At 39.4% G+C, this 71714-nt stretch overlaps 4 protein-coding genes and 1 long non-coding RNA gene across 9 annotated transcripts in view; 2 read left to right on the plus strand and 3 right to left on the minus strand.

The window, feature by feature from the left end:
* Nucleotides 1–4395: 4395 nt before the first annotated feature.
* Clec12b (C-type lectin domain family 12 member B) lies at nucleotides 4396–14549 on the minus strand. Its single transcript, XM_052172710.1, has 6 exons — nucleotides 14459–14549; nucleotides 11094–11192; nucleotides 9272–9487; nucleotides 8673–8827; nucleotides 8284–8399; nucleotides 4396–5068 (listed from the first exon to the last, which is right to left on the minus strand). The coding sequence occupies exons 1-6, from the start codon at nucleotides 14547–14549 to the stop codon at nucleotides 4918–4920; spliced, it is 828 nt and encodes a 275-aa protein (XP_052028670.1). The 3' UTR covers nucleotides 4396–4917.
* Nucleotides 14550–23582: 9033 nt separating this feature from the next.
* On the minus strand, nucleotides 23583–31790 carry LOC127679288 (uncharacterized). The gene is made up of 2 exons (XR_007976728.1): nucleotides 31656–31790; nucleotides 23583–23808 (listed from the first exon to the last, which is right to left on the minus strand). It is a non-coding gene; the product is annotated as an uncharacterized LOC127679288 (long non-coding RNA).
* Clec1b (C-type lectin domain family 1 member B) lies at nucleotides 26980–36539 on the plus strand. 2 transcript variants are annotated; one of them, XM_052175004.1, is made up of 6 exons: nucleotides 26984–27231; nucleotides 30028–30123; nucleotides 31459–31584; nucleotides 31728–31879; nucleotides 33492–33598; nucleotides 34720–36539. In XM_052175004.1, the coding sequence occupies exons 1-6, from the start codon at nucleotides 27168–27170 to the stop codon at nucleotides 34862–34864; spliced, it is 690 nt and encodes a 229-aa protein (XP_052030964.1). In that variant the 5' UTR covers nucleotides 26984–27167; the 3' UTR covers nucleotides 34865–36539. The 2 variants fall into 2 exon arrangements, with proteins under 2 accessions (XP_052030966.1, XP_052030964.1); XM_052175006.1 differs by lacking the exon at nucleotides 30028–30123 and having other exon boundaries at nucleotides 26980–27231.
* Nucleotides 36540–38842: 2303 nt separating this feature from the next.
* Nucleotides 38843–55005, plus strand: Clec9a (C-type lectin domain containing 9A). Of its 3 annotated transcripts, none has more exons than XM_052175002.1 (6): nucleotides 38843–39066; nucleotides 40286–40366; nucleotides 45210–45356; nucleotides 49474–49634; nucleotides 51213–51334; nucleotides 54669–55005. In XM_052175002.1, exons 1-6 carry the CDS (start codon nucleotides 38976–38978, stop codon nucleotides 54718–54720), a joined length of 654 nt encoding a protein of 217 aa, XP_052030962.1. In that variant the 5' UTR covers nucleotides 38843–38975; the 3' UTR covers nucleotides 54721–55005. The 3 variants fall into 3 exon arrangements, with proteins under 3 accessions (XP_052030962.1, XP_052030961.1, XP_052030963.1); XM_052175001.1 differs by having other exon boundaries at nucleotides 38844–39066; nucleotides 52559–55005; XM_052175003.1 differs by having other exon boundaries at nucleotides 38969–39066; nucleotides 49478–49634; nucleotides 52559–55005.
* Nucleotides 54202–71714, minus strand: part of Clec1a (C-type lectin domain family 1 member A) — a 26641-nt gene continuing 9128 nt past the window's right edge. The window contains exons 3-7 of one of the 2 annotated variants that reach the window (XM_052174999.1): nucleotides 66618–66716; nucleotides 65236–65412; nucleotides 62499–62650; nucleotides 60291–60409; nucleotides 54202–59413 (exon numbers count right to left, since the gene is read on the minus strand). In XM_052174999.1, coding sequence (XP_052030959.1) covers nucleotides 59263–59413; nucleotides 60291–60409; nucleotides 62499–62650; nucleotides 65236–65412; nucleotides 66618–66716 — 698 coding nt within the window. In that variant the 3' untranslated portion in view covers nucleotides 54202–59262. The remainder of the gene's footprint in view (nucleotides 59414–60290; nucleotides 60410–62498; nucleotides 62651–65235; nucleotides 65413–66617; nucleotides 66717–71714) is intronic. The other variant, XM_052175000.1, reaches the window with a different exon arrangement.

The raw sequence follows: 71714 nt of genomic DNA on the forward strand, positions 1-71714 counted from the left end.
CTGTGTCTGACTTTTTTCTTGTGTGATATTATGATATATCCTAGTAAAACCTGTTGTTTGTTTGTTTGTTTGTTTTGAGACAGGATTTTGCCATATAATCCAGGTGGGGCTCACCCTTGTGTGTTCCCCACAGGCTTGAATTCATGGTCCTCTTGTGTTTTTTTGAAGCCTAAAATAAAGCTTTTTCTAAAGACAAGTTTTCATCAAATAGTTACAGCAAAGTCATGCCTAAGAACGGGAGACAAAGACAGGATGCAGAGGCACAGAAGTGATTTTCTGAACTCTCTCTCCCTCCCTCCCTCCCTCCCTCCCTCCCTCCCTCCCTCCCTCCCTCCCTCCTTCTCTCTCTCTCTCTTCTCTCTCTCGCTCTCTCTCTCTCTCTCTCTCTCTCTGTCTCCCCACCCACTGTTTTTAGAAACAAATAAGCAGACAGAAGTATTACATAAAACCTAAGAGGTAGAGGATTCCCACAGGAGTTTACTCATGGGGTAATGCTCTCAGAAACACAGTTGCTTTTTTAATTGGAAGTAATGGCCTTTTTATCAGTTCCTCCCCGGGTTGTTTTTGCTTTTGCAGAGTTTTCAGTTCCAGCTGATAAAGAAGGAGAAACATGAACAGGCATGGATGCTATCTTTGTCCACTTTATTTCTGGGCAACACCTCGCAGGGTGCTCAGGAAATATAAAAATAATCTGCATACAGCTGCCCCCCGATCTAGGAATTCCCTGAGCTGACCTCCACCTGCTGCTGACCCCTTAGCCCTGCTCCCTCATCCTGCATGCCTGGTGCTTGGGTGTGTGAAAAATGTCTTTGCCCACAGTCTGATGATTTTCCTAGAACAAACAGGAGATAGAGAAGTAAAGATTTGCCCCAATTTATTTCCTATTTTTATACTAAAGACACCATGACCTTTTGGTTTGTTTCCCTTATAGATTACAAAACCCCAAACAGGAATTTGAAAGTAGGAGCTGAAGCAGAGCCTGGAGAGTGATGCTTACTTGATTTTATCCCTGGGCTTGCTTAGCTTATTTTTAATACAACCCAGGACCATCTTCCCAGGAGTGGCACCTCCCCGCCCCCCACGCCCCACTGTGAGATAGGCCCTCCAGATCAACATTACACAAGAAAATTCCTCACAGTCTTTCCTATACTGACCTATCTATTTTTATTGGATATTTTATTTATTTACATTTCAAATGTTATCCCCTTTCCCAGTCTCCCCTCCCAACCTCCCTATCCCCTTCCCATCCCCCCCTTCTATGAGGGTGCTCCACCACCCCACCCACCAACTCCCACCTCACCACCCTGGCATTCCCCTACACTGGGGCACTGAGCCTTCAGAGGACCAAGGGCATCTTCTGCTACTGATGCCAAATAAGACCATCCTCTGCTACATATGTGGCAGACCAATCTTATGAAGGCATTTTCTCAGCTAAAGTTTTTTTCCCAGATGACCCAGGCTACCCAGGCTTGTGCCACGGTGACAAAAATCCAAACCAAGCCTGACCAAACCAAACCTAACCAAACAAAACCAGTACAACGTTGAGCATCTCCACGTAAGAAGAGCATCAGTGGTGAGACCCACTCAGAGCACTCTGTGGGTCCAGTCGGGGCGCATAGTAGAAGGACCCGGGGATCTGTCCTTCAAGGACACACAGGGAATGGTGCTAGAAGTATCAGCTCCTTCGAATATATCTCATTTGTTTCTCTCTCACACACACACAATCAGTCTTTGTGAGTTCATATGAGCATTGTTCGGCTGATTTAGAGGGCCTTGTTCTGGAGTCCTTCACCCTATCTGGCTCCCACACTCCTTCTGCCTCCTCTTGCACAGGGTTCCCTGAATAAGAAGTATTTTTTGCTACTACTGTAGAGAAAACCATCTACTCTGACACTGGCACCAGTATTTTTGTCTGTGCTGGGGTCACGATGAGATTCTTCTTCCCCATCAACTTAGGCAGTTGAACATTCATGACATTCCTTGGGGAAGTTTGTGAGGTGTAGCATTGCTGGAGAAAGTATGAAGGTGGGGGATGGGATCTGCAAGCACAGAGCCTCTCACTGCACGTCCATTTCTACCCTGTGGTACTGTCAGTTAAAGATATGATCTCTCAGCTTTTTGCTCTGGCATTATGCCTTCTGTTGCTGCCACATCTGCCCCTATCACTGTGGAGCACCAATCCCAAACAGACCTTTTCTTCTACAAGTTGCCTTGATCATGGAGTTTTAATCCTAACAACAGTAAAGTAACTTACACTACCTGCCTGCTCAGGAAATTTGTGCTGAGGTCATTTATTCAGGCTGAGAGCTAGTAAAACACAACAGAGCTTATCAAATTTAAAATTTCCAGTCCTGTCTTTCCAAGATCCTGTAGATCTGAGATATGGTCTCCAAAGATCTATCACTCATTCACCTACTTATCATACATCTGTCTTTCTATCATCTGTCAGGGACAGAGAAAAGAAAAATTCCTGGGAGTGATTCCCACCTCAGAAGCCAGCTATCAGAATGCAACAAGGGCTAACTGTGTGCTGCGATACACCAAAGGCAGTGGGTCTCCAGGATGCATCTGGATGTCCCCATTGCTGCAGAGGCTACTGAGGACAGTGTGGTGATGGCAAGATTCATGGAGGATGGGACAGATGGTCTGACCTTACCGAAATCCAGAGCCTCTGGGAAACTAAACAAAGTTTCTTTTCAAACAAGTGAAAAAGTCAGAGTGACCATGAGCTAGGCAGGAGAAGATACAAGATGCCAGGCAAAAAAACGATAAGTTCTTTATGGGAGCAAAATAACCAGCAAAGAAGATTAGCTTCTACAAAGCAGAGTCTTTGGTTAGAGATAGAGGGAACTCAGGAGCGATCAGCTTTCCCAAGGGAAAAAAGAGAAACCCAAAGCTGTTGGGAGTCAAGGACAGACTTTTGACGTTTAATGAGCAATTCCACTCTGTGAGAGACAGCAGCACAGACCTACAGATGAGAAATGGAGGAGTAAATCTGCAGTTTAGATCCATGAATGTTTCACTTGTGATTGATCCCTGTGTGAAGACTGGTAGATGCTGTGCACTAACACTGTGTTGAAAGTAAAGACGTGTATTTTAAAATGAGTACGCAACATTCAGTTTGTAAGTCTTATTAAATATTAACTCTGAACCTTACTCCCTACTTCTAGAATTTCCTGATATATATATACATATACATATATATATCCCTGTATATAATATATTATTATGCAATTATATATTATGTATAATATATAAAATACTTTTAAATTAAAATATATTATATATGCACATATAATATATACATATATTATATAATACATAGTAATACATACAATACACATATATTAATATAACATAATATAATCAATTCTAATAAATAATATGTATGAGTATATATTATACTATTGCAAAATGGATATATTATAATGAGGTCACAATTTTAACATTTTAAAGATAATAAAATATTGGGTAGTATTGTGAAGTTGTTTCAAAGAAATGTTACAGTGTTCAGAATGCAGTCCATTTTCCAGTGAAGTTTGGGCCACTGTTCAAAATTGGTTCCACAAGTTAATTTAACATCCTTTTTAGATGATAACTGTACAATTAGTTTATAATTAATTAATGAAAAAAATAAAATTCATTTCATTCATGAAATCAGTATTTTGTCTCTGAAAGACTTCTGAAGCCTAGATTTACAGTACTTAGCTCCTACAGGGATCTGTTTCAGGAAACAGACTGTTTCAGGAAAGTTTAAAAAAATTGATCTGATAACATGTCTTCAACTAATATTTCAGTATTTCTCAGAAGAAAATAAAATACACAGTGATAGAGAGCCGTCTCAGCAGTTCTGAGCACTTGCTGAGCAAACATTTGAATGGCAGTTCAGACCTCAGCTCTGCTCTAAAAGCCAGGTGTGGCCAGGCACCTGCCTGTAAGTCCACACCCAGTGAGCAGAAACAGGAAGATGACTGGCGATTGCTGGTTTCTGGCCTAACTAAAGAAAAAACGTCACAGGATCCTCTTTCAGGGAGAGAACCTGCATTAAAGAAATATGGTGAGGAGTATTGGAGGAGGGTACCCAATGCTTCTCTCTGGCCTCTATGTGTATGCACAGGTACAGGTATACACACAAGTGCACACACACACACACACACACACACACACACACACACATAAATACATGATGTTCATATGTATATGCAAAATAAAATTATATAACATTAATAGTAATAGAATAAAAATCTTTATTATTCTGATAAGGCCCAGATTGCCAAATCAATAACCTGGGTATTATTAGTTTAAATAAATGATAAAAAATGAAGATACAGTGTTCATTCTATTTTATGTAGGCTATAAGTTATAAGAATTTATAGTACATAGTTTCATTGGTAGATAGAGCAAAGTTACTTTATACATGGAGGCTGATACTTAGAGATTTAGACAGATGATCTGTAAAATACTAAAATATTTCCAATTCAGCAATACAGCACTGTTGTCCCAGGTCCTTTACCTTGGGCTCCCTCAGACCTGTGTGTGACTGAGCAGCTGTTATAACAGGGGTCTCCTGGAACTTGCTCCCAAACTGTGGCCTGTGTTGGTGTGTTGGTTAGTATTTAAATATCACCCAGTCTCTATGTAAACATATAAGAATAAAGCAAGAAACAATGTTTATTGACAGAGAGGCTGAGAAGACAGGCACTTTCCTGGGTACTTGACATCATTTTAAGAGCTAAGTAATCAGTACACCAGGTCAGAGGGAACCAGCTGTGAAGAGGGGAATGTTCAAAAAGCAGGTTTGTCTGTGGGATAGTTTAAGTACACACTTAATTTTTAGTTGACTCAAATATTGTAGCATCCTCTCTTGCATGGGTTTGCACTAGGCCTTTACTTCTGGATAAATTTAGAAGAGTCAGATTAATCCAAATCTTCAATCTTCACCAGGGAGGCCGTCTTCTCACAAATCCAAGATATTTCAGCACTACAGCGAGAAATGTAAATATTCCCTCTTTCAAAATAAGCACACTCTCTGGATCCATTGAATCTGGCAAGCTCCTTATCGCTAAACCTGAAAAGTAACGGATTTAAAATTAATTGAAACTATTGTATATGAAATTTAATTAGAATGTAGTGTTCTCAGCCACCTTTAAAGGGAAAAGATCCAGCTATTATGCAGCCTCGACGAAGCATCAGGATCTGCAATGCCAGCACATTTGTGTTCTTTGTTTCAGGTTACTGATCCCGGGTAAAACATTCCCTTCAGAAGAATATATTTATCTCTGCATGACATGTTAGAACAATAGTGGCAGGAAGGTTCGGGGAGTAGCCAACCACTGTTTGATTGGATTTAAGGCTGACTCCATGAGAGGGAACCTAACCCTGACACCGCTCACATCTGTTGTTGGCCTGTTTGCTTTCTAAAGAAGGGAAGGGAATCAGATGGGTTGGGGGATCAGGTAGGAGATGAGTGAGGGGAAGCCATGATAAGAATATACTACATAAAATCCAATTAAATAAAAAGAAGAATATTTAAATTATGGCTCTGGAATTGTTATCCCCAGCAGTAATATGGAATTCCACTAATGGAATTTACCCAGTGCAGATTACATTAGATTTTATAGATTATTTTTATATTTCACATTTTAATAAGGAATCTAGGAAAATAAAATCAAGCCATATAAAAAGTTGTGGCATTTTACTATGTAAAAATGTAATTATGTGTGCTTTCATATATACTTGAGAAAACAAGATAAGAGTTGAGAGAGGAAATAAATGATTTATTGATGTGATCAGGTAGTTGCGAAACTGTGTCCTGTTTTTAGCTCAACTTTAATGATAATTCTTCTTAAATGATGTCCTTGAAAATCACACACGCTCAGTTTCAATCTTTGATACGAGTACTGTTTTTTTTTTTCAAATGGTTCCTTTATTCATCAGAGATAAATGTATTAAACATCACCATTTGAAAATATCTTGGAAATAGAGACCTTACTCGGGACCCGAGGAAGTGGCCGCATAGGCCTGAAGCAGTCTACTAAGCTGAGTGTAGAGAACTGGGTTATCTGACAGCTGCGTGATGACCTAGGGTCATTGTCCGTGGGCGCGGCATCGCAGCTATGGGCCATTTTCTCCACGTGTTCACTGGAGCCAGTAGATGAGTCAAGAACGACCAGTATTCATTCAGGAGAGGAGAATTGTATATTCTAACCCAAGAACTGTGCTGCATTTACATGGTGCTGTGGTCCCACCCCTGGGATGTCTGTCTAATGGCTCCTGTCTCCTCAGGTTAACTGTGAGCACTACCCAGCCAGTTATTCTGCTTTTTAAAAGAACAACTCTCCCTTATGTTCTTATGTTTTGAGCGAGGCTTCTGCCATCACTACGCGTGTGAAGATAGACTAAGCAGATATGACTAGCCATGGTGATAAGAGTCTGTGAGATACATATTTGAACAGGAAAAGTAGCAGAAAAATGTCTGGGAAATGGATCTCTAGGAAGAAAAGAATAGGCATATCATTATGTTGGTGATCCAACGCTGAATCCCAGCAGCTTTGAGCAAACATGAAGTGATTATAGTTCAATTTAGAAAATGCTGCAACTAGTATCAAAGAGTAGAACAGAGTTGGATGGCTTGAACAGTTGGAAGAGGGAGGAGGAAGAGGAGAAAGAGGGGGAGAGGAGGGTGAAGGGGAGGAGGAAGAGGAGAAAGAGGGGAGGGGAGGGTGAAGGGGAGGAGGAAGAGAGATACTAGTGGTGCAATTTCTCATTTAATTTAAACGTTTTAGCTTTAAAAACTATAAATACATTTATTCCATTTCCCTAATGTTCTGATGTGGAATGTCTATTTTAAAGTCTTTCAAAGAAATTTTGAACTATGTGTTCTTTTAAAGTTTTATTTTTTAAAAGGATTAAATTTATTTTTTTATTTATTTGTATGCCTGTATGTCTATGCATGCACATAAGCATGTGCCCACAGCGGTCAGCAGAGCAGGTTAAATCTGGACCTGGAGCTACAGGTGGTTGTAAGTCACTTGTGGGTGATGGGATCTGAACTCAAGCCCTCTTGTAAAGGTAGCCAGGGCTCTTAAGCACTGAGCAATCTTTCCAGTCTTTAGTTTTAAATTTAAAAAAAAAAAATGCTTTTGAGACGACTCAGTGGACAAGGGCATTTGCCCTTGACCTTGAGTTCAGTTCCCTGAACCCTCATGCTGGAAGTAGAGAGCTTATTCCGCAGGTTGTTCTTCGACCTCCGCATGTGTATTTGGAACCATACAACCCTGACTGCCCCCAATAAAGAAACAGTTACAAAAATAATTTTTAAGCATGACAGTTAAAACAAATCTTGTTTTTGAGAAAATAAGGACTTAGACCATGGTACTATCTTGTAAATGAAATAAACACTGGTATTCAACTCCCAACCCACACCACACACCCTCTGGCTTTGAGCCCCGCCTGACTCCAAGTGGCACTGGGGTTTCTAGATCCCAGTAGGTCTGGGTTTCTTCTCTAGGGAGTCTTTTGAAAAGTGCAGAAGATGGGATCAGGGAAGGCTTTGAAAGACACATTTTTATGTTGATTCCTATTTTGTTATAACTTTAAATAGTTGCAAAGCTTTGACTGCCCAAATCATACAGATTTGACATGTACTCTCAACATTGTTACCGAGACTCTGCAGCAGTAGATTTTGCTTAGGGCATTTGCCATGTAATCTGCATCACAAAGCTAATCTGTAAGCTAATCAGGCATCTCAGACTTCCATTCTGTGAGAAAACATCAACAATTACTTAATATGAGTAAATATGTCAACATCTGAATGTATGCTCTTATGACAAACACCACCCTTGAAGGTTGTAAAGGCTGGAAAATGAACTGGCCAAGTGGCTAAATAGGTGAACTAAAGTGTTCAGTCTTGATTTGATTACATTTGAGCTGGACAATCTTAGGCAAGTCACTGAAATTCTCTGATAATATTTTTGTTATGTAGTGAGGGTATAAAAGTACATCCTTCAAGGGCTTATATTTATGAAGTACTTTGAACATAGTATGACATATAATAAGGAAAACAACCAAGAGACACATGAAATTTAGTGCATTGCTCTGCGATGACAAAATAGATGGAATTACTTACCAGCCCTCAATCCCTTCGCTATGGAAGCTCTCTCTCTCTTGTTACACAATATGGTTCTTTTTTCATATTTAGGTTTATAGTTATTTCAGTTTACAACAATTTTCCCAGAGTTCTATGGGAATCCTGATCTTCCACCCCAGCAGTTAGATACTCACAAGGTTGGAGGGGGAAATGAACCATCCTCCCATAGCCAGTGTCTGTCCGATGAGTTCCAGGACAATCCCAGCCAAAAGAAGGAAAATGTGAGGGACAGCTGAGACTGAAGGAGATCCTGGGGAAGGGAGAAAGCACAAGTGAGAGGCCCATCTGCCACTCTGCAGTGGTGAGATTAACTCATTAAGTTCATTTGATGGCTGTCAATATAGCACAGTGATAGAACACTTTCTTAACATATGCTGGTCCTGGGTTCCATGCCCAGTGCCTCAAATCACTTATTAGTTCTCACTCAAAATCCACTAATGTCCTATTACAAACAAGAGCATCTCACAGTTGTTTGCCATTGTATGGGTAATTTCTATAGCTGGAGGAGGAGAGTCAACCATACCCTTTCTTCGATGCTGTCAATCTTTACCAGAGTGGCATTCTTGTCCGTACAGTCCTTTCTGCTATCACGCCAAGATTTCTCTTCATTGATTGAGAAATAGTAGCAACTCCTTCCGTGCCATTGCCATGTCTTGGGACAAGGATTGCATTTATGGTCTGAAAAGGACATTATACTCACGTGGGGTGATTACAAAAGTCCTTAGAAACTAAGTCATGCACATTCATGGACAACAGATCTGAGCATAAGGACCCCTGAAACATACCATTCCAGGACCCTCTGGAAGCAGAGTAACTTCAGTTGGGAGTTGGACAATTTGGGGGATACTTTTTGCAGGGACAGCTTTTGAATGTTATGATAAACAGAGCACTGAGAAGTAACTGAGAAGCTGAGAGGTTAAACTATCCAGGCTAGTAGCATTTGGAAATGACTATAAAGTTTTCCAAAATACTAAAGGAATACCTATAATTTTTTGTCCATAGTACATTTAGGGTGCTATGGTCAAGGGATTGTTGAAGGGCATAACTCCTAGGTGCTTCATGTGGGGACTGATCAGAGTGATGGGTTTGATCTGGACTTTTTGCAGGTCTGAGTCAAATTACCAGAAGTGTGGATGAGAAATTCCTTGCAGAGTTTGATAGCCATCTGCTCTTGCCTCTCCAGGAGGGCAGAGATCTGCAACTGGAGAGATTCCTCTGTGAGACTCTTTGTGGTGCTGTTCAGTGGTTCAGACAGATTGTCCTGCTGTGGATGGATGATTTTCTGAAGTTGACTCGACTTCTCTGAATCAGAGTTAATGTCGTTAGACACCTGCAAAACTGAAAGACATAATGAGACAGGTATATGGGAGCTTCTGCTCTCACAAGACTTTCAGGCTGACTCAAGAGTGTGGTTCCCTGGCCACCGGAATTCTCTGTCCCCCTCTTTCCCCCCTCCTCATCCTCTTCCTTCTCTTCCTCTTTTTTCTTCTTTCTCCTCTCTCACTCCTTTCTGTCCCTTTTCTCTTTCCTTCCTCTTCTCTCCTCCTTCTTTCTTTTTCTCATTCTTCCTTCTGCCCTCCCTCTCTTCTCTCCCTCTCTTGTTGACTGCATGTTGCTTTTCTGCTCACACTCTGCCTCATTTATTTCACCTTTGACAATAATCCCAGACTGGTCTTGGACCATTCTAACCATTCCTAGTTCTGGATCCATGCATCTGTTTTAAAACATCTTTATAAGAAATAAATGAATAGAGCAGAGGAGACATTTGTGTCTGAGATAATTGATCATGTTGATGTGACAGGAATAGCTCGCCTAGCAGTCAAACCTCTGGATATGCCTGTGTGGGCATATCCAGCGAGGTCTCTCTAAAATATGAAGACCCACCCTGAGTGTGGGCAGCATCATCCCCTAGGCCATGGACCTAGGCTGAGTATAAAAGAGGAAGCAGGCAGAACAAGGCATTCACTTCCTTTTGCTCTCTGACTTCTGGTGTAGTATGATCAATTACTCTATACGGCTGTCTTCATGACTTCCCATCCTAAGGGACTGTATTCCTTCTTAATTAAACCACTCACCAAAACAAACCCTCGTGCTTTAATCTGTGTTTTGGGTTTATTTGTTTTGATTTTTTGTTGTTTGTTTTATGTTTTGTTTTGTTGTTTGGTTTGGTCACATCAACAAGAAACACAGATTCATACAGTGTCTTCTAATATTCTAATAAATTTTTTAATTACAAATCTTCCAAGAGTGAGTGCTGATCAAATCAATAATATTTTCTTAACATTTTATAGCATACATATCCTTAGGATGGATTTCCACTACCTTAATATAAAACACCCTGCTCAGAATGAAGAAAATATTGTCTTAGGATCTGCTAGGAAGTGGCTTCCACAGTAAGACATGTGAATAATTCCATTCTGTCAGCCAGGTGTGGCGTAACTCCTACCCCTTCTCTTCCTTATCTACATGATTTTCCTCATTCACAAAAGTCAGGTTGTTGCTGCCACTCGAATGTTGTCTTTACCCTAGCAAGGTCATCAGTGAACAAATTGAGTTAATCTTCTACTAAGTTTCAAGATAAACAAATTGCCGTGCACCTCTGCAAATCCATCTCCTTCTTGCCCTCATGTTTTTCATTAATAATAACAAATGTGTGTGTCCGGTCCGAAAAGAGCTTGTTCATTCTAGCCAATAACTAAGACAAGAAGGATTCTCCTCATAGTATGGTCAGGTTCATCAAAAACAAAAACTGGCTATGGGGCAGAATTCACATAGCAGTGAAATAGGCCCATGGTGTGGCTCTTTGAAGGCGTGCTGGAGAATGATCTGGAGTAACAGAAGTGATTTAAGGATTCTGCATGCCGGTACCTTGTCCTTCCTGAATCAGCACACTGTGTAAGTGTTTTCTAAATGACTTTCTTTTGTCTAATGCACATACACTTACACATAGTCGCCACGGTCACCAGTCCTGTTACCAGCACCAAGCAGAGGGTCATCAAGCTCAAGGCAGCACCTCGCCAAAGTGGGGACTGAGCTGGGTGTCCTGGAAACAAACAGTGCAGAAACGCAGCATGCTGTTACTTTGGGGGGTTGTTTCTCCCACCCAGAAAGCTTCCCCTTGCTTTGTTAATGTCACTGTTTAAACATTTCTGGCATAAAGTGTGAAAAGGTCCCTCCCTCAGCTCTCCATTTCCCCACCTTACTTTTAAGAGCGAATGTCCCTTGATTTGTTTTTGTATTTTACATTTGTCCCCATCTTTGTTTTTCTTCTTCAAGTCCACTGATGTCATGAATATGTCATGATATGTGGAGGTAAGTTCTCCGGAATGATGTTGAGAACAGAAGAGACCCTGAGCTTTAAGGCACAAATCTTCAAAAGGAAGTGGCTCTTCCTTAGTTATAAAGATGGATTATACTTTTAAAATTGTTGTTAACCAGATGAAATAATGTTATGCCATTTTTGTCCTGCTTGCTATGTCATAAAGAATAAATTAATTCTGGGTGAAAATGCGTATTCTAACCTGCAGAATAGCCCACAGAACCATCAGGCAACTCTTGGACCAGGGTGGTCATAAAAATACCTGTCAGTTTAATCTTTTCTGATTCACACAATGTTTTTTTTAATCTTTTTATTAGATATATTCTTGATTTACATTTCAAATGTTGTTCCCTTTCCTGGTTTCCTCTCTGAAAATCCTCTAAGCCATCCCCCTTTCCCCTGTTCATCAATCCACCCACTCCCGCTTCCCTGTCTTGGCATTCCCCTATACTGGGACATCTAGCCTTCTCAGGACCAAGGGCCTTTCCTCCCTTTGATGTACAACAAGGCCATCCTCTGCTGCATATGCATCTGGAGCCATGGGTCCCTCCATGTGTACTCTTTGGTTGGCGGTTTAGTCCCTGGGAGCTCTGGGGGCACTGGTTGATTCATATGGCGCAGCCCCTTTAGCTCCTTGGGTTTTTTCTCTACCTTCTCCACTGGGGAGTTTAGTAGCACTCATACAAAAGCTACATGACCTCTTTACTCAAAGGTTAGGGTCCAATGAGAATTAGAAGACTGAAAAGGTACACATAATAATCATCTCACCTTTAGTAAACACTGCAAACTATGGTCATTGTTGTGTTGTGTAACTTCCCCCAACACACACACACACACACACACACACACACACACACACACACTAAAGCAAATCCATGGAGCAAAAGAAGGCAATGGATATGATTCAGATAGCAACTTGTCCTGTAACAAAACCTTTGGAACGAAGGAGAGAATCTTATACATGGAATTGATGTCTGGCCCTAGGGATTTGATATTTTTGCCAGGTGGACATAAAGAAATGAGCTGACATTGAAAGACTAGCTCTACCACATACCTGCATAAAAGTGGAGAAACTACCTAGCTTCTTTGAGACTCAGTGTTCTCATCCATAACTGCAAAAATACTGATATAATTTACTTTACAAGTATGCTTCAATAAAGATATGTATATGTAGATTTTATTATTATTAAATACTCTGAATTATACTTAGGGTTCTGGCACAGCCATATCCAGTGGGAACAGCAAAGGTCATAAAGCCAGCACAGCTGATTGACAAAGATCCAGCAAAGCTGAGTCCCATGCTATCTTCCACTTATGGTCTTGATCTCCAGGTGTTGCATGCTTGGGGATATTGGATTGATGGGAAATTTTTTATGAATCATTTATGCCTTCTCCCAGCTGTACTGCTGCTAAGTTTCCCCAGGAAATTCCTGAGCATATTACCCCTCATGCTTTTAGGGATATAAAGCTTTTAGTAAGGCTTATCTGGCCTTACTTGAAGGTTTACACTGTGCCCTGAAGGATGTGACTCAAATAAAGATGCCAGAGATCTCCTTATGAGGCTCCAGCTCCAATTAACTCCTGAAACATCTGCCCTAGTACTTCAGGAAAAAAAATAATGTGAACAAAGTAAACTTGATAACATAAACAAGATTCAGTGGGCTAGAGAAGTTGTCAGAAGAACAGGTTAAAAGCCGCTTATTACTATATATACTAGACAATTACATGACACATAAGATTGTGGGCCACATATGGTATGCCGCTTCAGGAAAAGATATAGCAACAAATTTAGATAGGCTGCAGTTATCCTACATAAGGACTTATAGACAAAGAATGGTGGGGAAAAATGATAAAAGAATGAAATATTAAGATCCCCCTTTCTTAGAAAGGGCCACTGCAGTATGGTATGATGAAGGAACAGAAGAATTCTAAGATTAGACATCTAAATAAAATTTTCACAAGCATGTAATGTATAAACACTGTATTATGCCAGAAGTTGAATAAGAACTGCAGCAGCTTTGGCCTCAAAAGGGGGCTAATGACAACTAATACTCTGACTATTAAAAGCTGATAATACACTGCTTGGGACACAGCAATCTGTCTAGGCTACTTGGAGATTTTCTTTCTGTCTAGTACCCTTAAAACTGCAACAGCTACCAGCCTGAGAACAGACAATTGTGCTTTGGTAAATTATTCCTCTAGATTCTTAAAAGTTGTGTTATGGGGTTGATAATGGAAAATGATTGTAAAAGATAAATCTGTTCTATCACAGTTTATCAGTGATGAATAAACTTATGACCAAGAGGCAGTTGAAACACATGTCCGGAGACAAAAAATGTTATCATCGATGTTTTGGAAAAACATGAATCTATCCTTGCCTATTGAGTTCTGTATGAATAAAGAAGCACCCAGACTGCTAGTCAGTCAGATTGCAAGACTGATCCAACGCCTGTGCCCGTTTCACTTCTTCACCCACTCATTATCTCTTCAAGAGGAACCAAGCCATTGTCGAAGATGGCCTCCGGCAGGGTTCTAGTGACAGTAAGTTTAAAAACAGCATAAGAGCAAAAGCTAGCTCATGATCATTTCTGATTGAACTATACTCAATTCCTTCCCTTCAGTTAGTTATGCCATACACCAGCAAGGTTTCCTCTACACAGTTTAGAATCGTTTTTTGGTTCTAGAAGAAGACCTCCCTGGAATTGCTAAAAGGCATAAGAACCTAAGGATAGTTATAAATAGAAATCATCACTGGCAGACCCAAACTCTGACACACCCATTGACTTTTCCCCTGCAGTGATTCCATTCAATTCACACTGTCTTGAAAGCCCCATCGATTCTCTTAAGGAGACTCACTCTGCTGATGATTTGTCTCTATTTTGGGGACTATGTCACACATTCCTCTCCCCCTCTAGTGTCAAAGCCTGCATCTGCAAGCACTCAACACCTGTTATTTCCAAGGTCAAGGTATGCTTTCTCTAAGCTCTTACCTTCTTTTCTTAGGTTATTTCCATCCTGATTCCCTCTCCGTCTTGCAGAGTCCTGAAGCATCAGTGTCGCATAAGTCACTTCATCAGACATCCTAGGAGAAAGTGATTCCGTAAATTAATGTTGCAATATCTTCAGGCCCAGTTCAGGTCATTCCTTTTCAAGGACAGGCGCTTTTACACAGACACAAGACACTCCCTATTGTTCCTTTGTAAGAACAGAATGAAAGTCAACTTCTCTCTAGTGAAAGTGAGAGAAAGCAGAAACTCTCCTCAGGAATTAGAATGTTCCTACATTTCCAACTGTAATGCACTATTCTTTGCTCTGTTTGTAGGCAAGCAAACATTAAGGCTTCATGTTGGAACCCCCATGATCCTTACGGAACTCTAAATGATTGAAGAATGAACAGAAAATCCAGTTTTCTTCTCTGCTGGTGTATAATACTACTTAATCCTATATTAGATCTATTTTGTCCTAATCATACCAGATACCAAGCAGAGTCAGGATAGGAAGGGCTGTGTCACATAGGCATGGGTAGTGTAATAAGAAAAGTGTGTGTGTGTGTGTGTGTGTGTGTGTGTGTGTGTGTGATGTGAAGAGCCACACAGAGACAGAGGAAGAAATTGAACTGGCAACGGAGAGTGGTTGAAGAATGGGAAAGACATTATGCTTAAATTGGGTAAGGGAAGGAGTCCCCTCCCTGTTGGTGTGGCCCAGTAAAAATCCAGCACAAACTTTTCAAACAATGCCTTGCTGTATTGAGAGAGTGATAAAAAGCAGGCAGAATGAGGCAAAGACACAAAGACACAATGATATCTTTAATTCATTTGTGTGGGGGTGTTGTTTTGTTTTGTTTTGTTTTGTTTTGTTTTGTTTGAGATTGGGGGCAGCTCACAACCTTTGTACCACAGGACAGCCAGAACTCTCACAGAAAATGCACTATCTTTTTGGTATGAAAAATCCGATGGTGAAGAATGGGTTGTTTGCAGCTATAAACAGTACAGAATAATTAGGTGTTTGTGTGCACACTGATTACAAGGATGTCTAAATAGTCACAGAAGATGAAGCAAAGACACGATTCATTTATATTTCTTTTAAAAAGTTTAATAACATAATTTATCTACTTTCCGTAACTTAAGACATATACTATCTGGATTTTACTTCCAACAAAATTGGTGTAGGGTCACTATATGTTTAAATCACAGCACTAAATATTTTGACAATGGAACATGGATAATAGTAATAGTAGAGGGCATTTTAATGATTGTGTAGAATAAAAAAAAAATCTAGCACACACAGAGAGTCATTTATTTACAACAGCCATTATTGTAGTCTGCTTTCTATTGCTATAATAAAACACTGCAACTAAAAGGAACTTGGGGAGGAAATGGTTATTTCAACTGAAGGCTCACTGTCTATCATGATGGCATGAAGGGAAGTGAAGTCAGGTACTCAAGTCAGAAGCCAGGAATTAGGAACGGAAGCAGAGGTCGTGGAGTGTGGTTTACTGACTTGCTCCCATAACTCGCTTAGTCTGCTTTCTTATATACGTCAGGACCAGCAGCCCAGGGATGGTACTTTCCATAGGGCCCTGGGCACTCCTACATCAATCACCGATCAAGGAAATGCCTCATAGACTTCCCTACAGGCACTCTGATGGAAGCATTATCTCAAATGAGGTTCCCTGTTTCCAGATGAACTAAGTAGCTTAGCTATAGAACTCACAGGGCTCTTAAAGGCTGTGTCCATTTCTAATTATTCCATACTTTTCAAAATATAAAAAGTACTACATTGTGTAAGGAAATAAATTGTTATTGGGATATCAGAATATCATGTAAGGATATCCTTCTGAACGTGACACTTCAGAAGGAAAGTGGAGGAAGTTATGCTGGGTTACCTAAGTCTATTTAGTGAAATCACAAATACTTAAGCATCTCAAACACTCAAGAACTTCTAACGGATGATCAGTGAGTCTCCTGACTATTACATAAGGTGAGGATGATCAGAACCCAAAGAACATGTGCTAGAAGGAAGTACAGAGGCAGCTTTTCCTCAGAGACATCCAAAAGAAGTACACTCCTATCAACCTCCAGCCTCCTGGTAATTCCTCCCAGAAAGACAATGGATATGCTCTATTTTCATGATCTCAGAAGTCCATATAATTTGTTTTTAGTTTGTCATTATATTAATTTAGAAATTACATACTTTTTCTATCCCAGAAATTTTCAGCATCTGTGTTGATAACTTTACAAGTTACATTTTCAAAACATGTGCAGTCATTTACCACATGGTAGGATAATCTTCCTTACCCCTTTGTTAACTAACGTGATTATTTATTTTGAGGTTTTGTAACCCAGGGCCTTGAGCATTTTAGAGGAGCAGCTATTCCACTGAGCTGTACCAGCTGCCTTACCTTATTACCTTATCTCCAGTTGGCCTCTACTGTTCTCCTGACACTCAGTCATTTCAATATATGGAGTTTTTAATTCAACACCCTGGGCCTTATCTCCAGTAATGTCAACCATAACCACAAATCAGCTGCCCACTGGAAAGTTATCCTTTATGTCTGTATGGGCCCATGTTGTCTGACCCCACGCCCTGTCTCTCCAGCCCACCCGAGGAGCAGTTTTATGGCCATAGAATTTGATGTCTGTTGGGCAATGCAGCTCAAGCTCCCACTACGTCCTTATTGCTGTCAGCGTTTATTCTCACTTTCCACTAAGCTTTGCTTACACCATGTACCAGGGTTGATGACAGTAACCATTTTCTCAGCCACAACTTTCTTGCTTATTTCCTCCATCATCAGCACCCAGACATTTGGCATAGCTTCAACGTCCTCTCTCTGTGCTCCTCTTGCATAATGAAGGCTGAATGTGACCACACTAACTGCTAACTCTAGAATTATAATTAGCCGGTGTTATCGTTGCTAAGAAGATTGTTCACCACTTCCGTTTCTCAGTTATCAAACCTGCTTTCTTTCCCCTTAAATTTCGCTGATAATCTACTTCAATATTATCTTAGAAATACCAAAAAGGTGCTTTCTCTGTTGTGTCAAGCGCACCAAAACACTACACTTAAGCAGAAGCTGGACTCCTTCCAACAGTGGTTCAATCATACCAGCTCATATCATACTATGCCAACTCTCCGTCTGTACTTTAAATTCTAGCTCATCTACAAAGCTACTCAAGGATTTTGAACATGTGACTTTTTTCTCTAAGCCGCCATTAATAATTCTAAGTTTTACTTTAATTCATATCTACTTGTTAACCCACCCTATTTTATACACACGAGATACCTTTCATCTCCAAAACAACAACAAATCTCATCCATACCTTTCACATACGAACATATCATTTCTCTAATGCCGTTAATGCCAGAAGGGTTCAGGAAGCTTTCTCTGCCTTCCTTCTCTTCTCAGGGCTCTTGAGTTTCTTATATTATATAAATCAAAAACTCTGACATGGACATGTTCTCTTTAACGTTCAGTGAGTACATCCTGGGACAAATCTTACTGATTACATAGGTAGCACGTAGAATAATTATTTTCTTTATTTAAAGTCTTCTTCAAATATATTATTGCCCAGACACTGTTTTCTTGATTTTCTTCTTACGTCACCCACTCCGAGCACCCCTGCCCCCAAAAGTTCTTCCTATTGTGGTTTCAAAGTAAAATATCCTTCACAGGCTCATATATCTGTGCATTTAGTTCTCAGCTCAATGGCAATGTTTGGAATAAATATGGAAATATTTTTTCAATTAATTAATTAATATCAGAAATTCAGCCTCCCTCCCAGCCCCTCCTCACAGAGTCTCTCCCCCAACCCTCTTCCTCTCTGGCCTATCAAGTCTCTGCAGGACTAGGCTCGTCTTCTCCCACTGAGGCAGGACATGGCAGCCCTCTGTTACATATGTGCTAGAGCCCTTGGTCTAGCCTCTGTATGCTCTTTGGTTGGTGGCTTAGTCTTGGAAAGCTCCCAGGGATCCAGGTTAGTTGACACCATTGGTCTTCCTGTGTGGTTCCTATCCCCTTCAGAGCCTTCAGTCTTTCTCCCAACTCTTTCACAAGGGTCCCAGACTTCCGGCCCATGTTTGGCTGTTGTATCTCTGTCTGTTTCAGTCAATTGCTGGGTTGACTCTCAGAGGACAATTATTCTAGGCTCCTGCCTGTAAGCATGATGAGGTAGTGTTAATTGGTCTTTGTCCATGGGATGAGTCCCAGGCTGGGCCGATGATTGTTCAGCCATTCCTTCAGTCCCTGCTCCACCTTTGTCCCTGCATTTCTTTTCAACAGGACAAAATTTAAGTCAAAAGTTTTGTGGGTGGACTGCTGTTCTTATCCCTCCACTGGGGGTCCTACCTGGCTAGAGGAGGTGGACTTTCCAGGTTTCATGTCCCCATTATCAAGCATCTCCATTAAGGTCACCCACATTGACTCATGGGAGCCTCCCCCATCCCAGGTCTCGGGGATTGTTTAGAGATTCCTCCATCCCTAATCTCAGACCAATGGTCATTCTTCTGGTTCACTTGATCTTTCTTCTCTTTCTTCCCAACCTGATTCTGCCCCACTATTCCCTTCCCACTCCTCTCCTTCCCTCTGCCTCTCATGACTATTTTGTTCTCCTTTCTAAATAGTATTCAAGCATCCTCACTTGGGTCTTTCTTCTTATTTAACTTCTTTGGGTCTGTGAGGTATGTCATATGTATTCTGTACTTTGTGGCTAATATCTACTTATCAGTAAATACATACTATGCATGTCCTCTTGGTGCTGAGTTACCTCACTAAGGATGATATTTTCTAGCTCTATCCAGTTGCCTGTAATTTTCATAATGTCCTTGTTTTTAATAGCTGCATAGTATTCCATTGCACAAATGAACCACATTTTCTGCATTCAGTCTTCAGTTGAGGTGACATTTGGGTTGTTTCCAGTTTCTGGCTATGACGAATAAAGCTGCTATGAACATAGTGGATGATGTGTCTTCGTGGTATGGTGGGACATCTTTTGGGTATATGTCCAGAAGCAGCACCATTGGTTTTTCAGGTAGAACTCTGTCCAACTTTTTGAGAAAGCACCAGCTTGATTCCCAGAGTGGCTGTATAAGTTTGCACTTCCACCAGCAATGAAGGAGTGTTCCCCTTGCTCCGTATCTAATGCTGGAAGTTTTAAGAGGTGGAGTTTAGCTGGAGGAAGCATGCTACTGCTGGAGAACTAAGAGCTGCAAGGTCAGCCCCCACCTCCTGTTTGTTCTCTGCTTCCTTTGCACAAACGAAATATGCCCAGCCTGATTCCTCCTTCTCTTGCCAGATCTTCTTTGCATTTCCTATGCCTTCCCCACCATAAAGAATTCTTAACTTCTGGAATTGTAATCCAAAATAAAGCTTTTATGATCTAAGTTTTTTTTTCAGATTATTTTACCACAGAACAGGAAATGAAACTAAAAGACAACTTTGGTTGGGTTTGTTATGTGCCAGCATGCAGCTCTTGGCCATCTTTGTCTGCTACACTCAACCTTTGATGAACTACATCTTCTGAACCAAAGATTAGGGATGGAGCATTCAGTCGTTGACCATGTCTTGGTGCCTTTCTCCATCCAACAAGCCATTGACATATCTGGATGCTTATCAAGTTGGTTAGATCTAAGAGTTCACACTTAATGTCTCAAAAATGAATGAGGCTCCTCAATGTGTTTCTTCATCTCATTAAACAACAACTCTATGCCTACAAATTCTCAGCCAAAATGACCATGCTCCTATCCTGGCCCTGGTTAAATTAAGTGGGTCATAAGGTGAAACAAAGAGACATGAATTTGGGAAGGAGATCTATAAGGAGGATTTTGAAGTTGGCAGGGATGAGAAGGAGATATTAAAATGTGAGGGTTTGGGTGATTAGAATATATTATGTATGTGTATTAAAGGAAATAGCAGTGATGGCACATACCTTCAATCCCTGTATTCAGGAGGCAAAGGCAGGCAGATCTCTGTGAGTTCAAGGCCAGCCTGATCTACACAGCAGGTTACAGAACACCAAGGACTACAGAAAGAAACCTTATCTCAAAGTAAACATATACACATACATATACATATACATATACATATACATATACATATACATATACATATACATATACATATACATAGTTAGTTAGTCAAAGAACAAATTTAATTAAAAATAACCATGCAACAGGGCCAGAAAGATTGCTCGGTGCTTAAGAGTACTTGCTGCTCTTTCAGAAGATGTTAGTTTGGTTCTCCAAATTCATAGCTCACAGCTATCACAATTTCAGTCCAAGAAGATCTGACACCCTCTTAAAGGCTCTATAGATACCCGAATACATGTGCACACACACCGAAACAGACTAAAACTTTGCCACAAACCCCCAAACAGACAACTTGGGATCACCTTAGACTTGTTTTGCTTCTTTTGTATAAATTTAATCAATCATAAAGTGCTGCTCAATGCATAAAGCAGCATAACTTGGGTGTAACTGTAGAAGTTGATTTGCACTGAACAATAAGTTCTGGGCTTATTAGGAAATGAGCCCCTCTCTGGCCCCACAGACTGAGTTTACAGCAGGGAACTCTGCTGGGCAACAGACTAGACTAGCTAGCAGCCCATGTCCACAACAATTCAGAATTATATAAGAAAAACTAAAGACAGAGGTGCCAATACTCAAAGGAAATAGACAAAATAAAATCAGAAAGAAATGAAAATGGCCACAAGGGGGAGGCAGAGGATAAATAGGGGATGGAATTTATATAGAAACCTGATCTGTCTTTTTTTTTTAATAAAGAATTTTCAGGGTATACCCATGAATTCTGACTCAAAGCTACCACTACTAATTAGTACTACTACTACTACTGTAATCTTTTGTGCGCAAGTCAACCTTTCAACTCTGTGCATGTTTTGTTTTGTTTTAAACAAGATCTGTATGAAATCCAAAAGCTCTAACACTCTTTCTTCCTCCTGTCTCAATCTCTACAGCAATGAAATCACAGACATTTACTGCCAAGCCTTCCTAATTTTCTTATTAGTAAAAATTTGCACACAGAATGTGTACATTAGGCTGGGCAGTGGTGGCACATGCCTTTAATCCCAGCACTTGGGAGGCATGGGCAGATGGATTTCTGAGTTCGAGGCCAGCCTGGTCTACAGAGTGAGTTCCAGGACAGCCAGGGCTACACAGAGAAACCCTGTCTCAAAAAATCAAAAAATAAAATAAAATAAAAAATAAAAATAAAAATAGAAAAGAATATTTACATTAAAGATAATTGATAAAAACTGTAAAAGCCACCACCACTCTGCCCCCCCCCCCACAGGTGAGACCCGTTTGGTTTAATGTAGGTGATTTTTAAAATGGAAGTTGCTGAAGTTCTGTGAGACCTGAAGAAACCAACCCAAGGATTTCAACTAGTTACGTTCTAGCACACTGATTTATTTTCCTTCAAGGTGCTGTGTGTGTGGTTCTGTGCACGGTACATGGGTATGTTCCTATGAGTATGTGTACATGTATGTTGACTTGTATGTGCATACAGGTTAAAGCCTGTGATTGGCATCCAACATCTTCCTCACTAGCTCCCCATCTACTTTTATAGCTTTTTTTGAGATAAGAGCTATAATAGATCCTATAGGTCACCAGCTGTGACCTACAGGCTAGCTAGCCAATAGGCTGTATGAATATGGCGTGTCTCAGTTATCGGAAGACCCACCACAGCCCCTGGTTTGTAAGCAGGTTCTAGAGATCAAACTCAGGTCCGCAAGCTTGGGCAGTAGACACTCTACCCACTGAGCCACCTCCCCAGCCCCCTTCACAGCATGACGGTGAGACTGGAAATGTGCTCGCCTTCCTCTGCTTGTTTATTAGTGTGTTCACCGCCCTCCACACACAGCATTTGTGTTCTATTTGGTCCCAGTAAAGAGGACAGCGCCCGGGGTATTCACAGTGATGCATACACACAGATTTGGATCATGCACCGGGTAATCATCTCTGCAGTGCGGCTTTCACTGTGACTTAACACTTCGGATCTCAATTCAAGCTGGCATGAAGCACCATCCAAAATACGCTTGAGTGCAGACTTTTTACTGGACTATTCCATACTTACTCAACCTTTGGCATCTTTATCCAGATGTTTTCCTTGCCTGGTAACCACTCCCTGTTCCTTTCTATACTTTGTGATTTTTTTTTTTTGACCGTCTTTGGAATTTGTATCTGACACATTTGTCGATTAACATTTCACCTAGCATTTCTTCGGCACGGTCCAGGTAACCTTAATATGATGGTTGCAGGTCACCGTGTTTTCTTTTCCATGTCTCTTACATAATCGAGTGATCTATCTCAGTTGTTTCATAATTAGTGTAAATTCAGCAACTTTTAAATAAAACTCATTTCTTAAAAATACACATGTTTAAGGTTCCCGAAAATGAAGGAATGAATGTTAATTATGCTTTGTTTCCCCACACAGGAAATCCTGTCATTTTCCGAAGATAATCAACATTTCATGTGTGTGCACGCAAAGTTAAAAAAGCCAAAGGTGAACCTACAATTTTGTGCTAGAGGCTGAGAGGAAAGGGTTAGGGATCAGGGCTGGGGTGAGAGAAAGGGGGTTAAGCTCTGTGAGGGACAAGCGGAGGGGTGGGAGTGGGGTGGGGTGAAGGGCAAGAGGAGGAGCTGTGGGAGGGGCTGTGGGAGAGGCGGGAGTGGGGGGTAGGGCGAGAGGCAAGGGGAAGGGCTGGGGAAGGGGTGGGAGTGGGGGTGGGGCGAAGGGCAAGGGGAGTGGCAGGAGTGGGGATGGGATGAGGGGCGAGGGGAGGGGCTGGGTGAAGGGGTAAGGGGCGGGGCAAGGGAGGAGTAAGGGGAGGGACTGGGTGAGGAGCTGGGTGAGGAGCAAGAGGGGGCAAGGGAGGGGCGGAAGTGGGGGTGGGATGAAGAGTAGGCGTGGGGCTGAGGTGTGATGGTGGTGGTGGTAGTGTGAGGGGTAAGGGTGAGGGATGGGATGAGAGGTAGAGAGGAGGTGGGGGTGGGGATGGAGTGAGTGAGGGGTAGGGGTGGGGGCAGAGAGCAGGCGATGGTGGGGATGAAGAACTGGAACATACTGGTGAAAGGACATTGACTTTACAGTGGAAATACTGATCACCAGCTACAAAACGTTTTAATTTCATTTGGAGACAATGCAGCAGTGTCCACAGTGGCCAATGCCTCTCTTTCCCACACTCTCATGGTGCTTCTGTATCTTGATGAGTCCTGTCCACAAGGTCACTGGACTACCTTCCTTTCTTGTCCTTATCTCTCAGATCCCGGGATCTATTTCCCATTCTTCTTCCATAAATACAGATGATGCTTCTGGAAAACACTGAAACTTGAAAGACATTTAATGAGTTGCAAGAATTTGAAACCTGCAGAAATGCTGCTACTTTCTAATGTGACATAGAAAATCCTCAGTCTTAAAAAGCTTTCCAGATGTACAGTCATCTATTTAGTCAACAAATATTGACTGAGAACTGTATGTCTGTCAATCACTAGAACACATCATTCTGGGGATACACAACAACGATTTAAATATGTGATCAGGACGGGTAGCATGGTGGTTAAAGTGCTGGTCTGGTATTCACAAGACTCTAGGGTTGGATCCCCAACACTAAAACAAGGGAGAAGAAATTAAATGAAAACATACATAACTGTGTATGAACAAGGTACAAAAGTGTGAACTATTGTGTAGTAGGTTTGGGGACAACATTATCAATGTCAAAAATCAAGATTATCTAGTCAAATTTCAAGTCTATTTCCCCAACTTACAGTGCCACATTGACTCTATGAATGCTAAGCACCAATGTCAGTGCCTCATAGATAATCAGTATGTGATTGAAAAGAAATAAACATAATTTGTACAAGAGTGTTTCTTAAATTCTGAAAATAGGTTTTCATCAGGAAATAGTGAAGGAAGAATTTTGACTTTTGTTTTTGTTACCATTTTTTTTTAATGAAGAAAAGAGGAAATAGATATTTAAGTGGAAATAAGAAATGTCAATAGGGGATTCGTTTTGGATAAGAAATATCTAACCAGACTCTGAACTTTGTATCCCTGACCTCAAGCAATACTACAGAGCAATAGTGTTAAAAACTGCATGGTATTGGTACAGTGACAGGCAGGAGGATCAATGGAACAGGATTGAAGATCCAGAAATGAACCCACACACCTATGGCCACTTGATCCTCGACAAAGAGGCTGAAAACATCCAATGGAAAAAAGATAGCCTTTTCAACAAATGGTGCTGGTTCAACTGGAGGTCAGCATGCAGAAGAATGTGAATTGATGCATCCTTGTCTCCTTGTACTAAGCTCAAATCCAAATGGATCAAGGACCTCCACATAAAGCCAGACACTCTGAAGCTAATAGAAAAGAAACTGGTGAAGACCCTTGAGGACATCGGTACAGGGAGAAAGTTTCTGAACAGAACACCAATAGCGTATGCTCTAAGAGCAAGAATTGACAAATGGGACCTCATAAGGTTACAGAGTTTCTGTAAGGCAAAGGACACCATCAAGAGGACAGATCGGCAACCAACAAATTGGGAAAAGATCTTCACCAATCCTACATCAGATAGAGGGCTAATATCCAATATATATAAAGAACTCAAGAAGTTAGACTCCAGAAAACCGAACAACCCTATTAAAAAATGGGGTACAGAGTTAAACAAAGAATTCTCACCTGAAGAACTTCGGATGGCGGAGAAGCATCTTAAAAAATGCTCAACTTCATTAGTCATTAGGGAAATGCAAATCAAAACAACCCTGAGATTTCATCTTACACCAGTCAGAATGGCTAAGATTAAAAATTCAGGAGACAGCAGGTGTTGGAGAGGGTGCGGAGAAAGAGGAACACTCCTCCACTGCTGGTGGGGTTGCAAATTGGTACAACCACTCTGGAAATCAGTCTGGCGGTTCCTCCGAAAACTGGGCACCTCACTTCCAGAAGATCCTGCTATACCACTCCTGGGCATATACCCAGAGGATTCCCCACCATGTAATAAGGATACATGCTCTACTATGTTCATAGCAGCCCTATTTATAATTGCCAGATGCTGGAAAGAACCCAGGTATCCCTCAACAGAAGAGTGGATGCAAAAAATGTGGTATATCTACACAATGGAGTACTATTCAGCCATTAGAAACAATGAATTCATGAAATTCTTAGGCAAATGGATGGAGCTAGAGAACATCATACTAAGTGAGGTAACCCAGACTCAAAAGGTGAATCATGGTATGCACTCACTAATAAGTGGATATTAACCTAGAAAACTGGAATACCCAAAACATAATCCACACATCAAATGAGATACAAGAAGAAAGGAGGAGTGGCCCCTGGTTCTGGAAAGACTCAGTGAAACAGTATTCGGCAAAACCAGAACGGGGAACCGGGAAGGGGTGGGAGGGAGGACAGGGGAAGAGAAGGGGGCTTACGGGACTTTCGGGGAGTGGGGGGGGCTAGAAAAGGGGAAATCATTTGAAATGTAAATAAATTATATCGAATAAAAAAAAAAAGAAAGAAAGAAAAGCTTTGAAAGTCACCAGCCTTAGAGAAATTACCTGCAACAAAATTAAATGCTAAACTACTGATAAGACAGGCAGCATCCTCACCAATATTCCTGCAATAATATAATATTATTCATATAATATTAGAATAATAATATTCATGCTAGCTCTGAATGGCGCTCTTGTAACTGTTGTCACTGTAGACCAAGGTAATTATTTAAAACCCATTTCTATAGAGCTCAATGATGGAATACTTATTGCATTGTGATTAAAAGGAAACCAGCATCCCTCTTTCTGCAAACAGTTCTGTTGCTGCAAAACCACACTCACAATTAAAACGTGTCATTGAAATCTAGATTTTTTTTAATGCAAGAAATTCATTTCAAAGTGCAAATATTATCTAAGGAAAATATATTGTCACGAGTTTTGTATTTACTTGATTCTCTTTTCCTTCAGTGTCTAGGACTAAGCAGTCTGCCCTGAGCAGTTTTTTTTTTTTTTAAATAAAATGGCTTATATTGAATGAAAGATTTTAGGTCATAAAAAGGTGGGTTAGTGAGCAGGGGGAGGGGAGATGGGATAGGGGGTTTTTGGAGGGGAAATGTGGAAAGGGGATAACATTTGAAATGTAAATAAAGAAAATATCTAATAAAAAATGAGAGATACATTCTAATGTAAGATTGCAAGTGTCTAATTTCACACCAGATCTAATCAAATGATATTAGATTTGAAGACACAATATATTCTGTATGTCTACTGGTATTTTTATCCAGGAGTTTTTATAAGGAATCAGTTAGCTTAATTGATGTATTTTGAGCTTTCCTCGGGTTAAGATGAAGCGTGAACTTTGTCGCTTGACAGGATACTCCCACATGACGGAACATCCCTTCACTTGGAGTTGAAGATAAGAGAGCAGGAAATGAGCCCCGCATCTACTCTTTCACCACAAGTTATTATTATTTTTGTTTTTAGGTTCAAGTCCACGTATCTCTGAACATCCATGAAAGGGCTTCCTGGAAAACAAGACAAAGCCAAACAAAACCCAAGTGTTCTGATACACATGGCTCCACACCCCCGGGGAGAGAAGGAGCCCACGCTGGCAGGCACTGAAACTGTAAGAGTGGACACTGGGTGAGTTCTGCAGAAGTCACTGAGCTCTGAGTTCATCGCAGTTCACGGGGAGCCATGCAGGATGAAGATGGGTATATCACCTTAAACATCAAGCCCCGGAAACAAGCTCTCAGCTCAGGTAAGAAGGGTCACTAGGCAATATTTGGACATTAGGGAAATAGGTCACTCCTACTCTCTGTCTCTCTCCTACTGCTTAAATGTAGTATTTCCCTGAATGATATTCTTTCTCTGAAGCATGCACATGGGGCCTACAGAAGCTGCTGCAGACATAGTGAGAATACAAGGCAGTAAACGCAGAAGAGGGAATGTTGTACTAATGTTATTAGAATGCAATATTCGGGGCTTAGAAGCTGGTGGGACAAAGGGAAGGACAGCTTGCAACCTCAAATATCTCACAAAAGTCTTCACATTTTAAAGGAATACATTTGTAGCATGACTTACTTAGGAAAAAAAACGAGGTTCTTTTTTAATGATCTAGAGGGAAGTGTTTTATAATCTGAAGTCTTTCTTTTCTGTTTAAATGATATACAGTTATTGGGTGTTGCTCAATATGTAAACATTTCATAAGTAAACATATACACAACATAAAATGGTTTTTTTATCCTTTTAAAAACAACATTAAATTTCTAAACAGCGGAAGACACAGTTCTTCATTAGTTGCCTATGGAAGTAATTGTGGAGGAGAACAGGGATGGTGAGGGCCGTGTAGGAGGAATGACAGGTGGCTTTAGAAGTCATGGAATGTGGCCCACTGGTTAGCACAGCCACAATGGGTGTGGCGCAGGGAGGACCCCATGTCCTAAGGACTCCATGCTGTTAAGGAGGTCTCCTCACGTCCCTCTTAATCTAAGAACTGTATGAAAACTCACTGGCCAGCATCTCTGGCACTTACAAAATAATGCTTGCTCTCTTGCAGGCATTTCTGCTCCCTCAAATTAGTGATTCAATCACGAGCCTAGAAAAGAACTTAGAGGCATAGATTGTCAACAGTTACCACCACCCTTAGAAATCATTGGGAAAAATAACGTTGTTAGTGAAGCAAGGTTAAGATGTTTTTGCTACTGCTTCTGATGTAAGGAACCTTAGGGAACAATCTGAAGTTTAGAAAGGCACACTGTTATTAGCGAAGCAGGGACCCTTTATGGTCCGGGAACAAGAACAATGGCAGCCCTGGCTGACGTGACTCTCGCTGAGGCTGGACTGGTGATATTTTTTGTTTTTCAAGACAGGGTTTCTCTGTGTAGCCCTGGCTGTCCTGTAACTTACTTTGTAGACCAGGCTGGCCTCGAACTCAGAAATCCACCTGCCTCTGCCTCCTGAGTGCTGGGATTACAGGCGTGCGCCACCACCGCCCGGTGATAAGACAAATTCTTATATAAAAGTTTAGATTTGTGATTCTTTTAAGATTCTTATAAGATTACTTGTAAAGATAAATAATAAAATAATTAAATCTTATTTTTGTAAACGCAAATTGTTGCCTGATAGTGAGAGAAACTGGCTGAGAAAACTACCTTGCTTGCTTACACTTTGTTAATGTATAACAAGTTGCTAGGTTACAAATGTACGTGGGTTCTTGGGAATAATTTGTTTTCTTTACCTATTCTGTGCAATGTTATTTCTTGTAAAGGTATAGGAGAACACACTTTCTCCATAGTCATTCTCCTGAAGAAAGCTAGAGTATAATCCTGTTGTAATTTTATACTGCTTGAAAGATTTTGCTGGGATATATAAGCCATGGAAGAAAGAATAAAGTTGTTGGGACAATTGTTCCTTCCATCCATCAACTGTGTGTATGTATGAAGATGTGTAAAGTTTTGTGTAGAGATATGTTGGAACTTTGTTCCATCCATTAAATCTGTATGTATGTATATATGTAAAGCTTATGTGGGTGTGTGTTGGAGCTAGCTGCATCCACCAATTATGTGATATATTTATGTATCTGTACATATGAAATGCTTGGAGCCTGCTTGTTGAGGCTTTGCTCCACCCATTCTATGTGTGAATATGTATATGTCTGTCTGCCTGTCTGCGTGTATGTATAAATGTATATGTATGAAGTTACTGCACTCTGTCTTTTGCTTCATCTGCCCAGTGTGCATGTATGTATACATGTGTATATGATTTTTCTGTCTTTTCATTTCTTTCTCGCTGGCGCCAAGCATTAAAAGTGTTTAGACTTTTGCTGGCCATAGGGAGGACCAACCGCTTTTCTCTGTTCCCTCAGAGAGAAGTCTACTGACTGATTTCTCTCATCACTGGCTGCCTTAGGTAGAAGACTCTGTCAATATCTGAACTGATTCCCATCAGCAGCTTTAAGCACCGACCCCCATCAGCTGCCTGCCTCAGTTTACTCAGCCCGTAGAAGCCAACGCTACGAATTGACACAGGGATGCAAAAACAAAAACAAAATAAAAACCCAAACCCAAACAACAGCAAAAACAAAAACAACAACAACAAAACCAAATACATGTGGCCCTGGCAGACAGTTATCCTAAGAATCGACAGAGTAGGAGTGGAAAAGAGAGACGGACGGTGATGTAAGTCAGGTCATTCTCGTCGTCGATGGTCACTAATGGAGTGCAGGTGAGATCAGAGTAGGCTCTTTCCTTCCACCCTCTATTCTAGGACTCACACCCGGGTTGTCAGGCTTAAGATGCTAACCCATATTACTAGCCCAAGTTTTGTTGGACTTTGAGACAGGATCTCATATAGCCTAGACCGGCACTGAACGGCATTTGCTACGTAGCTAAGGCTGGCTTTGAACCCTCGATCCTCCTGCCTCCATGTGCCAAGGATGGGTAACTTTGCTCTCTCACACATAGCTTGCCATGCTGTTTATGATATACTCAGACATCCTGAGAAGCCCAGCATAGCCTGACAGTCTTCCGTTTGCATCTTTTCTGCGCTCCCACAGCTGAACCTGCCTCTTCTTGGTGGCGTGTGACGGCTTTAATTCTGTTGATTTCATCCGTGGGGCTGGTGGCTGGACTCGTGGCTCTGGGGATCATGTGTAAGTACTGGCTCCTTGCCAGGGTTTTGATCTGAGGAAAGCAATAGCCACGGGTTCCTGATGTATTATACTAAGCTTCCTAACTGTCTTTGCGCCTCTCTTTGTCATCCGCTCTGATTGTCCTGAATCCTGCTGCGGATAGAACCTCATCGGAGGAAAACTCGGAAGTGAGAGGACTCTCCTCCCCGCCCCATTCGAATCACTTTTAATTTTTTTCCTTAGTTAAAATTACTTTCCGAATGTATCGCTAGAATTTAAGCTCCTCCTCACTATGGGTCTAAGATATCGTTCTATCTCCCTCCCTGCCTTGATTAATCTGAGGCCTGAGCAATCTAGAACTTTCCTAATTTCAAAAATAAAGCCTGTGTCGTCCTATATGAAATAGTGCTTGTTCTAGTCTCTACATAAAATCTACTCCATCTTATTTTATTTATTGACACATCCGTTTTCTGTTCATGACTATCTAAATTATAAGACTTTATAAGGTCATGTCATAATCCAAGTGTTGCTAATTTGTTCACTTTCCTGTTTTTAACATGTTTTAGAATCTGTTACTCCTTATATTGTTTGCATGGATATAATAGCATTTTAGACATTGTAAAATATAATATGCATTATTTTTTCATATTTTAGTCAGTATATTATTATTCTTAATTTAAAATGCTTCAAAAAGAACTTGCAAATTAGAAACCATGCAGCAAAATTAACCAGACTGAAAAGTCTATGTAGCTCCCTGAATTTCTACCCAAGTGGTTTTCAGCCTTCCTAATGCTATGACCCTTTAACACATTCTTCTTGTTATGGTAATCCCCAACCATAAAATTGTGTTCATTGCTACTTCCTAACTGTAATTTTGCTACTTTCATGAATGATAATGTAAATATTTGATATGAAGGATATCTGATATGCAGCCCCTGTGAAAGGGATGTTTGACCCAATGGTTCACAACCTATAGGTTAAGAACAGCTGTTCTATACAGTTAGAACAGCCATCTGAACAGACATTTTTAGATGGATTAATTCAGTATTATATGTAGAACAGAACACAAAACCCAAGTCTTCTCATCTCTATAAAGCCTGCTTAGAAACCTGTCCAGGAAATATCGGAACAGCTGTCTTAGTCACGTGTTTTCACCTTGGGACTCTCACAGCCAGTCGATTCACACACTCTACACAGCCCTTTTTATTTCCCCTTTCAGTGTTCATCGGGTTTTGTGTATGTGGTGAACTCTTTAGCTACAGGCAGGTTTATAGAAATGAAAGTTCACTCAAGAATCCTGCCATCATATTTCTGACCTTGAGACCTGGATGTAATTTATCTCATTTCTGCATCTAGCGGTCACACAGCAAAAGTATCTACTGGCTGAAAAAGAAAATCTCTCAGCTACTCTGCAGCAATTGGCCAAGAAATTCTGCCAAGAGTTGATTAGACATTCAGAAATTAAGACAAAGAGCACTTTTGGTAAGTCTGGCTTAGAAACCTCATTTCTCCAAGAGATGCACTTCTGTCATGGTAACTGGAGGGAGGCTTACCTGAGCAAGAACGCTGCTGGTGGGAAAAGCTCTGGTTACATTTTGTTACCCCATACTCTGTCTCGCCTTCAGAGCACAAGTGCAGCCCCTGTGCCACGAAGTGGAGATACCATGGAGACAGTTGCTACGGGTTCTTCAGGCGTAACCTAACATGGGAAGAGAGCAAGCAGTATTGCACTGAGCAGAATGCCACACTTGTGAAGATCACCAGCCAGAGCACTCTGGTAATGACGGTCCCATGTCAAGCATTTGGGGACGCTAAGGGGAAAGATTGCACAGGAAACACTGGATTGCTTTATTTTTCCCCATGTGTTTCTTAATGGTTTGCACCGTGTGCTCCTCTGAAAAGTTTAGGAAGCTTGGTAAGAACTGAAGAGATTATTCAATCCAGGCCTATGACAGAGCATCGCTAAAGTGTTTCAATAATATTGGATTGCTGTGGACCTTCCTAATAGTGAAAGTGGACACTAGGTCAGACAGGATGAGTCTGCTCAGGATGCTCCCATCACACTTATTCCAGTTTGCCCCATGCTGTAAGCCCAGGCTCACAGAGTTTAAAAATTAAATTAATCAAATAAATTGCCTCAGTCCAAATGGGAGTGCCCTAGCACGTCAACTCTGTTATGAAGAGATAAACTGGAGATGAGGAGCATGCCCTGCCTCCCATTAGTCTAGGCGACACTGCATGAAAATCTGTAATACAATGAAGATGTCATTTTTTAGAAGAGATTAAAGTTAAGAATTAATATCTTTTTGAGAAGACATTAAAGTTAAATATCAGTTGGATCTTTCTATCAAATCCCAAAGAGAGGCAACTTGGGCAATGTACATACATGTCTGTATGGATATGTCTTAAAGAAATGATCAGCAACTGATGGGCTAGTGGAAAGGTGGTGGGTGGCTCACATTTTAGGGAAGCAAGAGTCACACAGTACCTCTGGTGGCATGATATTCTGAGTGTCACAGTCTGTCCACTAGCTCAAACCAATGGTTGTCATTGCTTTCCAAAAGTAGATTCTTCCCTGCTATTCTGGGATGCATATAGGCATAATGAGCATGTGACTTCCCCTTGCTTTTCTTTCTAAGAGACTGTCCATTCACCTAATAGTCAATCTATCTGCACCAGAAGCACGCCAGGACCTGAATATATGTACTCTATAAAACTGAAATTCCCTAACTTAAACAAACAAACAAAAACAGTAAATTATAACTAGGCAGGAAAAGATAAATCAGTTTCTGTAGTTATAGATGAGGCTAGGTTCACGTGTTTGAGGCCATTCTAGGTCACACAGTGAGAATCTATCTAAAAGTTGAAAGCATAGGAAAATGTAAATCAGGAACGGCAGATGCATGCTATTTGCTATTTCTTCTGAGAAAGACATCTTTAGTTCTCTTTATCCATCCAACTGAAACAAATTAACAATCAATACACTCCAAGAACTTAATCTCAGGAATAGGAAAGTTCACCAACAACATAATTCTTGCCATCTGTAGTGGATACATTTCCACCTCCCTCCCCCCACTTGAATCATATTTAGAAGTCTTCTGAGGACTCAAATCTTCAATATTTAGGGAATATAAACATACATTATAAATACCCTAGGAAGACTAACATATTACCTGTTTAATACAATTTCTCAAGTGCTCCATACATGTTTTAATATCTCAAACAACTCAAATTAGCAAAATCCTAGACATGAGACACGATCCATTATACCAACACAGATGCATAATTCTAGTTGTTTGCCAAAGGCTTTATCACGAAATTGTGTTCTGTCATTGTACAGTGCTCTGGAGGGACTTACCTACCATGTTATGGATTTATACTTGCAACAGGAATACATTGCAGACAGGATTACTTCGATCCGTTGGATTGGATTATCACGCCAGAACTCCAGGAAAAACTGGATGTGGGAAGATAACTCAGTTCTTCACAAGAATGTGTAAGTCCGTGGAAGTTCAGCTTGAAGGCATTATTTAAAGCTTTGACTCCCAGAGTTTCCTGTTGAACACAGTTGCCTGAAAGTAGAGATGCCTCTACCCTACTGTGGCTTGTAGCTGCTGGTCACGTGTACCCTACTCCTAACCAGAGAGCCCTGATGGGCAGTTTTACTTTCTCCCCCTTCTCCTCCTCTTATGTAAGCAGTGATTTCATTCATTTTTATAACTTTCCCATTCATTGTTATTACTAATCTTTCTCTCTTCTCTCTCTCTCTCTCTCTCTCTCTCTCTCTCTCTCTCTCTCTCTCTCTCCTCTTTCTACATTCTCGTGTGTGTGTGTGTGTGTGTGTGTGTGTGTGTGTGTGTAACTTGATCTTATTCTTTTGTGTTTTGAGAATAAACTATCCCCGTAGGCTCCTTTTGGCACACACCTGCTCTCGCTTCTCGTCACTGTTTTATTTCTTCACAGTTACTACTTTCTGCCACTTTCTTGTCTGCTTATCTGTGAATGTCTTACCAATTTTTCCTCCTTGGAATTTGATTTTAAAACAGAATAGACCTCAGTCATTTGATAGCCGAGGAGATTTATCATATTTCCTTGTCTGTCATTGTAAACAGTGATTCAGAGAATAGATACAGGCTTGTGGACAATTACCATCCAATAGTCTAGTGTAAATCTATTACCTGGAGCCAGCTCTGTAGGATTTAGCCACCTTACATTTCCTTGAGATTTTCCCTGTGCTGTGCCTCTAGCTTGTGACTCTATAAGAACTTCCCATTTCCTCTCTGATTATTTTAAACTTACTTTATACTTCCAATACTCGCCCAAGGTGAATTGTAGATAAAGATCAGCTTGGCATGTCAGATTATGAAGTGCCTCTTCCTCTGGACCCCCAGGTACTTAGCATTGACTTTCTCCTTGACTTACACTGTATTAGATTGTCACTGGGATTTTTATGTGTTGTACTGTATACTCAGAAGCTGACGGAGTGTCTCAAAGATGAGGATGCTGTTTCTTTACCCCAAACTTCTAGTTTGGTCAACAAAACATGCATGTCCTTTGCTTCCTTATCTGTTTGTATTTCTAAAAATCCTGCAATCTGCCATTTTTTTTTATTTGTAGTATTGATCTTTCTGGGAATACAGAAGAAAACATGAATTGTGCTTATCTTCATAATGGAAAAATCCATTCAGCTTCCTGTAAAGAGAGACATTACTTAATATGCGAGAGAAATGCTGGCATGACAAGAGTGGATGAACTGCTTTGATGCAGAAGGATGGGCAGGATGTCAGATAAGTGCTTGATCATTCAATAAAAGATCTAGACAAAAGAATTCCACATCTACAAAACCGCTTATTTCATTTTTTATTTATATCATTGTTATATCACAAGACTGATCCTTGTTTTGTATATTAAAAACCATCATGAAAGCAGATATCTAGATTTTGCAATATCTTTATTTGTATTATACAGTCCCAATTTTCTTAGTATGTTGTAATCCATTATAGCTTCAAATATACACATATAAACTTAAAATTAAATTGGGGCACAAGTGAGTTATCTAAGTTATCATTGTTATCTAAAATATCTAAGTTATGAAAGACACCATAGGATAGCAGAAATAATACAGATTGGAATCTATATTAAAGTTTAAATGCTATGACCCCTTAACTGAAAGGCAACCATGAAACAATTCTGTCTGTCTGTCTGTCTATCTATCTATCTATCTATCTATCTATCTACCTATCTTTATATCTACTTTTGAGAGAAGAGCCCTATCTGTCCTGGAACTCACTATGTAGACAAGGCATTTTCTTCTGTTTCCCAAATGCTGGGATTAAAATCATGTGCCTGGCTAATGAGACAGTTTTCTACTTTGTTTAATTTCCATTTTCTCATACTTAAAATGATTTGAGACTGGAGGATAAAGGAAGTGTATGTTTATTCATATATACATATGAACATGAAAATACTAAATAAATATTAAATATAAGAATAAATATGAAAATACATGAAATATATCCTATAATTATATGAAAATACTAAAATAAAATAGGATGATGATATTGCCTATTTTATATACTTCAGCAAAAATAAACTTATGAGTTTTATGATATCTCTAAAATTACCATACAATTTAAATTTTTTTGCATAAACATATGCTTACAAGAAACATGTGAGTACTAACTGTAGCAGAAATGCCATGGAAACAATCCCCGAATTCCTTGTTCATCATCTGTGACCGCACCAAGCTGGTCCCTGACTCGTGAGAAACTGTGTGCTTTTCATCCGGACTGGCCCCAGTTCACTCTCTTCACATTCAACAGTGGTCACCCTCCATACAACACAAGGAAACTGGACTGGAAAGAGACCTCACAGGAATGGCAAAACCATAAAATATTTCTTGACGAAGGAGAGTGTCCAGAAGGCAGAAGGAGAAGCAGAATTGTTTTTTATCTGGTTCTTTTCCTGACAGTTCTATGTTTGGTGTTTGCTGAATAACCAAGAAGTTATTTATAGGGCCTGTGGAAAGGCACCTCTAACAGGATAAGAGGCAAAAGTCACACTTTCTCCCCAAGCCATACTCCACAACTTCCTTTGTTTAGCTAGTGATAAGGCAGGGTCATGAATACAGTCAGCTGAGGACTTTGTGGAAACTGGACATGCTCAAGCATGAAGAGAGATGGAACCCAGAAGGCTGAGGAGATATGAAAATCTGTGTTTTTAATACACACTCCCTGTGACCCTGTTGTAAACAGTCCACTCTTAAGATCTTTCAATAAACATTGATTTAGCACTTACTCCCTATGTGGTTTGGGGCAAATGGCTTAGTCTCTAACACTGCAGTGAGCTGGTTACTCTATCCAGAAGAGAACTGTGATGATCTTTGATGTGATTATATGAAATATTTGTTCAGGGTATCAATGGTGTGATACTAAAATGGTTAGTTTTCCAGCTCTAAACATGGATGTGCAAATTTGTACTTTGGTTTATTTTGGACTGTCCATAAGGGAATGAAGTTCTGCGCTACAGACGAACAATTGAATTTATTTGGATTTTGTATTTTAAATAACAAGTTATTGGCCTTGCAAGATGGGAAATCTTGGCTTCCCCCCCCCCCATACCCCTTTGGAGATGTGGATTCAAGGCTGAACTTCTTGTATGAAACTGTCTATTTGTACAAAACTGCTGGGGACTAATAATACAGAAACTATCCAAACCTCAACCCTATGTCTGGACGTTAGTATTTTTCAACTCTTCAGCATATTTATATATTACTACAACACACAGCTTTAGAGGAAACATATTTAATGCCCAGTTAAACAAACACACGTGAGACCAACCTATACCTACAACAACCAAACTGTGCCTATAAAGTCTCTTTTTTCCCTTGTACTCATGCCTGAAGCATATAGTGAAATTAAAGCAATCCAGATTATATGATCAGATAGCTCCATTTCAAACACTCATGAAATAAGCTAAACAGACTTCTCTGTGCCCTGAGTCAGAACGAACTTACCCTCCTGCTTCACAGAACTATAGTAAGGAGGTTATTCCTGTGATCTGGCTTCAAAACAATTGTTAAGAACTCAATGAATAATGAACAGTAAATATTTAAAAAGGCCAAGAGCAGAACACTGCATATAGCAAGTGGAACTTTTGTTGGGAGAAACCAATGGCTCCCTGGTAGAAATTTTCCAGAGAGTGAATTGTTCTGGGAAAACACTGGATCTATTCGAGCTTTGGTTTCAGTGCTGACAAAATGAGAAGAGAAACTGGAAAATGAAGTAGCAGCTGATGAAGTCTGGCTCCTGAGGTTTAGTTACAATATTATTTGGTGGTGTGGCTTCTTCCTCTTTTCCCCTCCTGGTAGAGCTTAGCATATGTAGAGGGTTATCTGGAGTTCAGTGACTCTGTTTTCAGGCCAGGAACACCCAGGAAATGTTGGCAGAATGTGCTGGTCATTTTTTCATTTGTCCCTAATGATTCCACTGGTTACTCCTTGTGTCTCAGGAAACTAATCACAAATGAATACATTTTCTGGACAAACTTGGCCTCTGAGACACGTGGGGTATGGTCAGAAGTATAATTCAGATCTTCTATGTGCCTTGGTTTGATAAAACTTGATGTTCTGTATCCAAGCCCTTCGCTCTAGTGAATCAAACCATCAAGTCCTAGTGAACATTCTCCTTCCTGCTTTAGGCCATAGGGTGACATCATCAGCCCTGTAGTACATATGTCATAACCGTCTTCCTTTCCTATCAACCTTTTCCAAAACTGTAGTTCTATTAGTGAACCCTTACATTACCTCTTGAGTGTGCCATTTGTGATGAAGAATGATTGATCCAGTAAGACTCTAAGAAAATAAAAGAACATGCAGTTTTGCAAGTTGTATTGACTATACACTATTGAGAAATGATCTTAACATCTTGGATCTTAACATCTTGGATGTTAAGGACGTATCTTGGACGTAAGGATAAGTGGTCTAGAGATAAATGATGTCTACGAGATGAAATTTCTCAGTACCAATGCTGTAGTTACAGGATGTGATGAAAATGGTCACCCATCCATTAAATAATTGATTCCTCCTCCAAAAGCAAAGTTTCCTTGGGATGATGATTCCTTGGTAAACCCAGCCTTCATGTCCAGTATGGAAATGCAATGGATAGAGATGGCTGTGATTCCCAGCACTCCCAGATTATAGCTTTCAACAAGCGAGTGTGAGTTCTTCACCTTCTCTCTCCCTTTTCCATCATGGCTCCAATATTCCAGAAGATGAAAGAAACCCCCGCCCCTTTTGGGAGAAAGCTCTTCACTAACTAGTATCTCTGGGAACAAGCTATGACGGAGAGCTAAATGTTGCCAGCGTTGACAGGTAATTTGAAGTTTACTTATATTAACAGTCAGTATTACCCTAAATCAACAGACTGACTGGAAATGAATTTAGGAATGGAATCTCTCCAAAGCTTTCTTGTTTGGAAAACCAAAAGTTATGTACAAGTTGGTTTGCCTAGATTTTAATGGCCTTCATCTTTATTTACCACATCATCTTTGTGCTTCACATCTTACACCAAACTGAAGTTCATATGGTGCAACTCATCTTCAGCATCTGCTACCCTGTGGAAATCAGAGCAACAGTATAACTTGAGTGTAGCTATTTTGAGTTCAGTAATTCTCATTTCTTCATTTATGAAATTATGTTTCAGTTTAAGCTTCAAAAGTTCCACTTTCTGGATGATGATGTGCCTTGATCCCCATTGCATTTTACCTCTGTGAAAAAGTAACCAGTTCCATTTCCAACCTACTCCTAACAACAATCGAAGTTCTTTGTGTCCGGCTCCTATGTAGACTGCTTTTCCTCTCCAAGCACCTTCAGTATGCATGAGGAAGAAATATATACCTCTCTTCAGTGGGACATTCCTACTTCAGAGACCTCTCAGAAGTGTCCATTGCCTAGCAAATGTTCAGGTAATAAATTCAAAATGCTTAGTAGAAAACTATAATTTTCTTTCTGTTTGTATACTGTGATAAAATCAAGTGTTTTTTCCTAATCTGAGATAACCTCCTTAGAGTATCCTAGTATGCCTGATACATTCATCAGCATGGAGGGGTAAGTGAAGAGCCCTAGGCTCAGGAATGTGATATATTTTCTCAATTTGCAAAAAGTAAACAAAATCATACCATTTAAATTATTTTAGCTTTTACATAAAACAGGCAGCAAATTATCTGAAAAATAGAAAGAAATGTTGAAGAACTAGGGGAAAATGTCTTCATGTTATGGTTTTAATATTTGATAATTGTTTCTACATCTTATGCTACTTTTTATTTTTACAACTCTACAACATCAAAATATTTTCAAATAGATAAGTTTTGTGTATTTTTATTGTTGTTTCTTTAGTTCATCAAATATTTGTCACACATAATACCATACAACAAATGATTGTATGGGCTTAAAAAACATTTTATTATATTTTCGCAAGTAATTTCATTGAATAGTCTTTAGTCCTGACTTGTTACAAATTAACTAATTGAAGCGAACTTTCCTATATCAGATCTCTAATATAGTAGTAGCATCAGAATATCTTTTGTCACATAAAGCACCATTTCAGGATTTCAGGGATGACCCAGAGTCATCTCAGGCAAAACATTATCAGGCCTTTCACAATATGTAAAGACAATTTTTTTATTAGTATGAATAAATGTAATAAGCCACATCACTCACTTTTTTCATGGAAAAGTTGTAAAATTAGCTAGAAATGTTTGTCCATTTTCTAAATTACTCATTAAAATTAAAAATACTTCATTGAATTATATTCAAGAGATTCTCAAAACAGGTAAGAGAGTCTTCATGTTAAGAATTCAAGGTTTTCTGGTTGGTATTAGTGAGAGTATTAAAAAAGACTAGATAGGTAAACAGACAGATGGAATTTATTTTAAAAATCACAATAGTATACATTAACATCAGAGAGAGGTGTTATTAAATCTATTGAATTTGGTATTTTCCAAGTCAGTTATACCCCATACTATTAGGTTCATCTGAGAGAATTTAATCAAATATTTTCTTAGAGTTTTAAATCTTTGTATTTCTCCAGTAGGAAGGACCAATCTTTTTTCCACTCATCCTGATATCATCTATACCTTGCAACTACTTTCTCTAACTTATGTCATTGTCTGATTTCACATTTAGGAACATGGTGCATTGTGACGATGATTTCCAGTATGGTCTGTGTGGGCCTGTTAGCAACATCCATTTTCTTGGGCATCAAGTGTAAGTATAAAAGCATATCTTCAGTGTTACCTCTTATTCTAAATAGGTTATGAACAGTGTGAATAGTTGTATTATCATTTTAAAAGTTTGCATGTATGAATAAGTAAAGAACAATTTAAGTATACATCAATGCTATAAAGGTAGTTAGACTTATATTAAAAGGGAGTTCACATGATGATATAAAAGAATATGGTAAAATTAATCACCCAAAAGAATGCAATTAATTTTTCTAGAACCACTGTATCATTGTAGAGATGTACTTATGTAATGTTTCCCATGAAAGCAGAAGGTTAACAATCCATTTATGGAGTGTAAATGATTTTTAGTTTTTTAAAGATAACCTACAAATTATATTCATATATGTATGGGCTCTCTGCATGTATACACAAGGATTTCAACAAATACAAACTAGAAGTTAGCCAGCATGACTTGAGTAGTCATTTCCATAGTGTGTGCAAACTTGTGTCTTCGCATCATCCTCTTGTATTTCTGGGTTTTCTTTAATGCTATATGTCAATTAAGTATTACTTTGACAACATTATAGTACAAACAGATAATACAAATATATTTTCACAAAGATAAGTTTTCTTCATGCTCTTTTGGTATATTTTCATTTTTTTCCAAGTCATCATTTGGCCACAGTATGCAGCATCATATATCCAGTAATTTTGTTTGGAAGATTTAGAAGAATTTCATTCCAATTTCCAAGGAAACAGCATTGTTCGGTCATTATTCCTAACTTGTTGAAGATTAATTACAATTCAAACACCAATAAAGGTCAAGTGTTTGTTTTTTATGTAGAGTTAAACTCCAAACAGAAGTCTCCTGCTCTCTTGTCTATTAACATATAATGCACTTAATGCCACGTTCTCCATCTATTACCATATAATGAACCCTATGCCATGCTCTCTGTCTATTACCATCTGATGCACCCCATATTATGTTCTATGTCTATTATCATCTGATGCACTCCCAGTCCATACAGAGTATAATAAGCAAAGCTGATATGACTTGAAATAGAGCTCATCCAGTAAAGTCCATCAGAATTTGAAAAGAATATCTCAAGTTTCTAAAGATTGTTATATTTAAATCACCATCTGTATCACGTTATTGATATTATAAAGTAAAGAATATTGGCTTTCTACTGCTACCTCTAGGTAGTGTCCAAACCAAAGTAGAAACAACAACAACAACAAAAAAGGAAAGAAATTCATTCTCCAAGTATATACAGAGTTCTTAGATCTAAGATTTAACAAGTTATTAATGAAAGTAAAAGTTGATGCGTTACACCTACTTCAACATAAAAATGGCTGAACATACAAGACCAGAGAAGGAAGTACTTGCAAGCCACATACTCAATGATATACTTGAGCCTAAAATTGATAAAACTCTTTGAAACCTCAACAATCAACCAAGTTATTCAGTTGTTGGATGGAAAAATGACATGACAGCACATTTCTCCAAAGAATTTAAATAAGTGTCAAGCAAGGATAAAAACAAGGTTTAATATCTTTAGCCATTAGGAAAACAGGCTAAAATCATAGTGAGGCACATTATATACAGTAGAGAGCTGATAGTTCAAACAGTGACCATAGTGATATGTTTGATGGGTCTGTGAAGCTGAATCCCTGATAGGACTAAACAGTGATACAGTCCCAGGAAGAACAAGGAACAGATTTCATTTCCTGAACTTTTTACCACCCAACAACTGCACCTTCAAATACTCATCTCAGAAAACCAGAAACTTTTGTTCACTAAAATCTGAACACACTTGTGTATGGCACCTCAATTTGTGAGACCTAAACAACAAAACAAGCAAGATAACCTTTGGAAAACGGTCAAACAAATGTGGTAACTAAGATCAAGGAAGTATTTTCAATAATAAAAATGTAATTAGTTATTAATTTATCCAACCATCAAGGAGATCATCCTGAGTGGGGAAAAGGACCTTAAAAATGTAATATCTTGTTTCTATAATACCATTGTAATGACAAAAGCACTGAATTAGAGCATGTAAAGGCATAAAAAGGCAATATGCTGGATCTACATGGTGATGGAGACATGCCATACTGCAGTGTTATCAATGTGGATATCCTAGTTGTGACACTGAAGTTCAGTTTTAAAGATGGTTCTAGTTAAAAAATGAAGACAGGATGCTTCTGTGGTGGATACAGCCATTATCTCAATTGTAAAGATGCTTGCCACATGGATGTATGCATGACAATGTATTTGGTTCCACCATTAAAATCATAGAGATGGCCCCTATTCTTGTGTGTATGTTTTGACATCTGCAACAACAGCCATCTATCTGGCCTCCCCACACTGAAGAGTTTAATATATCAACCTAGCTGAGAAACAGGTGAAGACTTGGGGCTTTAGCTTAGTGGTAAGGGCTCTTGCCTGGGGAACACAAAGTTCTAGGTTTTGTATCTACCAATGAAAACCAACAACAACAAAAATCTAGTGAACTAGAAGATAAAGTAGAAGAAATACCTACACTTTCAGAATGTGAAAAAGAATACAGCAAAATATAGAAACACAAGTAAAAGACAGTCATACAAAGAAGACTAGGCTATGTGCTGTGTTGTTTAATCTGGTCCACTTGGTTAGACTGAGACCAGGGAAGTGCTTCTGAATAGATCAACTGTGTGGGAGCTCTTTATATGAGAAGTAACATCACCTAGGATGAAGCATGGACAGAGAAGGACAGAGCTATCCAGTGTCAGCACTCTCTCCTCCTTTCTGGTTGTTGAGATGTAATCCACTCTGTCTCTCCATGTCCTTCTTTGTCAGTTCATTAGAAGTTCACTGGGAATTAAGTTTACTGTGCCACTTTTAAGTGGCAACTAAGAGAGTATGGTGGAAGCTACTCATTACATGACAATAGAACACTGCATAAACATCTGAGAATACACTGACATAATTCCTCATAGTTACAATGACAATAATTCCAAATAAGTCAAAATGTAGATGCACCACTATAGACATGAGATTATGGTTTCACATGTGAAACTAAAATTGCCAGGAGTCTTAGCATAATGATACTTATTTATAATTTTTAAATTATAATTTTAAATTTTTAAATTAGTACTGACTAATACTAAACCCATACTAGTATCATTGCTAACAACCCCACTGTTTCTTCCATCCTAACTCCTGCACCACAACAGATATTCCTTTTAGTCTTTTATGTAGAATATTCCACATAAAATTAAAATGACTGTGTTCCAAGAAGGGGCAAATAATTTTCAGCTATGTAAATGAATCACCATAAGTCAAGCCAAATGTCCAATGAAATGCACACAGTAACTTACAGCTTTACCAAAATCAATCTTTGAAAAAGGTGATATGTCAACAAATGTCTGTAGACACAGTGCTGGTTGATAATAGATACCCATAGGACCTAAGCAGCAGGCCTCAGCATGTTAGCTTATTGAAATTTAACAAGTTTAGTTTATTACACAATAAGAATGCAACTTAACAGCACTGAAGTAAAGATGGTGCCAGCAAAGCCTCTCATCAGAAGGATCCTGGATGGAGCCAGGAATAGTAATGACCCAGACCTATGTTCCAGAAATGAGGGGAGGAAGCAGGAGGATCAGAAGTAAAGTCATCCTTGGCTATGTGGTGAGTTTGACACCAGCCTGAGATACATGAGATGCTGTCTCAAGTTAATAGGGGAAAAAGGAGAGGGGACAGGGATCTGGATGGATAAAGCAGATATCTTTTCTTGTCTGTTTCCACTATGACACCATATTCTGTTGGTTCAGGAATCGCTTATGTTTGCACAGGATACTGTGGCATTAAGAAGCCCCAGAGTCTTGCTTGGAGGTTTTTATGTTTTGCTGATCATAAAGACAAAATTTTGCTGAGACTAAGCAACCTGCCTCAGCAGAAGGCATCTCTCAGGGTCTCATTAAAACAAAGGGCAAACCATCCAGCCTGCTATCAGTAAAAAATGCGGACACATTAGTTAGTCACATTCTGGCTGCCAAATATTCAGACCTCACAGTTACAAGCTACACCATTAACTAGGTTATATCACGCCTTGTGTGAACTTCAGATACACTACTCAGCCTGACTCTGGCACAAGGGAACAAAGGAAAGTACTAGAAAGCCAATGGAAACTGTGGTGTTTAAAAAGACTGTAATCACACATTTCACAGACAAGAAAATACATCCAACCTGTTTATATCTATGAAGAGATCTCAGAGAGAGAGAGAGAGAGAGAGAGCTGTAAATGCAGGTAACCTTGAAGCACTGTGTAAGATGGCATACATAGAGAATAACTTAGAAATCCTGAATGAAATTTAAATGTCCACAAACTTTTAATATAGTCGCTCATCTTTAAGGTAGCTTTCAAATGTGTAAAATTTGCTTCCCTGTTAGAATCAGTCAATGAGTGAGAGCTTTTTGTGTGCTTACAAGAATGAAGGCTAAAATATACTTAAGTAATAAAATCAAATGTTCACCATCCTATAAACAGTCTCCTACACTTTGCATATAAAGGCTGACCATAAGTTTTATATTGATTGATTTTTTTTAAAGTTAAAATATCTCTGGGGAAAAAAAACCTGTTAAAAGAACTTGTTAAATTTCTCTGTTCTTGGGGAGTGAGACTGGTTGAGTAATGGGAAGGGATGGCCATGACCACATTTTTGTTTTGTTTTGTTTTTTGTTGTGTGGAATTTGTAGCACTTGACTCTTGAATAATGTAAATTTTAAATAAAAAAAACCAAAGGCAGGTAAATTGCGCCCTCCTCCTCATTGATGTTTTCTTTTATCTGTGCTGGGGGATTGCTTTTATTATATATTTGATAAAGCATGCTCACCCTTCTTACAGTCTTCCAGGTGTCCTCTCTTGTCATGGAGCAGCAGGAAAGACTCATCCAACAGGACACAGCATTGCTGAACCTCACAGTGCTGCAGAGGAACCACACACTGCAATTGAAAAACTGCCAAGCCTTACTACAGAGATCTCTCCGTTCAGGTAACTGGCAAATGGTTGGTTTGCATTGCATGTCATATAGCCTGGGCTGGCCAGAACTCACCATGTCTGCTTTCTAATGTGTGACGCTCTTGCATCAGCATCCTGGGATGACAGTCACGAGACATCATGCTCAGCTAAGAATACATGAACTCAGTAGAGATCCAGATGTGTGCAGCAGCTGCGCAAAAGAAACAATTCCATGTAGCCTGTCCTCTATGGCTTATTAAGGTTTAGAGTGGGAGCTGAGACAAGTCTGGAAGACAGACAATAATGAGATGAAAAGGGAGAAGAGGTCCTTATCCAGGGATCTGGTAATAAGCCCTCATTCAACCTCAGGAAAGCAGGATTATAGGACCATTAACTACTGCTGTTCCCCCTTCAGTTGTAAACCTGCAATTATACAGGAACCTGACTAGAAATCTCATTCACAGAGAAAGGACTTGTACTGAACCCTGTGTGCAACCCTAGTGGCTCCTAGTTTGACTTTCTCAGATTGTCATTCCACCTGAGTCATCTCCAGAACCACCGGAGAGTCTCACTTCTCAAAATGCAAAGATTTCTTTAGAATGCTATGGGCTGTAAGTCCAGAGAACCAGCAGATTGGCATATAGGGCGGGCACGAGGACAAGTGCTTGTGGTTCTCTTTGAGAAGCCTGTACCCATCTTGCTATGTCTTATTTCATCAGCTCAGCCTTAGGGGAGCTGACAACCCTGCTTTCAGGTGACGCTTAGTTCCTCTCTTACCTCTAGATCTCATGCTTATTAAAGTCTATATTAAAGATTTGTTGAAAATCTCCTGCTCTGTTTCAATTTGTCTTGAAATCCTTTTCTGTGACAAGACTAAAAATAAATAAATAAATAAATAAATAAATAAATAAATAAATAAATAAATAAATCCCAATTTGGTGAGAGTTCAGGTTCCTAAAAGATTAGCTGACCGCTTCATGTTGCTGAAGGCTATTCCCTAGACACTCCAATCTTCTCTCACAAGCACAGACTCTTCTACTGGACCTGTTCCTTCTGATCTATCCACAGATGGTTCCACCACCCTGGACAGAAAGGAAACAGCCAACTCTCCTAAGACTGGACCAACTTCCCCATACCCATTTTCTTAGGTTTCCCAGACATACGCCGCCCCAAAGTCAGCAGGAAGTAGCTGAAGATCATGACAACCCTATTGCTGCTCCACCATCCACCTTTCTAATTTTTTCCTTTTATAATTAAACCAAAATGGAGGAATTATAGTGTTTTTTTTTTTCTAGGCTCTGCCCTACAGTTACCTGGCAACTGCCAAGTATGACAGACTTACTCTAAAAGGGGCTCCTTGGCCCAGTCTCTGCTCTCTCTTGCTCTCTTGCCTTCTTGCTTCTGCTCTGTCCTCTTGTCCCCTTGCCCCTCTCTTCTCAGTCTCCTCCCCTGACCTCTTCTCTTCTCTCTTCTCCTCTCCTCTCCTCTCCTCCCCTCCTCTCCCCTCCCCTCCCCTCCCCTCCCCTCCCCTCCCATCTTCTCCTCTCCTCTCTTCTCCTCTCCTCCCCTTTCCTCCTTTCTCCTCCCCTCCCCTTTCCTCTCTTCTCCTCTCTTCTCCTCCCTTCTCCTCCCCTCCTCTTTCCTCTCTTCTCCTCCTCTCTCCTCCCTCCTCCTCTCCTCCCTTCTCCTCTCCTCCTTTCTCCTCTCCTCCCTTTCCCTCTTCTCCCCTCCCTTTACCTCCTCTCCCTCCCCCTTCCCCCTTCTCTGTCTCTACTACTCTCTCAACTCCCCTCCCCATGCCCTGAATAAATTCTATTCTATACTATACTGCTGTGTGTCTTGTGGCTGGTTCCTCATGGGGAAGGGATGCCTCAACATGGGCCCGGTGAGACACACTCTTCCTCATACCTGACTGCACATCCCCCAAACATATTCCTTCTCTATTTACTTTTATATAACCCAACAGCTATAGCACTGAGCTCTCCCTGGCCCCTCCCAGCTGATAAATGTGACAAACTGGTTGCTCTGCAGTTCAGTGTCTTGTGCATTTTCCTGAGAAATATTGAAACAACTGACATCACTCATATGTTCAGCTAAATCAAGCTCAAATCAAAATCAAATGGGATGCATGTGATTCCTAGGCTAGGCTTTTAAGAAACAGCAATATACTTCATCTGGTCACTCAAACCTAGGCCTGTTTTCAGTTCTAGTACCAAACTGTGCAATAATTTGGCTCTTGCTTTAGACTCTTTCTGTAGATAATTAAGCATAAAAACTGATCTTGGAAATAAGACTATTTATTATAACGTACAAAAATTCTTTCTTGCTTTCTTCTAACAAGCTTATAGAGTTAATTCAGTTTTACCTTTTACAAATAGTTTTTAAAGCTAAAATTGTATTGTTTCCTGCTTCACAGTTTGTCAAATATTCAATGGTGACTTAATACTTATTTAAGAATATTAAAGTTTCACTAGAAGACCCCATTTGAGTTTTGAGCTGTGTAAAAAGAAAAAAAAAGTACCATTTTTTTTTTAAAAAAAAAATAAGGTTCATTTTTTAAGAGTATGCATGTGTGAGAGGGTATTTGTATGGATGCATGGACACATGAATGCAAATGCCAGATAAGGCCAAAGACATCCGATGCCCCTGTAGCTGGCTGTACGCTACCCAACATAAGTGCGAGGACCAAATGTTGGATCCTTTGCAAGAGCAATATGGGCTTTTAGTTTCTGAGTCATCTCTATAGTCCACATAGTTCATTCTAGTTGACCATTTAATTAAAAACAACCACACCAAAACATTTTGGACTCACTCTCGGCAGTGTTCTCATACATAACAAGTTGTTATAAGGCCCTGCTCTGAGCCATCAACACTGAATACAGCTGATAACCTGTTTTGGAGATCCAAATTAGCATTTGCTAATCCATTCTGTTCTCTAACCTTCCAAACACCATTTCAGCATTAATCCTGCTGTGACTTTCATGGTGCTCAGTATGCTGATTAGCACTGATTCCAAACACAGGCTACTGAAAAGTCTTAAAGGACTCACTCAGTATTTATCCTGGAAAACCACTTATGAAGGGTTTCCCACCCCACATGGAATATTGCTTTTTAGTAATCAATGTTCTATGAGTCTCTGTTTTCCTCCTTAAGACTATACTAGAAGCCCTCAGTCAAACCTGTGCTGTTTTGAATATATTCTTCCTCAAGAATATATTCTTGTAAAGACATGTCTTGTAAAGACATATATATTTTTAAAGACATGTTCTTTAAAAAGCATTACTATTAAGGTCTGATTCTTAGTTATTGTGAAGTACTGGAACGCTGTTTCTTTATATGTCCAGCTCACACCTACTTGTTTTCAAGCCATTCTTTTTGTGCATCAACTGTTCTTTCCTTTATACATGAAATATTTACTTACTTAAGCCTCAGAATTAAAACTTCAAAGCTTACTTTTCAGCCCATCCATGCCTCAGTGGAAGAAAAAAAAAAGATCAATTTTGGTATAGAAGGAAAGTTTTGGGTAAAGCCATCTCCACATTGAATTTAACTGAAACTAATTATTAGAGAGTTATTTTGGGTGGAAATTATATAATCTTATTGCACCAGATAAGTTATTTCTCCACAGGAGAATTCAAGCCCAATCAAAAATATGAATGCAGGTTTATTGGGAAGCTGCTCTCTGGCGAGTTCACTGGTCTCAAGGACTGAGGCCAGGAAAGTCAACACTGGGAGGGAGAGAGGGGAGAGGGAGAGAAAGTGTATGATCAGAGAGGAGGAGGAGAAGGAAGGAGGAGGAGAAGAGAGAGAAAGAATGAGAGAGGCAGAGACAGATAAAGACAGAGACAGACAGAGTTAGAGATCCTACATGGGAAGTGCAGTCCAGCCCCTGAGCTGGAAAGTTCAGGTTTGGGGGTGGGGTATGCCAGGTAGGGACTGAGGGATGCTGGGAGAATCTGAAAGCCAGGCCTGCTTTGGTATGTAAAATGTGAACTTCAGGGCCTTGTCCTGGATCTAGAACCCAACACTGAGCCTCAGAGAAGCTGGACAGATAGCATCTGCCTCATGGGTACCGCTTGGTAATTTTTAGGGAGTCAGGGTGCCAATTTCGTATATCAATGACAATTAAGAAAATGTTTATATTTTGAAGGTAGTGACTGCAGCCCACAGTTGCAGTGTCCACACAACTGGATTCAGAATGGAAAAAGTTGTTACTATGTCTTTCACCGCTGGAGCATGTGGAACAACAGTAAGATGAACTGTTTAAAGGAGGGCGATAGTCTCCTTCAAATAGACAGCAAAGAAGAAATGGTAAAGACTGTTATGTGAATTTATGTCATTTTGAAAATACCACATTACTCATTAAAATGAAGTACAGATTCTCATATGATAGAATTCCTTCATTTACCATAAAAGTGGTATATTTTTAGTATAAAAAATGTAAAGAGACAAAGTAGAGGCTCACATAATTTTTTTTCCCATTTAGTTGGAGAAGTGGAAATGAGGTTGGTTTTCCAGAAAGTAAGGAGCACAGATTGTTTATGGCTTAGTTAACCCAGAAGGGAGGAGCACAGATTGATTGTGCCTCAGGTAACCCAGGAGGGAGGGGGAAGGGGGTTACTGAGCTGTGACATACTCCCCATGTGACATATTCCCCATGTATATCCCAACTGTGGATGCTGTTAAATGTATTGCATTTGATGCTACAGGAAACAAAATAATCTATAATGCACAGGGAGAGATAGAAGTAATGAAAACTGAAGTCCCAATCTGCATGTATTGACTCACACATGTAAATCTAGTACACAGAGTACTGAGGCAGGGGGATCTTGAATTTGAGGTCTGTGTATGAAGATCCTGTCTCAAAAACAAACAAAATTACAAAGATTTAAACCTGAACTAGTGTCATGAAATGAATCAGCTTAGTACGAGTGAGCATTTGGTCATGAAGCATTAAGCTTACTAACCTAGCTCACCGGGATCCTGATTAAATAGACAGCACCATGTCTCTTGACAGAATTTTACCCTTAAGCAGAATCTCTGAAATGGAATTTATAATTAGCTGTTTCTCACTCCAACAAAATGGTCACTAGCTGAAATTTAGTTTTATAAGAAAAGGGGGAAATATTAAGAATATTCAGTAAACCAAGAAGCTTTAACCTACATTATTAGAATTGTTTAAAAATTATTTTTGCAAAGATTGCATGACAAAATAAAACATGTTTCATCTGACAAAATGTCCTCACAGTCAGTTATGGCTGGAATCTCCAAAACTTCATCTATTAAAGTATCATGGCGAGGAGAATGATCCACATGGTGAATGAAGTAGGCTTAGGTTTGCTTTTGATGGTGAAGGGCCAATATAAAACTTACTTTGCTTTAACATACTCTCTGACAGACTCTAAATCCATTAAAACATTAATTCAAGATGCATGTATTTACCATAGTATTTAACACAGTTATACAACAAAATACTATACTGACTATATAATAAAAGAATTGTGTGTGTGTGTGTGTGTGTGTGTGCATGTGTGATGTGTTTGTATGTGGTATATATGGTGTGTGCAGTGTATGTGGTATGGTGTGCCTGTGTGGCACATGGGTAACTGTGCATGTGGTGTGTGTCTGTGGTGGATGTGTGCATGTATTGTGTGGTATATGTGTGTGTGCATGCATGTGGTTTGTGTGTGTGTGTCCATGTATGGTGTGTGTGTATGTGTGTGTGTGTGTGTGTGGTATGTACTTTAATATCTCCTATTTTATTTCAACACTCAAGCTCTCACTAATTTCTGACTAGACAAAATTCAGACTTTATATTGCACAGGTATTTACTTTCTTCATTTACAGTTCGTATCTTTTGTTTTTGTTTTTGTTTTTTGTTTTAAATAGGAGTTTATCAGCAGCAGTATACGGAAGCTCAAAGGAGAAAGTGAATACTGGGTGGGAATGTTTCAAGATAGACTCAGTGGATCTTGGCTCTGGGAAGATGGTTCCTCTCCTCTCTCTGACTTGTAAGTCTATGAAGGAGACATAACAAGGAAAACCTAGGAATGTGAAGAAATTTTAAAAGTTTACTTTGTATCTTGTATTTCCTCAAGAAGACATAGAAACATGATATTTTTACAGGCTCCTGATTGGAATTATGATGAATATACTTAAGACTTGGTTTTATTGCTTCTCTCTTAGTTAGGTTTTCTATTGTTGTGATAAAACACTGACCAAAAAGCACGTTGGGGAGGAATGGGTTTATTTTGTTTACAAGTCCACATTGCTGTTCATCACCAAAGGAAGTCAGGACAGGAACTCAAGCAGGGCTCAAACCTGGAGGCAGGAATTGATACAGAGGCCATAGAGGGGTTCTGCTTACTGACTTGCTCCTCATGACTTTCTCAGCCTGCTTTCCTATAGAACCTAGGCCTGCTAGCCAAGGAATGACAACACCCACAGTGAGCTGAGCTCTCCCTGATCAATCACTGAGAAAAGGCTGTACAGGCCTGCCTGTAATTGAGGCTCCCTCCACAGTTATGACTACAGATTTGTGTCAAGTTAACAAAAACTATCCTGAACAGCTTCTAAATCTTATCAGCCCTCCTACCATATCCTTTATAAAATTTTTATCATAATCCAAATGTCTAAATGGGCAATAAAATGTTAGTTCTTAGCTGGGCGGTGGCGGCGCACGCCTGTAATCCCAGCACTCTGGGAGGCAGAGGCAGGTGGATTTCTGAGTTTGAGGCCAGCCTGATCTACAGAGTGAGTTCCAGAACAGCCAGGGCTATACAGAGAAACCCTGTCTCAAAAAATACAAATCCAAAAAAACAAAAATGTTAGTCCTTTGTATAACTTAATGCTGAGAGAATGTTCTAGTCAAAAGACTGGTAACTATTGATCAATTTCTATATTGAGCTTCCCCGATGAGAATGGAGTTTGGTGGACACCATCAAGTGTCTTAGTATTTTGAGAACAGAGTTAAGAGAAACACATTAACTATCACCTACCTTTATGCAAACATGGCTTGGTTTTCTTTAGAAGCTATTTGTTCAGATCATATCAACATATTCTTAATACAACTTAATAGATGTTTATGTCAAGGAAGGTTAAAACCACCACTGAAGGATTCTGCATTAAAGAAAATTAAAATAAATCCAACAGCATCTCTGGAGAGTTTCCCTCTCAAATACCACTGTCGTCTTCAAATCTAACCTCTGACCTGGGAAGCTACTTTACTTTTTCAGGTTGCCAACAGAGAGTCAGCTATCAGCCAGCCAGATCTGTGGGTACCTCAAAGATCATACTCTCCTCTCAGATGTCTGCACTAACTGGAAACATTTTATCTGTGAGAAGAAGGCATTTGGATCTTGCATGTGAAAGATACAACTCGAAGCTACCTCTGCTACACAAGTGTTTGAAAGGGGCCAAAGAGCAAATGCAGGAGGAGATTGATGTGAGACTTATGAAGGCAAACTTGCTTTATATTTACCCTTGGCAATATCCTATAATGCTTTGCAGATTTCAGTTGACCTTGTCCATTGTGCCAAGGAGAAATTGATTTAGAGCTACAAAAGACCTGACTCACTGAGAACAAAGAAGAGAAAATCATTTCCCGTCTGTTTGAACGTCCAAAGTGACTACCCATACCACACAGAAATCTTGCTGTCCTTGTGGGAGTTTTTTCAGTAATCCCTGCTTTGTACTTTTAGTAAACAATTCTATCTACTATACTTACAAGTGACAGAATTTTCTTCAGGTCAGCTTCCAGTAATTATATATCATAAGATTACACACTGAGAAGAGAGAGATGGATTTTTAAACTGAAGTATTACAACCAATCATATACCAGAGACCCTTTGACTCTAGGTTTTACCTAGAACGGCAACTTTCAGTGTTGGTAACATTCCTCTGAGGCCCAGGGCCAAGGGGGCTGACCTCACAGATATAGAGGTTTATAGTTTCTAACCCTTGGAGCTAGGGGACTATTGCTCCGGGATCTGGGTGCTCAGGTTGAAGGCTTATAGTTTTGCGTTTTAATCTCTACTGGCTCCAGGTCTTGGCAGCTTTTACAATCCCTGACCTTTAGCAGTAGCATCAGACAGCAGTCAGTAGCAGCAAGCAGATCCACTGGTGTTATAGCTCTTGGATGGCTTTAGGGTGATGGGGCATTAACTATACCGTCCTCTGGTCTAGAATGCAGAAATCTCCCATCAGCCCTTGTTAGCTCTCAGCATTGGCTTTCTGTGATCCTTGGTCCTAAAGACTGCAGCTCCATGGCGCGCTTCCAGGTCGCCAAGCCCGTGCTTCTCCTTTCCGGTTTGCCACAGCCGGCTGTCTTTACTCAGCCTTCCTTTTCTGCCTTCTCTCATTTCTCCAACTTTACCGCGTCTCTCTGTTTCCACTGCCCATCTTTTCTGCTTCTCTGGAATTCTTCAGCTGTTCTCTTGTCTCTCGATTGCCATGGTGACTGCTGTCACCACCAGAGCTGCTTGCTTGCCTTTGCTACCATCTTGTGCTTCTGCATCTTCTTTTTGTATTAGCCGTTCAGGACACTCTTCTAATGATGAAGAGCAAAGGAGGTGAGAACGACTTCAGGAAGCCTTTTATTGGTTCTAATGTTGCAGCATCAGGAGTGTCAGAGAAGGGGGTGTCCTGGCTGACTCTAAACTGAACCAAACAGCTCATTTAATCGATAAGAAGGGGCTATAGTGAGGGTGTCTGCATCTTCATTCACAGCAGCCCTTCAAGGACTGTGTTTGCACCAATCATGCACAGACTCTTATTTACACCGGGCTTTCTGAGGGTCACGGTTGGACGTGCGCCCCCTCTGGCCTGAGTGAGAACAGCTGCAGGACAGGCTGGGCCTTGTGCAGTTTGCCAAGACTTCTGCTTAGAGTGCTGCTCTTTCCATAGTGACAACTGGATCCTGTCTACAGCCCTGGGGTGGTTATAGTCTTCAGCAGGGAGAAGGGCTTCAGAGTAAAGTTCCCAAACTGCTGGGCTGCCGTGAGAGCAGTCTGGCCAGTTAGGAAGGAGGCTGCTAGCTTTAATCATTCATTCACAGACAATAAAAAGTGTGTTTACAATAAATACTTCGTAAAACCCCAGTATATTACAATTCTAATAGCACTTAACAGTACTTAATAAAAATGAACATTTAACAGTGTTTGACTTTTGCCCCAAAGCTGTAGAGTCATTGAGTACCTCTGATCTGTCTCAGAAGCAACCAGGTCCTCTTCTCTCTATCGTCTTGGACTGCACTTTTCAGACTGCAGAGTTCTGCTGGGAAAGGAACTCTTAGAATTTTACATAGGAGAAGGACTAGTGGAGACATCTGCATGTCCTGTTTTGTAGGTGGGGCCTTCTATCCTGTTGCTCACGGATCAAATGGTTCAGTCTACGCTGACAAGATGAACAACCTAGCACTTAGAACTGCCTGTCTCTGTGTCTCAACTTCCCTGCTATAAAACTGTAATATGATACACTTCAAAATACTGCTTAAGAATGTCATCCAAATGCTACATGCAAACAATAGAAAATGATATTTTACATAGGAATGGATAAATGAAAATGTATGCCATCTACCAGAAGAAAAATTTGCAAATTATGGTTATCATGTTTCCTACTTATCATGTGTCATCTTTAAGTCATACTACGTAGCACACTTTTAATAAATATTTGATAAATTAAATATGATTGTATTTAATCTTTTATTCTGAGAGAAAGAAGCTGAGAGGTACAATATTTCATCCTTCCCTTCCTTCACATTAAAAAGGCATAAGTTAAATAAATAATGATGATAAAGAGGATGATGATAATAGCAATAATAATAATAAAACCTAATTAACTGAAGCAGCAGAAATTATTTAAAGGAAACTAAGCTTCCCTTGACTTGAAAGTCATTGTTTAGTGGCTATGGTACTGTAGCAATGAGATGATCGTGTCTTTGTCTTGTTTTTGTTTATTTACCTTGATGCAGTGTTTAAAAGATAGAAGCAACACCACACACACACACACACACACACACAAGGGAAAAGTCATTTCTCTAGTTTTCTGCTGATCCTGGGAGAGTAAAGATCCCAGAGACCACTGTTTGGTTATCACAGCTGGCAGCTCGAAGCTAAATATACTAATCTGGGAAACAGAGGAACAATGATGATTTTTAACGGTGAAGACTGTTTGTCTTTGAGCTTCTTCAAAGGCTTGTCATCTGGCTATGTTTAGAGATAGGATGGGAAGCATTGACAATTCTTCCGGAAGAAAAAAAGTACAAGGAAACCGAATGCAAACACCCTGCGGCTGATGTTGTTCACCCTGTATATATACACAGTGCTGTATTTACAACTCAGAGATTTGTGGACAGTGCAGCTAGCACAGCTGCCTGCAACATCCCAGGCAGCCACGCTGCAGTCACCCAGATGGAGCAGCTGGGAGAGGTCTTACTGCAGGCTGCCCGTGATCCAGGACACCTGTCCAGTAATTAGCCACGAGAGGACCAGTTTAATTCTCCAATCCTACCAGTGATGAATTAGGTGCTTTTAATCCATCTCAATGAGTGAACTTTTTAAAAAAAGAAAAATAATCATTTCTCTTCGAAGGACAACTAATAGTACTGCACCCTAAATGCAGCAATAAAACACTGAAATAATAATACTGATAGAAATAATAAGCTTTGTGTTAGACTCTAAGGATCTATTCAGAGTAGATTTTGTCTGTCTTAAGTCACATGGCATTTTTATTTTGTTTTATATTTTTTTGTATTTTTCAAAAACTGCGCTTGACTTCCAAACATTAAGGCTGGCCCCAGGACAACCACCCAACAATTGTACCAAGTTTGTAATCTGTTTGTATTCCCCACGTAAAAGCTGCCCATTACCCTTCTCAAACTTCCTGCTGTCACCAGGCTCCTGACCTGTTTCCTGCTGATAAGTCCTGAGAGTGCTCAATATCCTCAGGAAAAGAAATAGCTCATTGTGTACCCGAGGGAGCTCATTCTATGGGAAAGGCCATGCTCTCTGTTTGACTCTTCCTGCAGTTTCTTCACAATTACCTACACAGCAGAGACTATAAAAACGTCTTCGCATCCTCTCTCATCCTAAGAAAGCCAGTTCATGTAGCTTCCATCTTTTATTACCAAAAAACCTTTTCTCAAATTCATGTTATGAACACTTCTTATGTTTTTAAGTATTTCTAGAGGCAATGTTGGACCATACCCCCTTTTCTCATCTTTTGAAATGTTTGCCTTTGATGTTATCAATATTATGAGGTTTGGATACAGAAATGGGGGTTATGGATAATACTAAGGAATAATCTCAAGAAAAGAAAATATATCAAATACTATTTTTCTCTTTTTCCACCTGAAATGTCACTTTGCTAAGGTCTCAGATTGCAAATGAGAATGTTCTTCACCGTCTAGATAGCTAGACTCTTCCCATCAACAGTAGCTAGAGAGACACATGTCACCCTCCTGGAGCCCAGAATACCAGGAGTCAAAACTTACATGAGAGCCATGGTGCTCGTTTACAAGTAAGTACAATCGTTATTGGCTTTCTTTTGCTGACCCATGTTGCCTTCTGCAGTAGGTTTATATAATAATTGCTTAATGATGACTTGATCTTTGTTTCTTATTTCAAAATATTACATTAGACAATTTAACCAAACAGAAGTAACAGCCGTCATCAACTTTTCCTCTTTAATGAATACAGATGCTGCACTTGTGCTCCACTCTATTTAAAGAATCACTAAACCCTTTAGAATATTTTCATAATTTCAACACATTTTATATTACAACCTACAGTATGAGACTAACTTCACACTTCATTTTAAGTAACATCATAGGGAAATTATAAATATTCCCACTTTTTAGTAAGCTACATGACATTTGGCTCAATAGACAAACCAAAACAGAAAGAGCTCAATCCTTCAAGCTTTAAAACCACAAATACACGTCTGTTTGCTTGGCCCAGTAAACCTGCATAGAATTCAGTACTGAAGAACTCCCAGAGCTAACATGAAGGAAATCTAAAAGAAACCTCAAGTAGCCTCACTAATGTTTAGATAAATGCCAGTCATAAAACCAAGTCTTACAAAAATAAATACAGAATTGTTTTTCACAACAAAGTGCTAATTTAATTGTAATGTCACCGTGATATAGATGTTTCCCAATTTTTACTGAAAATTTAGAGTGTGAAATCTATAGCTGGTACTACCAACCTCCCTAATGTTAGTTTATCTGTGATCAATGAAACCACTTGGCATGGTACTATTTACGAAAACCCTGTTGTGGCTTTAATGTCACCACCAAGAGAAACTCTGTCTAGTCAAGAGTCTGGCTGTGCAGATGCCACAGCTTCTCTTTTTCTTCCCACGCCTGTTTAAAAATCATGCCTCTCCCACACCTTGGTTAGTCAACACACCAACCTCAATGTCGTGATTTTGCCTCAAATATTTCACTTTAGGAATATTATAAAGCCATCCTCTTGAAGACAATATGCTTTGAAGACTTTCTTATACTCAAGTAATCTCATAAACAATATCTTTATTATTTTTTTTTTTTGGATTTGGTTTTTTTGAGACAGAGTTTCTCTGTATAGCCCTGGCTGTCCTGGAACTCACTCTGTAGACCAGGCTGGCCTCGAACTCAGAAATACGCTTGCCTCTGCCTCCCAGAGTGCTGGGATTACAGGCGTACGCCACCACCGCCCGGCAACAATATCTTTATATTGGTCCCACCAATTGTCAATGCACAAGTAGTTAAGGAGTGATTGTTTTCATATTGTGAAAAGGATTCCCTTGTTGATCCCCTCTACCAAATCACAAATCCACCCTAGAACCTCACCCATTTCACATTATTTGCACTTATTATTATTAGTTATTCAGTACCTGAAAGGTATAAACATTGTTTAAACATGATGGAAGAAAAAACAAACTTATCATCTGTGCATGAGACTGTTTGGGGTTTTGTTTTTGTTTTTTGTTTCTTTTTTGTTTTGTTATTGTGTTTTCTAGGCTTCAGTCTCTTTGGAAGTACAGGGATATTAATTATAACTTAGATTAAAGTTGGTACTGTCTCTTTCCTAGGAGACATAATTAGGGGAAAGACACAATTGATGGAGTGGTGGTTGACATGATGAGAACTGTATCATCTGGCAAGCTGGCCACAGACACAGTAGGTGAAGTCACTTTTGAGAGCCTAGGAAAGGCTAAGTGTGAACTGGACACTAAAAGAATTGGCTGTGTGTAGAGCAGCAGAGGGGTGAGGACTTCTGCTAGTTTCTCTTGGATTGCTTGTTAGGATAAGGGATGCTATGTCTTTTTCTTCTGTTCTCTCTTTTCACTTTGCTCTTCATATTTCTTCTTTCATCCTTCCTTTCTTTTTTCTCTCTCTTGTTCTTTTGTTCCTTCTTTCTGTCACTTGAGAAGACATACTCATGTAGCCTAGGATGGCTTCCATGTATTTGAGGCCAGCCTTGAACATCTCATGTCTTCCTTCTCTTTCCAAGTGTTGCGACTCTAAAGGCACCAATTGTTGTGTGGACACAAGCTCATCCAGTTTGTGACTCTGTATTAACTCTTCTATTTTCTTATGTTTCTCACTTTTCCAAGAGTAATGGAGACATGGGACAGAGGCTGATAACAGACCCTGAGAAGGGAGAAAGCCTTCTGAAAGTCTTCTGCACATCAAGGAGGACAACTCTATGGCTTTCTGGGGCTGGTTGGTAGTTCATGAGTAATATTCTTTGTGTCTGGAAAATGTGTGCAAGAACTAAGGCCCAGGCCTGGATGATGGTGTGCTGGAGCCAGGAGAACCTCTCCCATACCAGCCCCAGCATCTGTCTCTTTGTTTCCCAAAGCTTTGAATATCCTTCATGTTGGCCTCACTTGACAGTTCTTTTACTGGTGGTTGAAGCTGACCTGTTGGTACCTTCCATCCAAAGCTTCATGTCACCTACTGGAGCTCTTCAGGTACCACTCTCCCTGCCACCCTCTCACAGGCACACCTCCTCAGCTCCTTGCAGTCCTTAGAGTAAGCCTTTCCATTGAAGATGGTCATACAGTCCCTGTTTCTTAGGTTGGTGGGATCTATTATAATCTCAAACCTTAAGGAAGAGAAAGAAAATGATTTAGTTTAATTGCAGTTTATTTCTAAAATGGCATACTAAGAGACAACAACAAAAAATATCATAATCTGTGTCCCCAGTGTGCCTTTGCTTAGGAAATGGGACCAATGAATTTTACTTTCAGCCCCTCAGTCTCCATCTCATTCTTAGAAGTCCTGACCATTCAAACCAATAAAAAATGTTCTTAAAGCAAACACAAACTCTGTTTTTACTGTCAATGTAAAGTTATCTACCTCTTCTAGTGTTTGTTTTACTTAATTAAAAATGCAAATGGTTATGTTACTATGTCCTGGTTTTTTTTGGTAGAGAGAAAATGTAATCTGTTTGAACGGACCTTTAAATGTAATAAAGCTTCATTTAAAAATTACATTTGCCCCTGTCCTAGAATTTCATGTACAGTTTATCTGAAAGCTTCTCTAATAAATAATTTTTAAATGTACATTATAGAGTTTGGAGAACCAAGACCTCTCTGAGGCCACAGCCTACCCCTGGATATTGACAGGTTGGATGATGACCTTGGATAACCTCTATCACATCTGAGTCTCTTAGGTTTCTATTTAATTGCTAGTCCAAAGGAGATATTCTCTTCCCTTTTCCTCTATCTCCTTATTCCCCCCAAATGATTCATAGATACACACTGCTCAAATCAGTGAAGAAACTACCTGCTGATTATTTGAGAACCCCCTGTGTTTCTCTTTCCCACTTTTTCTAATCTATTTTAATAGAAGCACCTCTAGACATCCTCCTGCAAGCACAATTTCCAGTAACAAAACAGATACTCTACAGTTACCATCAAACTTCACTACTAATCTGTCTTCATCAAATACCTCTCCCACAGAATGTTCTGCAGACTTACAGTTCAAAGGAGTAAGGTGTCCCATCTGTCCACAGCCAGGCTTTGCCACTGCCATTGCGGGAGAGCCCTGTCCAATAAGAGTAGAAAAACTCAGAGTAGCTCTGGGGCATGGCAAAATCCTGTGAAAGGCACACAAGAAAAACTTTAGCTTCAGTGGTGAGCTCAGGGACATGTGGGATCAGCAGAGCTTCTAGGAGAGTAGCATGGAAACCTCATAGCATGTGCATATGTGCACGTGCATGTGCACACACACACACACACACACACACACACACACAAACACACAGACATGCCAGCAGACTCAAGAAGAAAAGACACCTGTCATGAAGTCCTTTAGAAATTTGTCCAGTAAGTGTGGGACACATAGATATAACATACTTTGTCTTAATAAGTATGGGATTATAAAACAAGCATTGTATAAATCAAAATTTATACCTGACACATTATTCTTGTGGTATAAGATTGAACTCAAAATTGATATAAAATATGAGAGGAACTGAATGTTCTGATCTCAGAATTCTGGAAGCAGAGGCAGGTGAATCTCTGAGTTTTCAGGTAACCTGTTCTACATAGTTCACTCCAAGATATTCAGGAGTACATAGCAAGACCCTGTCTCAAAATACAGATGAAGGAGGAGGGGAGACAGACAGAGACATAGAGAGAGACAGAGATAAAAATGGGGAGCCTGCCATATGTCTCAGTTAGGAGAGTGCTGGATTTGGTTGTGTTGAGCTTTGGGCTTAATCCCTGTATCCCAAAATTAATTTAATTTTAATTAATTACACGGTAAAGGTTATTACCATTATTCTTGATTAATGAATTAAAACAAAGCAAAAACAAGTAGGAAAATCATTTAGAGAAAAAGTAAAATTATTCCAAACAATGGAAAAAATTTGGAAATATAAAAATAAGAGATAAAAGTGTTATAAGTATCAGGCAAAGAGACTTTGAATAAGAACATAATAATTATGGAGTAAATAATAAAAGAAGAGGATTTAGAAGGGATTTAGAGGATTTAGTGTGACATGAATTTCACACTAGGCAGAAGAGAAAAATGTACATTTTCATATATATGTATATATACATATATAGGTATGTGTGTCTTAGCTACACATTTAGTCAAATATTAATATATGGAAACTCTTTTTCTAATATCCATCTGTAAAAAAAGCATTGTATGCTTCATTTCATATTTGACTACTAGCTTTGAGCATTTATATATATGTGTGTGTGTTTAAATTGGAATATTCATCAGAAGGCAAGAAACTAATCAGAGGCCATAAGGAGATTTCCATAGAAAAAATTAGAGTGCAGGTGGTAAGAAGGCAAGAAATGGAACTGGAAGGGAGAAATGGGGTGCAGATGGGAAGGCAGGGTTGAGGAGGGAGTATGGGATAAATAACTAGCCCTAAAGACCTTGGAAAATGCTATGTACAATCCTATATTTTAAGCTTGCTAAAATATGTACATGCTCATAGACACGTGTTTAAATGGAGTTGCCCTATAATGCAGCAGTGCCTCTCCAGACACCATAGGTTATCAATCAAAAATCCAAGTATCAAAAAGTCTTGGAAGGTAGCTTAGTGGTAGGTTTCCTGACTGCCATTCATGAGGCCTTGAGTTCAAGCCCCATCACTGAAACAAATCCCAGTGACAGGCCTGTGTCACTTCCTTTCAGCTGTTAGTCCGTGAGTCCCATAGACACATGTGCCAATTTTGCAGCTTTATTCTTATATTTTTATATTTGCCAGTCTTCTGGAAGGTGACACACACACAGACACACACAGACACACACAAACACACACACACACACACACACACACTATATATATATATATACATATATATGTATATATATATATACATATATATACATATGTATATATACATACACATACATACATAAAATTCATATGTATGTATATATGAATATTTGCAGTTTATTAACATTATTTGACAGACTATTTTTCAATTCAAAGCTTTTTAACATTTACAACAGAAAGGCAGGCAGTGCTATCATGGCTTTTCTGAGATTGTAAGTACTTGGGGGAGAACACAGCTTATATCCACTTCAGGGATCACTTGTACTTGGCCTTTGCTGTGAGTGAGTGTGGAAATCTGTGGGTCAGAACCTTGGCTCCTTACAATGTTCTTGCCCAATTTTTTTGTGGGAGAAACTCTTTCAAATGCTGAGGTTTGGGAACTTACCAGTTCCTCTTGCGTGCTTATCTTCAGCATGGTGGCATTGTCAGCCAGGCAGAAGTACTCACAGCTCTGCCAGTTTTTACTTTCTTTGTAGAACTGATAACATTTGTCCCCATGCCACTTCCATTTTTCTGGGCAAGGACTACATCTATGCCCTTGGAAGAGAAAAACACCACACTTTGGTTATCTACCTCTACATGGATCTGATGTTTCTTCTTTTGGATATAAACAATGTTTGATATTCCAAGTAACTGGTATCTCTTAGATATTTGAGTGAGCACCTGTACTACCCACTCCACACCAGGAATGACCCATAATTGAAGTGAAACATTCAGTGAAAATTAAAACAGATGGTACTAACAAGGAGTGTTGGATCTGGTGATGAATGACTGAAATGTCCTCGCCTATGCCTTCCAGAATGTGGACAGAATATTCCTTCATGAGGTGATTCATATGACTATGAACTATTGGATATGAAATTCTTCCTGTGGGTTCATAAGCATCGGGGACATAGTTTTGAGCTAGTGACCTTTGGGGACATGATTGGATCCAGATGGCTTTGATATCATTGATGGACTAATTCCTTGATTGGTTCTGAATATGATGGCTTTAGTGGGAAATGATGAAAATAGTGGCTAAGTGAGAAGCCAGTCACTGAGGCCTGTTCTGAGGCTGCATCTCACGGAACACCTTTTGTGTATACCCTTTTCTCTGCTTCAAGTACAGCATGATTGAAGCTGTCCCACGGTGGCCTTGATTGCCATCATGAGCTCACATGTCTGAAGCTGGAAGCTAAAGGAGTCTTTCTCCATCTGAAGTTGTTTGTTAGATGGTCTCAGGCAGAGGTCTTCTGTACGCACACTGTATTTGTGTGTTGCGAGACAGTGGGCACTTCCAAGCCAAACAAGGAAGTATAAAGAGCAGAGAGTAAGATAGAATATGTAGGTAAATTCTACATGGGTGAGTAGTAGTGTCATGAGTATCATGGTATGGGTATCTGGACTTTGGCCTCTGAGAGTCAGGAACCTGCATCCAAGTCTCGTGTGTGTGTGTGTGTGTGTGTGTGTGTGTGTGTGTGTGTGATTTAATCATATCTGTGCTTCCACCACTATTTTATTCTGAAGGAGATGGAGATTTAACACTGTTTACTCTAGGCTACATATTGAGCCATAGATCATGCTTCCTGTTAACCTTTTGTTTTGAGACAGGGACATATGAAGTCACCCAGGGACAGAAACAAACAGACCCAGGGACAGAAAAATTTCCCCAGGACACAGCACAACCATGAATGATAAAAGTGCATGTGTATAAACGTGGACATGTTTCAGGGGAAATGTATACTGTTGATCAGCGAGTTGAAAGTGTGCCATGAAAACGTATTGCTTCCAGATATTTTACTCCTGACATGTAGAGCTAGTAAAATACTGGCCGTAGAGTTCAGAAGCTGAACATGTCTGATTCCTGTGAGCTCCTCCTACATGTAGGAAGCTTCATGTGACAAGAGTTACAACATGGTCAATGTACAGCAAAAAATATTCAGCTAGGCAACATTCTAAGGGAAATTGATTACTTTTATGATGCAGGAAAACTACATCATCCAAAAATATATGGTCATTTTTTATTATTTTTTTTCATTAGATTATGGGCATATAGAATATTAGTTTAATTTGTGACCCAGACTTTTTTCTTGCACATTGAACTCCTCACAGATTAGATCATTCATTCCCAACTTTTTATATAATTTTATATTTAAATTGCATATAGTTTATTTGCATAGATTTTTTTCATTTGCCTTTTGTTTGTTTTTGAGCCACCTAATGAAAAAACTGGATTATCTCTTTGATAATTTAGAATCCTATGAAGAAAAAGAAAAGTCCACTGAGTTGTCAGAGAAACAAGAAAAGAGGGAATTAGGGTAAGCGAGATCTAGTCATATGGAAAACCATCACTTAGAGAAGTGTTCCTTGAGACACTGTTTACTGAGAAAATCACTCGCTGTTCTGCTAATGGGGAAGTGTTGTGGGGAGGAATGATGATGAAACTGTAGTACTTTAGAGTTTCCAAAAAAGAAACCAGTAAGGACTGCAAACTGCAGGTTGTTTCCTATGCTTGTGTGGTGGAGGAGGCAGAAGAGAGGGCTGACATGAATGTAGCATGCTACAATACAACTTTCAAGAGGGGGATAGTGAGATGGTGGTGGGTAGAAGGGTACTGAAGTGATATTTACAGTTATCACTAGCAATAGTTTTTGGTTTGTCCAATTATTGTCATTCTCATTACCCTTGATCTTTGTAAGATTTATATTTTTGATAAATAAGCCATGGGTAAACTAAAACAACTATAATTTAAGTTCTCTAAATTTTGAAATAATCCCTGTATAAGTCTAAGAGTTTGAAAATTGTAGTTATAACTTTCCAACACTTTCGTTGTGCTGGATTTGTATGTGCCAATGTAATTGAGCCATACCTCTGTGTTTAGTTCCTGATGGTGCTGTTACGGTTACTCTAAATGGACTACTATATTTTAAGTGTTCACAGTTGAAGAATGTCTTCCTGTACTATGACAAAGATGCATACAAGCAATTATAACAATGTCTGATCATGATTATACAGCTCAATCTGTTTATTGAGATGGCAGGGAAAGTACTTCTAAAGAAATACATGATTCTAGTTACCCTGGTGGGAAATTCAGGTTTAGGTAGAACAATTTCTAGAGGCCAGAGTGACAGGGCCATGCTCACCTCCACTTTTGTTGTAAAGTTCACGACACAGTTTTACAGCTACCTGCTGCAGAGTTTCAGTGAGTTTTCTGTTCTGGGTCTGGAGAGACTGTAGTTGTCGGGACATGTTCCCCAGCTTTTCATCCTTTTCAGTGATGCTGTCTTGCTGGGTATTGGAGAGCTGGTAGAACTGAAAAACTAAGCCATGTGACTAAGTCAGCCGGATAGCTCAGATGCCTGTTTCTATTTTCCACACACGGCGGAGACAATAAAGCACATAATTTAACAGCTTAGTATGGGGAGTTCACACTGCCACATTCAGGGGCATAGTTAATTGCATCCTCCTAGGCAAATCTATATGTCCACCTCTATTTCAAAATGTGAAGCCAACTTGGGAAGTTAAGAACTCAATACCAATCTGTGTCCTTGCTCCATAAAGATTTTATGTGTCGAAAACCAATATAAAATTACAAATCTACCCATCTTTGGGGTATTTACTATGTTAAATATTAAAAAGATGATACACCCTATTGTTCATTCCATTATTAAAATGATCTGAACTCATTTTTATACATGTGTGGATTTGTAGTTAGGCTCCATGAGGACAAGTCACTGCTTTGATGTTGCTTAGCTAAAAACATTTCAACACACAGGCTTGAACTTCAGTTTGCTAAATCTCAAGAAATGTGTCATAAGTCAAGGGAGTTACTTTACATTCTTAAGAAAAAAAGGTGATTACAAGACAGTGTTGTATCAAGATTATGTAAATTTTGACACAGAGAGAGCTAACAGGATGTCTTTTTAACTTTTAAATTAAAGTTCATAGATTAAACTTTTACTTTAGCAGAATCACCTTGTGACCTGATCTGCTTTGCTGTGTAGCTTTAGCCTGGAGTTACCTTCAGCAATTCAGAAAGGGACCATAAGCTCTTAGTCTAATGAAGCCAATTTACCAGAGTCCATCAAGAAATTTACTTTTGAAGGTTTGAAATGGAAAGGTATTACACATGAAATCTTCCTTGTTTGGTTTTGAAACTCCCCTCTGCCCCAATAACTGTATTATTTTCAAGCCTTTTCGGCAAAGGTGATTGAGCACTTCTATGCTCCTGTGTAGAAGATGGATGTGTGCAGAAATCTCATTCCCCTGCACTGTTGGTGCTCTCTAAAGTGATGATTTATACACTGACAGGTAAACAGATATCTCAAACAGAATGTTTTCTTCAAACAGGAAAATGCTTCAATACTGTGTTTCAATACATCAGCTCCTAGTCAGTTAAACAACTGCCTTTAGAAAGACGATGAGACTGCAGAGTTAAGGTTTTAAGAAACCCATAGCAAGAATTTCTTGTCCTGCACAAACTGAGAATCGAGGAACCTTAACCCAGGGTAGCATGCAGACTTACACACAAGGCCCAGGGCTGCCAGGCCGACGAGCAGCACCAGACACAAGGTCAGCAGGGTCAGGGCCACCGGGCGCCAAACTGAAGAGGGTGTCCCATTCTCTGCAGGGAACAAAAAGAAAGTATGGGTTGTCTTTTCTTCTCTTGGAGTAAAGTTAGTTGCCATCAGATACAGAGGTTGGAGCACTTTCTAGACGAAAAATAAAAGCAGTCAGGACTTGGTCCTCTGTTCTCGGAGTCTTGGCAACAAAACACATTTAAGCCTCACTTTGTACATCTAGCTCATTCAGAAGCCCTGACATGTCTATCCTCTCCTCAAGGCCTATATTCTGCTTTACCAGAACTTTTAAATCATTGTTTTTAGAACCTTATGCTTGTCAAGATTCTGATTGTGGAGGCCAAATATGGTTGTACATATCTTTAGTCCCAGAACTCAGGAGGCAGAGGCAGGAAGATCTCTATGGGTTGGAGGCCAGACTGGTCTACATAGAAAGTTCCAGGCCAGTTAAGGTTGCATTATGAGACCCTGTCACACACACATATAAGAAGTGAAAAACCCAACAACAACAAAAATGTTGACAGTGAACAGCTGTTACATATGCCTGATGTGAAGGTAGGCATGAAGTGCCTATAATCCCAGCAGCACAGGTAAAGGTAGAGATCAGAAGTTCAAGGTCATCTTTAACTACATTAGAGAGTTAGAGGTCAACCAGTGTTGACACAAACAAACAAATAAACAAATAAATAAACCAAAACCCCAAGAATCTCAAACCTTACCAAGCAGCAACTTTATATATCATCAATTCATTTGTTCTTAATTTTGTACAATATGCCCTGCCCGCAGTATTCCACCTATGTGTCTTTAGGAAAACAAATGATATATGTTTAACATCAGAAATATAGTTTTATTGTTTCTTTTTCGAATCTCCTCCATGGAAGTCATAATTTGTAAGATTTACATATTCATTTACTAGATTTATCTCTTCTTCAAACTAAATTATAAAGGAACATGACTATCAATTCCTCAGAGCTGGGTGTAAAAATATGAAACTTCACATTAGCCAAACAATAAATTAAAACATAGAAACACTATGGATAGTATCTTTTTCTTGACTTTGTTCCCATGGTTTGACCTGTCACATTGGAATAGCAGCTGTGTCACGAGGAGACCCATCTTCCACTGAGCTCATCTATTTGGGTTATGGCCAAAGGCAACTGAAAGAGTTGAATTCTTCTCAGTGTAGATACATCTGGAGTTTGTGATAGAACAACAACAACAAAAGAGTGGAACCTGTACATTCGATTCTCTCTACGTCCCATTTAATTGAGAAGACAAGAGTTCTAAAACAGAAATAACATATATATAGAAATTCATTTCCAACTCACTGGGAACCCACAAATATTTTAGGGAATTGGGTAGGCCATCTTTACTTGCTCTTCTATCCTCTAAGTCCAACTACCAATCCTATCCCCAGTTCAGTAGCAGACTCCCAACTGTGGGCTCTCCTTCCTTGATCCCTACATATTGGCCTTCATACACTGATAATGGGAGACTTCAATTCCTCTCTTTCGCCAATAGACAAGTCATCCAGACAAAACTAAATAGAGAAATGCTGGTACTAAATGATGTCATAAACAAAATGGACCTAACAGATACTCACTGAACATTTCACCCAATCACAATAGAACATAGCTTCTTTTTTCTCCAGAAGTGACTACCTATTAGGGCCCAAAGCAAGTCTCAATAGATACAAGCAAATTGAAATAAGACTCTGCAGCCTATCTGAGCACTGTATATTAAAGCTAGATATCAATAACAACAGAAACAACAGAAAACTTATAAACTCATGGAAACTGAACAACTCACTGCTGAATGAAAAATTTATCAAGACAGAAATGAAAAACATTTTAGAATTGAATGAAAATGAAAATACAGCATACACAACAACATATTATGGGAAATAATGCAGATGGTTCTAAGAGGCAAGCCAGAGGACTAATTGCCCACATTTAAAAAAAAATGAAGAGGTAAGTTATTGTTATCAGTAAGTTATTAACACATCTGGTAGCTCATGAACAAAAAGAAAGAATAACACCCAAAGGAGTATATGACAGAAATAATTAAACATGGGATGAAATCAATAAAATAGAAATGAAAAATATATTTAAAAAACTCAATGAAACAAAGAGTTGAGAAACCTTGAGAAAACAAATAAAATTGACAGACTCTTATCTAAATTAACTAAACAGTAAGAATGAAAAAACGGAAGTAAAAAATTAGAAACAAAATAGGGACATAACAATAGACACCAAGGAAATCCAGAGAATCAGAAGGACATATTTCAACACCTACACTTTATCACTTAGAAAATCTAAAAGAAGTGGACAGTTTTCTTGATTTATGTGTGTGTGTGTGTGTGTGTGTGTGTGTATGATGTACCAAAGTTAAATAAAGACCAAATAAGCAATGAAAGAAGACCTATAACTTTTAGTGAAATGGAAGCCTTCATTAAAATATCTCAACATAAAAAGGCTAAAGTCAGATAGCATGGAATTTGACCAACTTTCAAAGATTTCACTTCAATATTACTCACATTATTCCAAAAAATAGAAATAAAAGGAACACTGCCAAAATTTTCTGATAAAGCCATAGTTACTCTGATATCGAAACCACATACAGACTCAACAAAGAAAGAGAATAACAGGCTACTTACCCTGATGAACATAATTGCAAAAGTTATCAGTAAAAGATTTGCAAACCAAATCCAAGAACATATTAAAAAGATCATCCACCATGACCAAGTATACTTCATCCCAGAGGTTTGGGAGCAGTTCATCATACAAAATCAAACCATATGAAAGACAAAACCCACAACATCATCTCCTTAGATGTAGAAAGGCCTTTGGTGAAATTCAACACCCCTTTATGATAGTAATCCTGGAAAGATTAGGGAAGGCATAAAAGAAACATACCTCAAATTAATAGAGGCAATTTATAGCAACTCCACAGTCAATATCAACCCAAATGGAGAGAAAAATCAAAGCATTTTCACTAAAATAAGAAACAAGACATTCTTGCCCACTCTCCATATCTATTCAACACAGTACTTAAAGTGTGAGCTACAACAATAAGAAAACTGAAAGATATCAACAGGACATGAATAGGAAGGGAGGAAGCCAATGCATCTTTATTTGTAGATAATATGATTATTTGTAGATAATATGATAGTAGTATTCCTAAAATTCTACCACCAAACTCCTACAACTGATAAACACTTTTATCTATGTAGCAGGATATAAAATTGATATACAAATCTAGTAGCTTTCCTATATACAAAAGAAAAATAGAAAAAGAAATGGGGGAAATAGTACCTTTCACAGTAGCTTCATAAAAACATAAAATATATTATGACAACTCTAACCAGGAAAATTAAAGACTTGTATAATAAAAACTTTAAGACATTGAAGGAAAAAATGAGTAAGACATTACAAGATAGAAAGATCTCCAATGACCAGAAGGATTATTATAGTAAAAATGAAAATCTTAACAAAAGCAATCTATAGATTCAATGCAATCTCCATTACAATTCCAACACAATTCTTCACAGAATTTGAAAGGACACATTTCAGCTTCCTATGGAAACACAAAGAGCTAGGAAGAGCTCTAAAACTGTAGTACAGAGCTATAGGAGTAAAAACTATATGATACTGGTATAAAACAAACACATTTATCAATAGAATGTAGTCAAGAACACAGACAGTAATTGACATACCCCTGAACACCTGATTATTGATGAAGAAGCCAGAAATGCATCCTAAAAAATGACAGCATCTCCAACAAATGATGTTAGTCAGATTGCACAGTGCTATGTATAAGAATCCAAATAGTTCCATACTTATCACTCTGCACAAAAAAATCAAGTTCACTCCAAGTGGATCAAAGACCTCAACATAAGGTTAGATACACTCAGTCTTATAGAAAAGAAAGTAGGGAATAATCTTGAGTTCATTGGCAAAAGAAAAGACTGTCTGAACAGAACACCATTACCACAATTAATAAGATAAACAATTAATAATTGGGACCTCATAAGACTAAAAAGTTTCTAAATAGCCAAGGACACTATCATTGTACCAACTACATACACAAGAGAGGAATAATATTCAAATATATAAAGAACTCAAAACCCAGTCATCAAGAAAACAAATAATTCAATTAACATCCTGAGCAAGGAAACCCAATCACAAAAGAACACACATGGTATGCACTCTCTGATAAGTGGAAATTAGCCCAAAAGCTTGGAATACCCAAGATACAACGCACAGACCACATGAAGCTCAACAAGAAGGAAGACCAAAGTGTGGGCACTTTGATCCTTATTGGAAAGTGGATCAAAATACCCATGGCTCACAGCCAAGCAATAGAATGAGCATAGGGTCCCCAATGGAGCAGCTAGAGAAAGGACCCAAGGAGCTGAAGAGGTTTGCAGACCTGCAAGAGGAACAATATGTACCAACTAGTAACCCCAGAGCTCGCAGGGACTAAACCACCAACCAAAGAGTACACATGGAGGGACCCATGGCTCCAGCTATATATGTAGCAGAGGATGGCCATTTCAGACATCAATGAGAGGAGAGGCCATTGGTCCTGTGAGAGCTCGATGCCCCAGAGTAGGGGAATGCCAGTCAGGAAAGGGGGTGGAGATAAGCAGGGGAGAAGGGATGGAATAGGGAGTTTTGGGGGGGGGGGGTAATGCAGAAAGGGGATACTATTTGAAATATAAATAAAGCAAATATCTAATAAAAATAAATTAAAAATGGGGTACAGAGTTAAATATAAAATTCTCAAAAGAAGATGCACGTATGGCTGAGAAACACTCAAAGAAATATTCAACATCTTTAATTATTAGGGAATCACAAATAAAAACTACCTTGTGATTTCTTTGTACATCAGTTGGAATACCCAAGATTAATAAAACAAATAATGGTTCATGCTGGCAAGAGTGTGGGTAAAGGCAACACTCACCCATTGCTGATGGGAGGACAAACATGAACAGCCTTTATAAACTCAGTATGGTCGGGCAGTGGTGGCGCACATCTTTA

Source organism: Apodemus sylvaticus, chromosome 2, assembly GCF_947179515.1.
Source record: "Apodemus sylvaticus chromosome 2, mApoSyl1.1, whole genome shotgun sequence".
Lineage (NCBI taxonomy): Eukaryota > Metazoa > Chordata > Mammalia > Rodentia > Muridae > Apodemus > Apodemus sylvaticus.

Coding starts and splice junctions, on each gene's coding strand:
- Clec1b (XM_052175004.1), top strand. CDS start 27,168: ATGCAGGATGAAGATGGGTATATCACCTTAAACATCAAGCCCCGGAAA. Junction 27,232..30,027: donor GAAACAAGCTCTCAGCTCAG/GTAAGAAGGGTC, acceptor GCGCTCCCACAG/CTGAACCTGCCTCTTCTTGG. Junction 30,124..31,458: donor CGTGGCTCTGGGGATCATGT/GTAAGTACTGGC, acceptor TTCTGCATCTAG/CGGTCACACAGCAAAAGTAT.
- Clec9a (XM_052175001.1), top strand. CDS start 38,976: ATGCATGAGGAAGAAATATATACCTCTCTTCAGTGGGACATTCCTACT. Junction 45,357..49,473: donor ACAGAGATCTCTCCGTTCAG/GTAACTGGCAAA, acceptor TATATTTTGAAG/GTAGTGACTGCAGCCCACAG. Junction 51,335..52,558: donor TCCTCTCCTCTCTCTGACTT/GTAAGTCTATGA, acceptor TTACTTTTTCAG/GTTGCCAACAGAGAGTCAGC.
- Clec12b (XM_052172710.1), bottom strand. CDS start 14,549: ATGTCTGATGAAGTGACTTATGCGACACTGATGCTTCAGGACTCTGCA. Junction 11,193..14,458: donor AAATAACCTAAGAAAAGAAG/GTAAGAGCTTAG, acceptor GTTTGTTTCCAG/GACACCCAGCTCAGTCCCCA. Junction 8,828..9,271: donor ATTTCTCATCCACACTTCTG/GTAATTTGACTC, acceptor TGTCCTTTTCAG/ACCATAAATGCAATCCTTGT.